We start from the raw sequence: 72089 nt of genomic DNA on the forward strand, positions 1-72089 counted from the left end.
CTTCCCTGTGCTTGTGAAGGTCAAGGTTCGGGGTGTGAATGGTGTCTCTCCCATTATATTAACGTGTTCAGACACCGCACTGGCATTTCAGGCTGCCTTATGAAGGAACAGAGAAAAGGTCAGGATTTCAGTTCTTTATCTTCATTATTGCACTGTTTATACAATAAACAACACGAGCTCCCTTCTCTATTCATGTTGCTTAGTGACAAGAGCATCACCTTCTCCCCTTCCAATAAAATATATTACGAAGGAGAAGAAGAAAAAAAAAGCTAGGTCAAACTTTCCCAAAGTCTCAGGAAATGAGAAACCACAAACAAAACAATTTAAGATCTTTCTAAGTGTAATATGAACTTCACTTTTTCTGATAGCGCTCTAGTGGAAAGAGGGTGGGGGCTGGGGGGTGTTACACATTTTATGCTTCTCTTTGGGTAAACATATTTTACTATTCTCCACAGTAGCTGTGCAAACGGGCCCTAGTGATGGAAGCCTGCTTGCCTGCCCCCCGCCCCCACCGTCACCCTTGGGAGGCTGAGTAAAGGACAACAAATGTTGAACTTTCTCTGAAGATGAAATTCTGCATTCTAAATTAGCCAAGTAGAGAAATCCAGCCAGAAGGAGTACCACAAGGTTACAGATATTCAGGATCATGAATCACTACAAGGAAACAAATGCTAATCTAGGCCCTCCCTGGAAAAATGTGTTCACTGTCACACTGAGGTGCCCTCTGTGAGAGCAAGATTGAAACTTCCCTGGCACCATCCTTCCCCAGTTAGATGTTAAGAAAAATAATATTACTACCTGGCATGGAATGAGAACATGATGCTTATTCACAATGACAAAGGACTCAGCGATGGTCCACAATCTTTCTAAATCACTATTTTATAGATGAGCTAACAGATACCCCAAGTGGGTCCAGAATCTGACACAGCAGGACGAGCCTCATCCACGGTCCCAGCCTCCTGGCCATGCAGACATTCAGGAGGCTAATCAGATATTACAGCTGGGAAAAGCCAGAAGCATCTAGTTGAGCCTACACCTACCCCTTCTCATAGTGGTTTGGTAATGTGAGGAAGTCAATTACCCAGATGTCTTTCTAGAAAGTCCCAAGTCAGGAGACTAAGATTCAAAAAAGGGCTAATAGTGGAGAGGAACAAGGACAATGAGATTAGTGAGGACAGGCTTCCTTTTTTGTTCAAAGACATTTATTAGTGTTTGAACTCCACAGAGTAAGGTACAGCATCTGCAACCAGAGGTGGGTGGTACTCTGTGATTCCCCAGCTATTCCCAGGAAAATAGATTGCATGGAGCTTGGATCATGTAGGCGAATCATGGTCAATCATGTAGGCGAATCACAATGTAGACAACTTGGATCATGGTCAATCATGTAGGTGAATCACAGTGTAGACAACTTGGCTTTCACCAGGGCTCAGGATTAAGTGAGGAAGGGTAACTGCCTATCTAGTTCAAAACCAAACCTCTTTCAGCATCATGAGCCCCACTGTGGACCTTATTTGAACACCAATCAGAATCTACCTTAGTGCTGCCTTTTATTCCCCTAGCTAGAATTCTTCCAAATTGCCTCCGGCAAATAGCCTCCACTCACCAGTTTATCCTATGTGCATAGCAAATAGCATACAATGTTGAACCAACAAATAGCAGAGCATCTTAAAAACACACACAATGTGTACATCCATGACTGATATATTGTGGATGATGGTCCATTATATAGAATTCCACTTAGGTTTCCATGCTAAAGTCTTGGGGATATTCGTGGTGATGCCAAAGTAATTTGTAAGGAAATCTTCCTCTATTCAGAATCTTTCAGGCATATCACAATATCCCTGATTTTGAAAAAAAAAAAAAAAGGATTTGCTATGCTCTTCAATTCATCTGATCATTAGATAAATCCTCTCCTTTCTTACTTCAAAGTGGCTCCAATCCCCACTTTCACCCTGATCTGTTTTTAAGGCATAGACTATTAACCTAAGAGAGTCACATTTGAAATGCATATGTAATGGATGAAGGAAACATTCAGAAGTATAAATTTTCTAAATAAAAGTGTCAAGCTCCTACTAAAAGAAGATGGATTTATTTTTCTTTTGTATCTCTGCAGCATAATTTGTTTCTACCATTACAAGTCTTGCGCAGAATACCAAGATTCAGGGTTTTCTCCTAGTAGAAAACATTAGCCTAATTCCTCCACTTAAAATGATTTAACTTCTTAGGCAGATGTCCTAAGCAGGCTTGGGATATGTTTAGCCACTCTCAGCAAATTAGCTATAGTCATGTCCTAGAATGAGTAGACCCTTTGAATGCCTCAAGCAGATTATTCAAGAGAAGAAGAGAAGCAGACCAGCACTAGAATAATAATTGTGAAAACCCTTTCCAAGCATCTGTAATGCAGCAAAATCTTGATGTAAAGAGTGGCTTATTATTTTACAGATGCGGATATGCTAAAGGTCATATCATACCATGTCTCTAAAAACAAGTGCATGCAGCAAAGGCGGGATAAAATGCACTTTGGCCATGAGGTGTATGTTAATGCTGTCTCCCAGACTTTGCTCAAAAGAGAATCCACTATTTTTTCCAGTTCAGTAGGGAGCCCTGGTGCCCTGGGCCTCCATTCACATGCTAGAAGGAGTATGTGTCCTCCTGTGTTAGATTCTAAGTTGTCAGTGGATGACTATACTATGTAATCAACAAACTATTAAAGGAATCCAAGCATACCTATAAATTAAGTTTAGTGCTATAATCAAATAAAACTCACAATGGCACTCTGGGGTACATACTTCATTATTGCATATCACAGTAATTAAGAATAAAATTGGCGAGTTTTATGCAAATGAATTTAATTAGTATTACCTTTATACAGTTGTATCAGTAGGAATTAAGTTTGGCTGCTCATGAGAGAGAATCCAAAATAATTGAGGTATAAAAAAATAAATGACATTTATTTCTCTTGCACATTAAAGGATTAGGACTGGAAAATATAGTCTCCCCCTCCCCTCCCCCCAGAAACCACACTGAAGGTTCCTACAGGGGTGAGGTAGTGGCTGCAAAGCTTCTGGACTGAATTGGCATCCTTTATTTTATTTTTATTTTTTTTTAATTGGCATCCTTTAGAGAAGAATTTGAACCCAGGTCAGGACCCCTGAGTAGCATGACCACCTGTCCTGGTTTGTTGGGACCGTCTCCTTTTATCACTGAGAGTCTCCCTTCCTGGGAGATCCCCTGACTGGGAGTGTTTGTCAATGATCACCCAGTGCCTCTCCACAGTGCATGGAAGAAGGTATCTTCACCTTCTGACAGGGTGTCTTCATGGAAGTTGCATGAGCCCTTTGGGGAATAGCCCCTTGATCTGTCCTGGGCCAAGCCTGAGGATAGCTTTTGTCAACCCAGACAGGTTCCGCATCTCATCCTGCCTTCCCATGCTGCCTTTCCTCTATTAACAAACACTTGTTAGACACTCATTCTAAAGTCAGATAATGTCTGGATCCACTTCATACTGCACGCTGTTCCGAATGAATTTGGGGCACTGGGAATGGCATATGCCACATGTTAAGCATAATTTTATTTTCCTCTCTCTTCCAGGAGAATTAGGCCACCATTAACTGAAGAGAAAGAGGCCACAGGGTCTCTATCGGAAAAATAGAAGGCAAACCCCCAAATCCTCAACTACTGTAGTATCTGAAGAATACTGTGGATGAATAGGAAATGATTTAGAAAGATTTTCATAATGCATTGCTAAGTGAAAAAAAAAACGAATTTACAGAACAATGTGAACAGTATGATCCTTGTCTCCAGAAATATATGCATCATATTTACTTACTTATTTACTTAATAGAGTGACAGAAGAAAAGCTGGAAAAATATACACCAAAATATTAGTGGTTACTACTGTGAGCAGCAGGTGTGGGGGAGAAGCAGTTGTGAGGGAGAAGAGGAGACCTGGCCACTGCCAGTGTGAAGGCAGAGTGGAAGCACTTGGCAGTGGCTGTGATGCAGGGAAGAAGGGCAGTGGAAGACGGGAGGTGGCCCGGGTGGCCAGGCAACAGTGGCGAGGTTAAGAAAAGCGAGGAAGAAATGTCAGAGGGAAGGAATAGGGGCAGGAGAGGGATAACCTGCCCTTGAGACATGGGAAATCATAAGAAGCTGTGAACCTTCAGGTCAAGATGCCCAACAGATCCCTGGGAACACAGGACTAGAGCTCAGAGGAGGGAGAGAGCTGGCAACACTGGGAAGGATGCCTTGCCCCCCCTCCCCCCCCCGGGGTGCGTGGGAATAAAGGGTGGAGTGGAGGAAAGCCAGAGAAGCAGGTCAAAGGCAGGAGGCTGAGAAACATCTCCACTTGGCAGTGGGGAGGGGGGTGCAGGAGAAGAAAGTGAGGCAATGTGATGGACAGGAGCATGCTGAAGCCGGACAGACCTGGGTAAAATAAATACAAGAAAGACAAGGAGGGAAGAGAAGGGAAAGTGGCCAGTGGGTCTCGGACTGGCCTCTGATTCTCTGGGCAGGACACAGGGCACAGCTAATTCTCTAATGGCTTCTATGTGGTTCTTTCCACACTGCCCTCCCGTATTGGGGATCTTCTACCTACATAAAGACAAGCCTGGAACGTTCCATTACTCTTCTGCTCCTCTCCTCCAGCCTCACAGAGGTAAGAAATCAGAATCTGGGGAAGGGGAGCCCGTGGATTAAAGTGGAGTTGGAAAGAAACTAAGTCAGCTATGCCCCTCCACATCGCAAATAACGGGCACAACAGCCGGGGAAGGGGGCAGCTGTAACCTTGAGCCAAGTTAGAAGTTTTGGCTGTGACTCTGAATTAGGCATATTAATTACTGATTAGAAGACCTTTTATTACCTGAAGGTGACCACAAAAGTCATGGTCATCCAGGAGCAAGAGACTAATTGGTCCCAAAGAATAAAGGAGCAAGGGGAGCAAAAATAAAATCACTTAATGATTACACCCTGGAGTCACACTTAGTCAACATAATGGTAAAAGGGACACTTTGTAAAGGGACGAAGATCCTGGGACCACTGTCTCTCCCTTGGGGAGTTGGATGTTGTACATGTCTTTTGCTTCTGTCTGGGAATTGCAGCTAAAACCCAAAGTTGAACATCATAGTACTGAAGCTGACGCTAGTGGCAGCGGTCATTTCTGCAGGGCTGCGTGACCCTACTACCCTCAACCCAGCATATGCCTACAATTTGTAGGTGCACAAACAAACAAACAAAAAAATGAACGAAACCCACTGATTGGAATTGGGGAATTGTTGACTTCCATGGAAAGCCCTGAGGTCTCTTCTTCCTCTTCCCTGCTTGCAGGAGAAGGAACAGCGTATTCATTTCTGTTGCTTTATAACAGATCACCAAGAACTTATTGGCTTAAAACAACAGAAGCTTGTTAGCTCACAGCTGTCATGGTCAGAAGCCCAGACCCAGGGTGGCTGGGTTCTCTGTTCAAGGTCTCACAGGCAGACATCACTGTGTCAGCTGGTGGCGACCTCACCTGATGCTCTGGGTTCACTTCCAAGCTCCCCAGTTGTGGTAGAACTTGGTTCCTTGCAGCTGTAGGACTGAGGTCCCGGGTTCCTTGCTGTCTTCAGCCACGGGTTGTTCTTAGAGGCCACCCATGCTCCTCACCACGTGTTCCCCTCCACTTTCAGGGTCAGACACAAGGCTCCCCTATCCAGCCCCTCTCCCACCTCCAGTGTCTTTGCAGGAAGAGCCCCGTCTCTCTTCAGCACTCTCCTGACTAGGTCAGGAGAAGCTTCCCTTCTCAAAGTCCACGGTGCCCTATGACCAGACCCATTCCTGGAAGGAAAACCCATCGTAGTCACAATCTCAGAATAACTCAGGGCAGGGATCTTGGGGCTTTCTTACAAGACTGCCTAGCACAGGTACTCCCTCCAAAAAGCTCCAAAAGTCTCATTTGTGAAGAATAAGAGCAAATGCAAGAAAAGTTAGCAGGGACAGTGCTCAGTTGGATGTGTGGGTCCTCCCTCCACGCCTTTCCAAGAGGTACAGTAGGAGGGCCAACCAGCAGCAATGGCAGGGTTGGCACCCCACCATTTGCCTCACCATGGTCTGCTAGCTGCTTGTGAATGTGATGGAACTCTGTCAATTTTGAGCAGACTTCCCACCACAGCATCCAGGAGGCTGGCTTGCTGTGGGGGTGCTGGATAGTGTAGGAGCCGAGGGGTACGGCTGGCCTTCCACATCAGGAAGAGACAACACATCACCCTCCCGAGTACCCTCTTGCACCCCTTCCAGAGCCGGCCCTCTGGTGCCTCTGAGAGGGACCATCAGCCGCTGGGAGAGAGCTCCAGTGGCAGCAGCTACGTAAAAGCTTTGCCCCTTTCCTCTGATCATCCTCCTCATCTCAACAGAGGCTAGAATGAAACAGCCAAACGCCCCCTCCTCTTTCCAGGGGGTGCCCGGATGGGTCCCAGGAAAGTGAGTGAATCACCATATATTGCCTTTTTATCTAGACTGGACTGTGTTTTCTGGATGCCGGGAAATAACTGAGAAGCCACAGGATCTACCATTAAGGGAACAGGAGATTTGACAAAGCAGATTGGAAGGTTGTATTTGGAAAAATATAAAACCACTTCCTGTGTGTTCCTCACCAGATTTATACCATTTAGTAAGCCAGTTGCCCATATGACCACAGTGAGCCTTCTGCTTTCAGGAGCAGACACACGCAGCTCCAGCTACCTGGGGGAGTGCAAAGAAATTCAGAGAGTGGCCTTATGATCACAGCCTGGACGTGGACAGTAATAAACCAGGAGCCTCATGAGCGTGTGCAACAGTATGTACATGTGCACGTGCATGAATGTGTGAGAGAGTGTGTGCTCACATGTGAGTGTGTGTGGGTGAGGAGCGAGTGGTGAGCGAATGTGGGGGAATGTACATGTGTGAGTATGTGCAAGTGTGCATGTGTGGGTTCACAAATCACTGGGTGTGTGTGAGGAGTGTGTGTGGTACATGGGTGTGAGGGAATGTACATAGGCGAGTAGGTGCACATATGTGAGTATGCTCACAGATCACTGAGTCTGCATGTGTGCATGTGAGGAGTGTGTGCAGTGTGTAAGGAAGCACACATGAGTGAGTGTGTGGGAGTATTCACATGTGAGTGAGTGTGAGAGGGGTGGATGAGGATAAAGGAGGGCTCAGGGGTCAGTGGGTGTGGCTGTGAGAGTGTGTTCCCGCGCGAGTGCGTGTGCGAGGAGGGTGCGGTGTGCGTGAGGGAGGGCTCAGGGGGGAGTGGGTGTGGCTGTGAGAGTGTGTTCCCGCGCGAGTGCGTGTGCGAGGGGGTGCGGTGTGCGTGAGGGAGGGCTCAGGGGGGAGTGGGTGTGGCTGTGAGAGTGTGTTCCCGCGCGAGTGCGTGTGCGAGGGGGTGCGGTGTGCGTGAGGGAGGGCTCAGGGGTGAGTGGGTGTGGCTGTGAGAGTGTGTTCCCGCGCGAGTGCGTGTGCGAGGAGGGTGCGGTGTGCGTGAGGGAGGGCACAGGGGTGAGGGGGTGTGGCTGTGAGAGTGTGTTCCCGCGCGAGTGCGTGTGCGAGGAGGGTGCGGTGTGCGTGAGGGAGGGCACAGGGGTGAGTGGGTGTGGCTGTGAGAGTGTGTTCCCGCGCGAGTGCGTGTGCGAGGAGGGTGCGGTGTGCGTGAGGGAGGGCACAGGGGTGAGTGGGTGTGGCTGTGAGAGTGTGTTCCCGCGCGAGTGCGTGTGCGAGGAGGGTGCGGTGTGCGTGAGGGAGGGCACAGGGGTGAGTGGGTGTGGCTGTGAGAGTGTGTTCCCGCGCGAGTGCGTGTGCGAGGAGGGTGCGGTGTGCGTGAGGGAGGGCACAGGGGTGAGGGGGTGTGGCTGTGAGAGTGTGTTCCCGCGCGAGTGCGTGTGCGAGGAGGGTGCGGTGTGCGTGAGGGAGGGCACAGGGGTGAGTGGGTGTGGCTGTGAGAGTGTGTTCCCGCGCGAGTGCGTGTGCGAGGAGGGTGCGGTGTGCGTGAGGGAGGGCACAGGGGTGAGGGGGTGTGGCTGTGAGAGTGTGTTCCCGCGCGAGTGCGTGTGCGAGGAGGGTGCGGTGTGCGTGAGGGAGGGCACAGGGGTGAGTGGGTGTGGCTGTGAGAGTGTGTTCCCGCGCGAGTGCGTGTGCGAGGAGGGTGCGGTGTGCGTGAGGGAGGGCACAGGGGTGAGTGGGTGTGGCTGTGAGAGTGTGTTCCCGCGCGAGTGCGTGTGCGAGGAGGGTGCGGTGTGCGTGAGGGAGGGCTCAGGGGTGAGGGGGTGTGGCTGTGAGAGTGTGTTCCCGCGCGAGTGCGTGTGCGAGGAGGGTGCGGTGTGCGTGAGGGAGGGCACAGGGGTGAGTGGGTGTGGCTGTGAGAGTGTGTTCCCGCGCGAGTGCGTGTGCGAGGAGGGTGCGGTGTGCGTGAGGGAGGGCACAGGGGTGAGGGGGTGTGGCTGTGAGAGTGTGTTCCCGCGCGAGTGCGTGTGCGAGGAGGGTGCGGTGTGCGTGAGGGAGGGCACAGGGGTGAGTGGGTGTGGCTGTGAGAGTGTGTTCCCGCGCGAGTGCGTGTGCGAGGAGGGTGCGGTGTGCGTGAGGGAGGGCACAGGGGTGAGGGGGTGTGGCTGTGAGAGTGTGTTCCCGCGCGAGTGCGTGTGCGAGGAGGGTGCGGTGTGCGTGAGGGAGGGCACAGGGGTGAGGGGGTGTGGCTGTGAGAGTGTGTTCCCGCGCGAGTGCGTGTGCGAGGAGGGTGCGGTGTGCGTGAGGGAGGGCACAGGGGTGAGTGGGTGTGGCTGTGAGAGTGTGTTCCCGCGCGAGTGCGTGTGCGAGGAGGGTGCGGTGTGCGTGAGGGAGGGCACAGGGGTGAGTGGGTGTGGCTGTGAGAGTGTGTTCCCGCGCGAGTGCGTGTGCGAGGAGGGTGCGGTGTGCGTGAGGGAGGGCACAGGGGTGAGTGGGTGTGGCTGTGAGAGTGTGTTCCCGCGCGAGTGCGTGTGCGAGGAGGGTGCGGTGTGCGTGAGGGAGGGCACAGGGGTGAGGGGGTGTGGCTGTGAGAGTGTGTTCCCGCGCGAGTGCGTGTGCGAGGAGGGTGCGGTGTGCGTGAGGGAGGGCACAGGGGTGAGGGGGTGTGGCTGTGAGAGTGTGTTCCCGCGCGAGTGCGTGTGCGAGGAGGGTGCGGTGTGCGTGAGGGAGGGCACAGGGGTGAGTGGGTGTGGCTGTGAGAGTGTGTTCCCGCGCGAGTGCGTGTGCGAGGAGGGTGCGGTGTGCGTGAGGGAGGGCACAGGGGTGAGTGGGTGTGGCTGTGAGAGTGTGTTCCCGCGCGAGTGCGTGTGCGAGGAGGGTGCGGTGTGCGTGAGGGAGGGCACAGGGGTGAGTGGGTGTGGCTGTGAGAGTGTGTTCCCGCGCGAGTGCGTGTGCGAGGAGGGTGCGGTGTGCGTGAGGGAGGGCACAGGGGTGAGTGGGTGTGGCTGTGAGAGTGTGTTCCCGCGCGAGTGCGTGTGCGAGGAGGGTGCGGTGTGCGTGAGGGAGGGCTCAGGGGTGAGTGGGTGTGGCTGTGAGAGTGTGTTCCCGCGCGAGTGCGTGTGCGAGGAGGGTGCGGTGTGCGTGAGGGAGGGCACAGGGGTGAGTGGGTGTGGCTGTGAGAGTGTGTTCCCGCGCGAGTGCGTGTGCGAGGAGGGTGCGGTGTGCGTGAGGGAGGGCACAGGGGTGAGGGGGTGTGGCTGTGAGAGTGTGTTCCCGCGCGAGTGCGTGTGCGAGGAGGGTGCGGTGTGCGTGAGGGAGGGCACAGGGGTGAGTGGGTGTGGCTGTGAGAGTGTGTTCCCGCGCGAGTGCGTGTGCGAGGAGGGTGCGGTGTGCGTGAGGGAGGGCACAGGGGTGAGTGGGTGTGGCTGTGAGAGTGTGTTCCCGCGCGAGTGCGTGTGCGAGGAGGGTGCGGTGTGCGTGAGGGAGGGCACAGGGGTGAGTGGGTGTGGCTGTGAGAGTGTGTTCCCGCGCGAGTGCGTGTGCGAGGAGGGTGCGGTGTGCGTGAGGGAGGGCACAGGGGTGAGGGGGTGTGGCTGTGAGAGTGTGTTCCCGCGCGAGTGCGTGTGCGAGGAGGGTGCGGTGTGCGTGAGGGAGGGCACAGGGGTGAGTGGGTGTGGCTGTGAGAGTGTGTTCCCGCGCGAGTGCGTGTGCGAGGAGGGTGCGGTGTGCGTGAGGGAGGGCACAGGGGGGAGTGGGTGTGGCTGTGAGAGTGTGTTCCCGCGCGAGTGCGTGTGCGAGGAGGGTGCGGTGTGCGTGAGGGAGGGCACAGGGGTGAGTGGGTGTGGCTGTGAGAGTGTGTTCCCGCGCGAGTGCGTGTGCGAGGAGGGTGCGGTGTGCGTGAGGGAGGGCACAGGGGTGAGGGGGTGTGGCTGTGAGAGTGTGTTCCCGCGCGAGTGCGTGTGCGAGGAGGGTGCGGTGTGCGTGAGGGAGGGCACAGGGGTGAGTGGGTGTGGCTGTGAGAGTGTGTTCCCGCGCGAGTGCGTGTGCGAGGAGGGTGCGGTGTGCGTGAGGGAGGGCACAGGGGTGAGTGGGTGTGGCTGTGAGAGTGTGTTCCCGCGCGAGTGCGTGTGCGAGGAGGGTGCGGTGTGCGTGAGGGAGGGCACAGGGGTGAGTGGGTGTGGCTGTGAGAGTGTGTTCCCGCGCGAGTGCGTGTGCGAGGAGGGTGCGGTGTGGTGTGTGTGAGCGTGTTGTGCGGTGATGAGTGTGAGGGTGAGTGTGTGCATCGTGCGAGAGCGTGGGCGGGGGCTCGAGGCCCGGCGGGGAGCGGTGGGCCGCCATGGGGTCCCGTCGGGCGCCTTGGCTGTGGCAGCCAGCACGAGAGGGGAGCCCGGCAGGCGAGGGCACGCGGCTGTGGATACAGGGCAGGAGCGGCCGTGACCCCGTGACCCCGCGGCTGAGCGGCGCCGGCGGACTACCTGGGTCGCTTCGGCCTGGTCTCCTGCGGTCCTGCCCGGGAGCCGAGCCGAGCCGAGCCGGCCGAGCCGGAGTCGAGTCGAGCCGAACCGAGCCGGGCTGGAGCGGGCCCGCCCAAGCCTGCCGCAGCCGGGTGCGGGCCGCCCCGACGCCCCCCGGCGTGGCCAGGCCTTGCAAACAGCACGTCTTTCTCGGACTTCTGAAGAAACGTCTCCCTTTCCCGTTTCTCTGGCCCTCAAAGGCAAACGAGCGAAGCCTAAAGCCCGAAAGTATTCAGTTGAGACACAACTCGCAGAAACGGTTGTGCGGCGACTTCTGAGGGTCTTCTAGAGAGCGCGGCGCGTAGGGGCAGCATCTCCCGTCCCCCTGAAAGCACTTTGCGGCGAGGTCTCGCCCCCCGTTGCCCCCTGACGACTTGGACACCACTGCCGAGGGGCAGCTGCCTCCAGGGCTTGGCACCGTTCGCGGAGTGCACCGGAACCGTGACGGCGCCGCGCCGGGGCACTGCCTCCGGGGGTGTCCCTGGGTCCAGGAGCCGGAGCCCTCGGGTGTCCCCAACTCCCAGCCGAAGGGCTCTTCGCTCGCGTTGGCGCCAATCCTCTCATTCCACCGCGGAACCGGAGGGGTTGGGCCACCTGTCAACTAGGCCCAACACACAGTGAGAGAGCTATTAGCTATTGTGGTCCTCCAAGCTGTGAGATGTAAGGGGTTAGGGAAGAGCACAGAAAAAAGATCAGAACATTGATAAAACAAATTCACCTCGGGGACCATCTTCTCCCCCAATATAACCATGGAAACTTGCCCGGTCACAAAAGAAACTAAAGGCTCAAAGAAACATTCTGCTACTGAATTAGGTGGGTGGCTGGCAGGTGAATTTGGTGTAGGTGCAGAAATGCATGTGCCGGGTGTGTGTGTGTGTGTGTGTGTGTGTGTGTGTGTGTGCTTGTGTGTTATGGAAAGTGAAGTTAGAATGAAGTTGGGGGGTCTGACAGGTGATGGAAAGAAAAGTAGCCTTCCAGGAGGGAGCTGGAAAAGCCTAGGAACAGAGAGAACGAGCAGCCACACGTCTAGTCGCCCCGTCTACACAGTCTGCCGCCGAGAAGACAAGCCCTAAACTATGTGATTTGCAAAAAGGGTTGTGCAGCTCACTCTAACTTGTAAGGACCAGCCAACCTACCTGCTACTGTTACCTCTCTCTCTCTCTGTCTGTTACTTTGGCAAAATAGGTCAGGGTGGCCCCTGAAAAAAACCTTAATGCTAATCTCTCAGGAATCGAGTGCTTTCTCTAGAATTGTGTGGGTGAGTTTGATGAGTCTTGGGGAAATTGCTCCTTCATCATCACACCCCCATTTGCCTTTACCCTCGAGATGAAGAGGAATAAGCATCCAGAGAGACCCAGTCAACCCCTAGAAGAGGCTAGGGATGGAGCAAAGCATGGAGAGAGCCCTGCTCCATCAAATACACCATTATTTGGTATTTAAAGAAAAACAAAACAAAACACCAAAGACTGAGACCACCAACGGGGCCAAATAACATCAAACTGAAGCAGAGAGATCCCCTCCAGGAAGTGTTTAAGTGAGTCTGAGAAATCAAGGTATTCTAATTAAACACATAGTTTGAAAGAAGTGTGAAGTACTTGGCAGAGAATTACTGAAGTAGGAAATTAATAAAGTTCACTCCCAGTGTTAAATGAGCCTTCTGAATTCTAAAATCCAGAAGAATGTCTTCAGTTGAGTTCTAAATTTAGTGGAATCATATTCAAGAGTAAAGAGGGACAAAGGCGTCTCCCTTCAGAGGGCAGTGGGGTCAGACGCTGCTGTTATTGAAAGTTTTGATATTTTGTTATCTTAGACTTTTTTAGTTATTTTTATTTTAAAAAATATATAATCGTATTTATCTTGAGTGCCGACCTGTCTTATGCCCCCTGAATGTAGCATTCTATATGAGTGTCTCACTTTTCCCTCTAGTCTGGTCAGAGCCTGGTAGGTACTCGTGCAGGGAAAGTCACCATGTCTTATGGCTTGAATTTTGTCCCCCATAGAGAAAGTCCTAATCCCTAGTACCCCAGAATGTGGCCTTATTTAGAAATAGGATTATTACAGATGTGATTAGTTAAATTGAGATTATGACTAATGTTCTTATAAAAAAGAGAAATTTGGGGCTGCCTGGGTGGCTGTCCATTAAGCATCTGACTCTTGGTTTCAGCTCAGGTCCTGATCTCAGGGTCGTAGGACTGAGCCCCACTTTGGTCCACACTCAGTGTAGAGTCTGCTTTCAGATTGTCTCTCCCTCACTGTCTGCCCCTCCTGCCTATACTCAATCTCTCTCTCTCTCTCTCCATATATATATATAATATTTTTTTTAAAAAAAAATGGCGGAAATTTGGACGCACACGCGCAGAGAATGCTGTGTAAACATGAAGGCAGAGGTCAGGTGGTTCATCTATACCAAAGATTGTCGACAAAGCACCAGAAGGTAGGAGACAGGCATGGAACGGATTCTCTCCCGTAATCTTAAGAAGACATCAGCCTGCTAACACCTTGATCTTAGACTCCTGGTCTCCCAAACTGCCAGATGATACATTTCAGTAGTCTGCACCACTCAGCTCTAGCAAACTGGCACACCATCCCGGGTCTTAAGGAGAGGTAGCACCCCATATCAGTTGCTCCTTTTCCACCCTGTAGCCAGGGAAAACTAGATCAGCTCTCAGGCCAGAGATGGAAATATCAAACCAAATCCAGAAACTAAGTGGTAGGGAGAGGAGGTAAAAGTGGTTCGTTGTAGGGAGGATGTGATCACTGTCAGACATAGCAACCCTACAAAACACCAGTGCCAGGGATGTCAGATGAAGGAAACCCTCTGAAGTCTGTGGTCAAAGCAAGAGGAACCGTGGGACAGGGAAGGCGCATTCAGTGTTGCCCTCACATGACAACGACTTTATCTCGGCAGGGCCTTTATCCACCTGGGAGGTGTACCTTTGAGCCCTGCATCTGACCTTGTGCCTTCTCAAAGCTCCTACTATGTGCTCAGCTCAGTGACAGGTGCTGGGTCAGAAAGTGTGCCAGCGTCGGAATGAGGGGGTCACTTCAGAAAAGAAGGCGTCCATGCTCTAGAGCCTTCCGCATGTTCTTACTTACACTAACGTGAGAGGGAGATTGGTTTCATTTGCGAAAGCCTGATGCTCAGGGGCCAGGCCAGCTATGCCAAAGAGCAGTTCCCTTGCAAACATGGCTTTTCTCCTCTCTCGAAATTTCTGCATTCTGACTGCTGGTGGGATAAGAGGGAGAGATGGTTCTCTGCCTTGGAACAGGAGGCCTGACCACCTCCCATCTGTCTCCAGGGGAGCCTGGCTGACTCAAGCTATCAGCCTCGCATAAGCTAAGAGGTCCAGACTGGTCAGGTCTGGTCACTGACACTGTGCAAGAATGAGATTATGCATCATCTGTTAAAGTCAATCCATCGGAATCACTTATTTTACTAGCAAAAAAGAATCTTTCTCATCATTTTAAAGTTCCTCGTTCACTGCTTGAAATGTGTTGACTTTGGTTACAATTTTATCTTTATAGCATAAATTGGTCTCTTGGTGTTTTACTTCTTCCCTAGGTCACTAGTGTGAGTAACTGGGATCATCTGCCCTATATTGCACTAGCAGAGTCCAGCCTGTAATTTATTTTGGAGGCAAAGACAAGAGATAGAATATGCAAAAGTTTGTGGAGGAAAAAGTAAAAGGTTAGACTTTGACTCCAGCCTAAAACACACGATCCAGTGCAGCTTCTCCCAGAGGTCTGTGCTGGGATATGAGGCATGGCCACATAATTAACAAAGCTGCACCTTGTCCTTCATTGATCCTTGGGCACATAGGTCAGGACTTGGACTACCAAACAAAATAAACCACCAACACTAAGTGTAATTTCTTACTCATGATTGACAGCCATCATTTAAATGAAAATAGAAATATTTTGAAGATTTCTGAAGAGTTCATCTAACACAATGTTTCTTAAATTGAGGTCCATGGTTCACTAGCATCAGAATTTCCTGGGATACTTGTTAAAAATATATATTTCTGCCCAGCCTGCCCAGATAAGAACTTAAACAAGCTTCTAGATGATTTTTATCCCTCTTGAAGTTTAAGGTCTAGACTATGACATGACACATAATAACATGGCTGGGTGTTTTCTTGCCATCAGTACAAGAAGTTAGTAAGTCCACCTTGTTTCTCAGGGAACTTCTCTTCCTTGAAGGCCGCTTTTTGATGACTAATTCAAATGGCTTCTGCTCTGACTGCCTCAAAGTCTCCCCTAATCCAGGGCCTGATCCAATCATTGCAGATATTCTAGAAGCGATCCTAATGCCCATCAGATTACTTGGGTGGAATAATAACTAGAGCTCTTCAAAGTTAAAACACCTCACATATAGAGATAAGAACTTATTAAATGTTCAAAACCTAAGGGGTTAAATTTGGTCGAAGAATACTGCTTTATAAAACCAAAAAAGTCAGTATCTTCAATGATCTCAACCAGAGAAATACAAAAGGTTGGTAAACATTAAACATGCAAAAGGTAAAGTATAGAAGCCCTGGTTTGGGGCTACATAACTTGGCATGTAGCCAAGGAGACATTTGACAATGTCTGGAGACATTTTGGGTTGTCACAACAGGGTGTACTACAGGATAGAAGACAGAGATGCTGCTTATGCTCCTGTCGTACCCAGGACAGCCATCCCCCCCACCCACCCCCGCCACACATAAGGAACTATGCATCTCAAAATGTTAAGTGCCAAGGTTGAGAAACTTGCAGTAAAGAATAGGATAGGTTCAAAAAGGATCAACCAGATATTCTAAGATTATATGAGAACTAGGTGACATTAATGATAAATAACAATTGAGCAGCTCTGGAAAGCAAGAAGCAGAGGCTAGAAGACATGGTAGCGGAGGAACGAGAACTGGGGATTCTTTGGGTAGATTGACTCCCAGGGGAAAAAAATAGAATTTATAGTGTGACAGGTATTGTTGGTTTTCCTCCAAAATTCATTCATCCTTTATTCCAAAGTAATGTAGGTAAAGCCTAGAATAGAGTTGCCCAACTAAATACTGCTCACCTTGCAGTTAGAAGTGACCAAGTTCCCACCACTGCCACGTCAGCTGAAGTGAAATACACAAAATCCATCCTAAAAGGAAATTGTTCCTTCAGATTACTTTTTTTTTTCCTTGTTTAGAGAGCTGGAACATGGACATAGCCATACCTGAGAAGGTAAGATGACCTACAGCAGAGGTCAGCAAAATGTTTTTCTTAAAGGTTCGAGTAGTAAATGTTTTCATCTCCAATGTTCCATTTAGTCTTTATTGCAACTATTCAACTCTCCCCATGAGAGCATCTGTAGACGGTATGATAACAAATGGACATGATGTGTTCCAAAGAAACTTACTTATAAGGCCATAATTTGCAGATCCCTGCCCAAGGAGATGACAGAGAATGAGATCAAAAGTATATGGGTCCCCAGTGGACTTCGTGGAGTGAGGATCCCACCAACTCAGACTACACTAGGGACAGGTTAACATGAGAAAGACATGAACATCTCTATTCCAGCATTTGTAGCTTTGGACGTCTTACTTAACCATTACCCTAGCAGACTATAATACTCAGACTGAATTCAAGGCATCTTATTTATTTTTTTTATGGAATCCTGTTAAAAACATGTTGAGATAAGTCTTATTCTGTTTTCTAAATAGCAACCCTGAGGCTCAGAGACATTTATAGTGCCTCACCCACTGAGGTAGGAAAGGACAGAGCTGGAAGTGGTGATTTAGATTCAGGCCTATCCCATTGCCAAACTCTTCCTGTGACACATCCTACCTCACCAGTGAGCAGCTAGTGCACAAATCACATGCAAAAAAGACGTGCAAGGGATTTTCTTGGTTATCAGCCCAAGACCTTCTGGTTTGTCCTTTCAAAATCCAACCCAAGGCCTACTTTTGCCTTCAATTTCTTGCAGGACAAACTGCAACCTTTAGTGGATGTTTCACTTTGAAACTCTTGTATGGTTATCTTTGCATTGAGGTGGCCAGTCTCCCTGAGAGGACGATATGCTCTTCTATGGCAGAGCCTGCCTTTATACCTTTCAGCCCCTCAGTACCGAGGTCTAGGGCTCACACACAGAGCCCTGACCCCAGTGACCGCTGCTCTCCTGTTGCAGGATGGTGGACAGGGCATGGTTCTGTGATTCTGACAAGCCCTGGCAGGAGAAGAGACGCGATTGAAGGGTGGGAGCCCTTAATCTTTTCACATCTCTGTGTTCTCGATACTACTAGATATCTACCTTGTGGGCAGAATGCTCATGGGACAACCCAGAGAGTTCACATACTATAAGAATCAGATTGGGCTGAATTGTTTGTAGCATCACATGTGTCTTAAAGCAAAACCCCAGTGGGGGTGATTCAACCACCCTCTTCGTTCTGTTGCTGGCAGCAGTCTGATTGTTATCCTTTGTGACTGGTTCACATTCCATTTCCAATGTGTGCCCAATATAGAATTTTTTGTTCAGGGACGCCTGGGTGCCTCAGCGGTTGAGCTGCCTTGGGCGTGATCCCAGGGTTAGAGATTGAGTCTCACATCGGGCTCCCTGCAGGAAGCCTACTTCTCCCTCTGTCTATGTCTCTGCCTCTCTCTCTCTCTTTCTCATGAATAAATAAATAAAATCTTTTTTAAAAATAATTTTTTGTTCATAGCTGGATTTTCTGTTGGTCTGATTTAATTACCTCTCAGATTCTCAAACTACACGATGTCATGAGCTAAATGGCGTCCAATAGCAATCTAATACTGCTCCAAGGCCACCCAGAACTCTTCTCCTAGGGACATCACCTGTTCTTGGGTGACACTTATGTCACTGATACGAACCATCTCACTCCAGTGCTTTCCAGTGACCGGGAAAGACCTCCGGGTCTTCTTCCTTCTCCAACCTCCAAACCTGTTTTGTTAGCCTTCTGTAAATAAAGAACTACTAGAAGCTAGCTTCTGAAGTCAGTATCAGCTTTCCCATCACCAGTACTGCTAACCCAAAATAACTCATCAGTGAGAAATAATTCATAAACTTCAGAGAAACTCCCTGAGTTAGGACTTCTGCTCTTCCTCTGAGACTGAGGACCCTCCAGGGTAGGATCTGAGCCTTATTAATCTTTAAACCCCTAGTGACTAGCCTGACACTTAACTAGGTGATCAAGAAACGTTTGTGATCTAGAATGATATTCATCATCCGTCGCATCAAAGAAAGACAGCTGTCCCCAGCGGGAGCCCACTGCAGGGGCTAGCTCCTGGGGAGAGCAACTTCGAAAGTCAGGCACTGTCACCTCATCCACCTCCACCCCCCAAGAATCACCTGCCTACAGCCCTTTATCATGGCATGTGTTAGGACTGAGAAGCTGGGAGGCAAATTCCTCCCAATTAATTAAGTGGATTAAATAATCCAAATAGAAGATCTGAGTATTCGGTTATTTTAGCTTTCTATTGAAATGTTTGAATGTTCAATGACTACCTGCTCCTCTGCATGCCATGAATCATGCAGTGAACACGAGATTTAAGGTGACTACTAGATTATGCCCAGGAGGGCCTGTCAATATGGCTTGCTATCAACTGCCGCTTTATATCAAGGCTAATGGAATGAAATGCAATATGAAATTCTGTTTTGGAGAAAAATAAAATAGTGGTTATCCATTGATTAAATTTACCTGAAAGTCTGACACAGTCATCGACCAAATGTTGTATTTCTGAATGAGTCATGTGCTTTTAAGAGGCTGCCAGTAAAATACCGCTTGCATTTTAGGCTGATCATGAGCACTGGTGCCTTAGATTAACTCCTGTGTTCCTAGTAGGACTAAGTGCTCAAGCCCAAATATGCCTGGGCAGTACTGTGGGCCGGGAGTGACCCTGTCTGTCCCCTGCTGAAGATCCAAATCTGGCAGACTTAGACCACAGACCAGAAAGAGCCAGGTCCAAAACTCTGATTTTGCAGATGAAGAAGGCTTTCTGCTCTACCATCTGCGTGCACTTCCTCTTGCCGCTGTTAACACATGACCACAAATTTAGTGACTTAAAAACAACATGGTCTTATTATCTTACAGGTCTGGAGGTCAGAAGTCAACAATAGGTGTGCAGTGCAGGGTTCCTTCTTGAAGTTCCAGGGGAAAATTCCTTTTCTTCCCTTCCCAGCTTCCAAAGGTTGCCCACATCCTTTGGCTCTTGTCTGCCTCCTTCATCACTAAAGCCAATAGCATAGCAGCTTCTCTTCCCATGACCTTCCTGCCTTGCTCTTGGAAAGACGCTTGTGATGATATGGGACCCAGATGGATCATCCAAGATCATCTCTCCATCTCTTAACTTAGTCACACCTGCAAAATGCCTTTTGCTGAATAAGTTAACATATTCCTGGGTCTCAGGGATTTGGTGATAGACATCTGGGCGGGAGGTGGTATGCAGCCCACTATGCTGCCAAAAAGGGGTAATGTTGCAAACAAGCCGCTGAAAATATTTCATTTTCACAGAAAATATTTCAGGCCATTGACCTAATCTTGTCACCTTTGGTGAGTGTGGCCTTGAGAACATAGAGCATGAGCACAAGGATCTTGCAAGCTCCATCTGACCCGGCTCTGCTGGTCTGAGCTATGTAAGCTTGGACCAAACAGTTCATGAATTGTCCATATCACTTCAGCATCAGAAGCTCAAAGGGAGTGGCAGAAAATGAAGAAGGAGAGACAGCGTGAGTGAACCTGAAAAAACACGCCGAGGAATCATAGGTAAAAAATATAAGTTCCATGGAAGCAGAGGCACGGAGAGCTCTGCTTCCCCCTGAATCGTTGGGACCTGAAATAGTACCTGAAATTATCTAACATGATGAATATTTCATGAATGAAAGAATGAGCATTGTTTCACAAACCAGTACTATGAAGGCTATTTTGAAAATCATTTACACATCTCTGTCTTGCCAGCTAGATTATAAACTCCCTGGGCAAGGGGGCCTCCTTTCTCTTTTAGGGGCTCACAACACTTAACAGGTGCATGCTTAGATGCAACTACCAGGTAAGAACCAACTAGATGCATGGTTACATGTACTTACTAGTCAAATTACTAAGAAATCTTAAATTTAATGCTCTGTTTTCACAGATAAATGCAAATTTGAAGTAAATCCTCTATTTAGTAGTATATTTATGAACTTTCTCATCCTGGTCTCTTTAGGAAATCTTTTTAGCACTACACCCAACTGGTTTTCAGTATAAGATGAAACATACTCAAGAAACAGTAAAAACACCATCTACTACAGCAGATGTCAGTACTTTTGGAGAAAAATAAAATAGTGGTTATCCATTGACCTGAGTCCACCCCTGCACATGCTAACCTGACAGCCCCTAAATGCAACCTCCTTTCACTATTTGCTAAAGCCTTTCTCTGGCCACCAGCTTGCAGGCAGCGCAGACATGCCGGGGAGTTAATGCTTCCCAGAGCATCCCTCAGCAATGGCTGATGGGAATTAGGATAAATACCAAAGCCCCTCCCATCTTGGATGAGATAACCCCAAGATCCATTCTACATAGTTACCAGCACTCCACAGTAGAGTGGAGCTTTGGTTGCCCATCATGGTAATCTGCTCAAAATACATGTTTGTTGGCTTCATTCCATTCCCTGTCTCACTTCCCCACTCCCCTACAGTGCTTTCTGGAATCACCTCCCACGTAAAACTACCCACATCGAATCCGCATCAAACCTTCATCTCGGGATCTGCTTCTGAGGCCACAGAGCAAGGCATACTTACACCCACACAAACTGGGAGAGGCAAGGCTTCCCTTGAGCCTCTGGAGAGAACCCAGCCATGCTGCCACCTTGATTTAAGCTTTGTGAAGCAGATCTTGAGCTTCTAGGCTCCAGAACTGTGAGAGAATACTTTTCTGTTGTTGATAGCCACCAAACTGTGGTAATTCGTTATAGCAGGCCCAGGACACTAATACACTTTTACACTGAGTAAAGTCATTCCTTCAGCAAAAGTGAAGCACCTTGAGAAGTGCTTGCCTCTTCTGGGCCTCTAGGATTTAATTTCCCTGTTTTGAAATGGAAACTTACACATTCAGTAGTCGTTATTTGAAGCAGATAACATTACTCCCCTGTATAAAATCCTCCAGTGGTTTGCACCCATCTTACAATAAAATCTGACCTCCTCACTGGGCTGCAAAGCACCATGTGGCACCTGGCATGTTCCCTCTCTTCAGCTCATGGGCCTTCTTTCAGATTTCTGAACAAGCCTTAGAGCTGCCACTCCAGTTCTGTCTTCAGCCTGGACCTGTCCTCTCCCTGACGACTGCATGGTTAACCCTTCTTCTGCTTTCCGACCTCAGCTTACACCCCAACCCTCAGAGGAGCCTTCTAGGGTTTCCCACCTGAATCCATGGTCAGATCCCCCTGCCCTAATTCTCTGCGTAGCACAGGTCCCTGTCCCAGGTTTCCCCTATGTGTTACTATTCAATGTTTTCCTCTCCTAGATTGTAAATGCCAGTGCAGGAACCTTGTCTATAATTCACTCTACTATCCCTAAAACTAGAATAGACTCTAGCATAGAGTCAGGGTTCTGCAAACATTGGTGAGTAGGTGAATAAAAGAGTAAATGAATTCTGGTGGAGATGCGATTTAGAGGCTTTAATGATTTCCTCTTTAACCCAGATGCCTGCAGTGCCGGAGGCTCAGTAAGAGGATGTGTGGCTCGTCAGCAAGGCACAGACCCCAACAATCCTGCCATGAGGACTTTGGGTCCCATGCGTGACCAGCCTTTTTGAATTTTTATTTAATGTAGGGCTGCATTTTATTCAAACGTGTGCTCTTCACTTCCTGGGAGCTCTGATAACAGTGTTTCTGACCCACCCCTCTTGGTGTCTGGCGCACTCTCAGATTTTCAGGCCTGGGATGTGGTTGCTGCTGTTAGGGGTAGACATAATGGGATGGAAATTTAGATTGGATGAAATCTCACACCTCAGCGGGGGGAAGGCCCCAGGTTGGAGCCTCAACTCTTCTGGTAACTACGGGTGACCATGGACAAACCAGTGACCCTTCCTTGGCCTCAGTCTCCCATGCTGTCAAATAAGGAAGCTGGTTATGACATGGCTCGCAGAGCCCTTCCTGATGTGATGGTCTCTGGTTATATGACTGCCTCACTGAGGATGCCCCCCGACACTTCAGGTGTCACTAATGGACTTCTGTGATGCCCACCAACACCTGCAAGAATGGAAGCAATGGAGAGTGAGTACAAAGGTCCAAGGGAGGAGACAATAGCATCAGCTCCTCCACATCCTCACTTAACCAGAATAGGCTTCTGGAGAGCAATTTCTGTAGCAAAGCCCTGTCAGGCTTGCGTACCTGTGTGTACCAGGGCCCCAGGGCCATGGCTGTCTCCCTGAAGAAAAAGAAAATTGTTCTGAACAATTCTGGGAAGGGTGCTGAGGGGGATTATTTGTGATCACAGACACACTCAGAAATACATTTGCTCCTTAATTCTTTAAATAAATGATTCATAGAATGCGTGCATTTTAAGGAATTGAAGGCTTTTTGTTGTTTTCCCGGAACTCTCCATTTCTGAACAGTCTCCAGAGACTCATATTAAATATACACAGCCAGAGAGTGAAGTGATCATGAGAATGCCTTGATGTGTCTGTTACATTTGCTTTCAAAAAATTCATTAATAAATAATCATATTCCATAAATATGCCAGATAAAACAAAGGTAATGAGATTCACTTTTAACAAGTCAATACTAAGAATAACAAACGATGACTTTTTAGGGGGTTTTCCTGTAAGTTTCCTGAAAGCCTCATAAATCTCTTCCTTCACCTACTTTTATCCAGGACTATTTTCTCCTGATGAAAAATTCACCCTCCTAACAATTAAAAATCCCACAGTCAATTACACAGGGTTAGAGAAAAATGACAAGAATGTGGGAAACAGCAATGAATCATGGGAGGGACTCCTCCAAGTCTTCAAGTTCCCTTAGTGCCCCAAATGACCCAAGGCTGTGACCCCATGTCTTTCCTTGGGGCAGTTAGGGAGGAGGGGCAATGGGCAGCAGAGATGAAGTGTGATTTGAAGAGAGTTGGAAATGTGCAAAGACTTCCCCACCAGCATTGTCTTCTGTGCCTGCAATTCCCCCAAGGGTCTGGTACATAGTAAGGACTCAAAGGAATGAATTACTTCAGTCTTAACTGGCCAAGGGATAGGGTCACACTTGTTTTGTTCAACAACGTGTATGAAAAGGACCAGGATGGAGAACGGATCCCACTGGGTTTCTACAGCTTAATGAACACACCAACTAAGCTTATAGCAGTCATGAAAAAAAAAAGGACAGTAGAATCTTCCAAACCTGGCTGAATCTAACACCGTATTTACAAGCCAACTATGAGACCTTGCACAATATATTTAATTTCCCTGACTCTGTATTTTATTCTTACCCAGGAATTGGCTATAATAATGGCTAAATCACGTAATGTTTGAGGAGCATAATAAAACATCATATGTAAATTACTTAGCATTGAACATAGTAGATGCTCAGTACATGTTTAGGTTTTCCTCTCAATCATCTCTATATACTAACCACTTGACTTTCATTTTAATTCTGACTCCTCAAGTAAACCAAGTAGGAAAGAAGTTTAACAATATGCATGGGATTTCTTTTTCTCCTATTAATTTCATTGCATAGTGATTTGCCAATTAAAGTTTGTATTATTTGGTTTGGGAACTTGATGGTCAGAATCTAGAAGGAACCATTCTAAGATACATAGAGTTTCTACTCATACTGAAGAGTTTGGAGATGTGCGTTCACCTTTTTTTTTTTCTTAAGATTTTAAAGATGTATTTATTTATTTATCAGGGGAGAGGAAGAGGGGAGAGAGAGAGAGAAAGAGAGCCGTAAGCAGACTTCCCGCTGAGTTCAGAGACTGACACAGGGCTTGATCTCATGACCCTGAAATCAATCACGACCTGAGCTAAAATCAAGAGACTGACACTTAACCCACCAAGGCACCCAGATGCCCTATTCACCTTTTTGTTTTAAAGATTTTATTTATTTATTTATGATAGACGAGAGAGAGAGAGAGAGAGAGAGAGAGAGGCAGAGACACAGGCAGAGGGAGAAGCAGGCTCCATGCAGGGAGCCCAACGTGGGACTCGATCCCGGGTCTCCAGGATCAAGCCCTGGGCTGAAGGCAGGCGCTAAACTGCTGAGCCACCCGGGCTGCCCCCTATTCACCTTTTTAAAGATTGGTCTTTGTTTTGGGAAAACCTTTAAGTGGCCCTTTAACTGTGTGGATCTGAAGGAAAGTTCCTGGTACATTACTGTTCCTGGTACTGCGATGACCATTGACCTGAAGGCGGTGTTCAACGTTGAGAGATGACTTGTTTGAAGTAATAAATCATAGGTAGTCATCCATTAAAGAATTTCTTGCTTTTTTGAGGAGTTTGAGGGAAAGGTACTGGGAATGTTTCTTAGCTTTGTGTAACTTTACAGGGCATTGTGCACATTGCTGCTTGTACTCTGGAGATTGTGAAAATCTAGATTGGAGAACTAGCAGAAGATAGAAGGGAACTGTGCTTCCCAACAAAACATTTTTCTTATCAGAACAGAATCCATGGAAAGTACCAGCCTGAGGTTTGACACAGTCCAACTTGGACCCGAATATCAACTCTCATAAATGATATTATTAATGAATAAATAACCCAAAATATACTCATATCAAACCTTTATGTCCTGTGCATAGGAGTGGGACCTCTGAAGAAAGTGGATATTTCTTTTGTTAATTACTGAAGGGAAAAGAAGTGAATTCTGGGACATAAATCAAGGACTCGGTACTTAGACTGAGACACTGGCAAAGTGTTTCTTCTCTCTCCGTGCCTCATAACAGCCTGGCATCAACTGTCCTACCAGTAATGCATAGGAGAAGATCTCTTCTGGAGCTGTGGCAGAGATAGCACAGGTGCATGTTTTAATGAATCACACTGCGCCCAGAGCAAGAGCCAGGAACAACCCAGGCGGTAGTACAGTGGCTCTGAGAGAAGGTACTGCCCGAGTACAAGAGGATTTATTTGAAAGCACATGCCAGACAGCACGAGGTGATGATGGTCTTGGTATTGGGAGAACTGAAAGTTCTTCATGCAGAAGTGGAGGCTCAGTCAACTTCTCTTCAGTAATAAAGGAAATCTCACCACATCATATATTCATTGTGCTGAGGCTTGGATATTTTTGTTTACTCATGAATCACTTTCCTAACCATGCTCATCTCTATTGACTTGGTTAAAATAGTTTCCAAACCAATTCTAAAGAGCAGAACCCGAATAAAATGGAAACCTTCTGTACCTAGTTACCCAAACCTGGCATCCCATGTCAGCCCACCCAGTGAGCAAAACTGGAATTTTTGTGTTTGCTCTTAAAAGATTTTTTCCTCCTGCAATCTGCCTTTTGACACAAAGAATGAGAAAGGAGAAAATAATATGTGCAGTCCAGTCCAGTCACGATTTTTATTCACCAGATACAAATTATTTCTCCATTATAAATTCAGTCCTGAATTATGCTTTAGTAGCAAAACTGGCCCTGTGTTTTATTCATAAAGGAAGCCCGTGAGATCCCCCTACCCTAGCTCAGTTGGAAAGAAGGACATTTCTGTGAGGCTGTTCATCCTTTGCCTAATCACATTTGCAGACACCATGCCAGCAAAATAAAGCAAAAGAGAAAATCACTTGGAGGCATATCTAATGCACAAGATAAACATATGCTACTGGAAAGATGTGTGGGATCAGAAATAAGGACAGAAAAAAAGGAAGAAAGCACAGCCCAGTTGGAACAGAGGAAAGGAGTCACACACCACTCAGCAGGGGAAATCACTGCATTTCACTGAGGCAGGTGCACTGAGCATGTTTACGTATTAAATCATTATTGAGATTTCAAGAGCCGGCGTAAGACAATGCCACAAACTGATTCACATGCTGTTTATAATTCCTTAACAATGTCTGATGTTTTACAGTACGGTTTGGTCACTTGCCAATAGCATAAATTTAGCTAATGAAACCCTAGCTTCATTAAGGTGAACGATGTAAAGATGGTCTTGAACAGTTGTCACACCTTCTGGAAGGTTTCCTTGCCTCCAGTCACTGGCCTCCCTCACATACCTTTTCATGCTAGATACCACCAACTTAGCCCTTCTGATACATCACCTCTAGCTGGGCATCTACCCCTCAAAAATGGCTGCCTCTTAAAAATTGCATTTTTTTTTGCATATGTCATAAACAGATTTGGGGGGTTATCATTTCAGGCCCTCCACCAGTGGATCTCTTCCTAATATCCCAGATTTTTATTTCTCCAGTCCCCCAAAACAAACTCATATAATTTTCCTTCCATTTTGGATGCCTGAGTCTCCCCCAGTGGGGCTGCTCTTTCTGACCCTTGAGCTCCTAAAGAAGGATTCAAACACCATTAATTTGGGACATATCATTGACTGACTGCTCTCTAATATTTTGAAATCTCTTCAATTAGATTATGCATTTTTGGAAAGTAGGAGTTTACATCTTATCATGTACATCTCCCCTAATCTTGAACATGATATTATGCACATACAAGGGAATCAGCAGTTATTTAACATTTATTGATTGATAGAGGCCTTCCACACATTCCACAAGTCACATAATTTGGAAGTCCCTAGGCCAGATAGAGGCCAGATCATTTGTTTCCACTTTGTTCTCTCACCAAGATACTTGAAGCACTATATACTTCTATCCTTGATATCAATACAGCTTCATTTCTATCCATATCTATGAATAAGTAACGCTTTCTCCTTTGGCATCTCATAATGAGAACCCCAAATAGTTCTCATTTGCTGTGCCCTATGCTAAAGAAATCAGTGCCCTTCTGGAAGGTAGATGTGTTTTAAAGAAGGTAGACTGAGTGAAATGACCTTGTCTTATCCAAATTAGCAGACAGGAAGTAAACAGGACTCATCTCAGATGAGACTAAGCTTGCAATTTTTGCTCAGTAGTAGATAAGCTCTGGAACAAATCTAATTACTTGATATCTAATCTGCCAGCTTCAAGATGTTACCCTTCATTACTTGGGAGCATCTTAAATTTACAAGACAATTTGAAATGCTGAAGTCCTAAACATCATGATTACCCATAAAATACTTTATTATAAGAAGTTTACTCCTGAGCAACTTGAACTTTTCTATTTGGGGTTTCTATTTAGGATTTCCTGATCTCTGCAGTTTCAAAGTCTAAATAGAACGTCTGCAACTTATGGGCCTTAAGCGCCAATACTTTGAACCATGGATTCGACTGCAAGACTGTATATGTGAGAGTTTAAAATAGCATTACTTGAAAAATCATAAACACACAACTGCATTAATCATTTCTAACCTGGACTCCGTTAATGTTCAGCCTTCTCAAATGCAAAGGAAGAAGTGTTGGGAAATGTTCATCAATGTTATGTAATGGAAAGAAGGAAATATTTGGAGCTAAGGGGCCTAGATTAAAATCTTGTTCTGATGATTTTCTATCTCTATAACTTGGGATATATACTTGAATTCAGAAAGATCTATTTTCCCTTCTGTTAAATGTGAATAATAATGCCTATCTCACAGGATAGCTGGGAGACATAAATAACAGATGTGGAAATGATTAAACAGAGCACTTTGTAAACTAGAAATTATTGTCCATATGTTGGTTACGACCATCACCTTTCTTCATTTAAAAAGTCATAATGTCAATGTATGCAAGACCCTAAATTAAGTATCCTAATAGATCAGGAAAGAGTCCCATTAAAAACATTCATTTTAATTAACACACTTTATAATTCATCAGAGCACTGTTTTTAATACTCAAGGACACTGGTTTTCCATTTACTAATATAGTTCAAACATTCAAAGCACTTAGCTCCCAAGGATATTGTCTGGAAATCTTGACATGGTCACCTAAGAATAATTAAATGAATGAGCAGTCACAGGGGCAGCAAAAGGCCTCCTAAAGTTGCCAAGTACCAGGCTTTTGACGTGTAAATTTACTCTAGTCTTTCCCGTCAGGCTCATTGATACTTAGAGAAAGATCTCTTACTTTATGCAGTAACCACTTCAAAATTAGCTCAGAAAGGTGAGAATGGTATATATTTTTTTTCAAGAGGAGGAGAAACTCTTGTATCTTCATGGACCATGCATAGCAAGGCTAGGTAATCCAAAGATTTTTAGGGAATCTGCTTTGTAAAACTTATTTATGAAAGAAATTTCTACGAAAGAATAAAAAAATTATATCTCAAAGAAGGGAAATAAAAGAACAAAAACAATGTATTCAGTGTCTAGAAACTTTATATGCAGAAACTTAGGAACAGTTCTCTTTCCTTTGAATATTTTGATAATTTGGACTTCTTTATTTTTTTTTAAAGATTTTATTTTTTCATTCATGAGAGACAGACAGAGAGAGAAAAGAGAGGCAGAGACACAGGCAGAAGAAGCAGGCTCCATGCAGGGAGCCTGATGTGAGACTCGATCTCAGGACTCCAGGATCACACCCTGGGCCGAAGGCAGGCGCTAAACCGCTGAGCCACCCGGGGATCCCTGGACTTCTTTAATAAGCCACTATGAGTTCTTTCTAAATCACTTTTTGATAAGGAGAATTAAAAAAAAAACCCAAAAACATAGTTTCCACTCTCTCACTTGATATCAAAAGAGAAAGAAAGTAAATCAAAGACATAAGATAAAATTATAGACTCTGGTTAAATATCTCCAATGGTCTGATGGGTTGTTGCAAGTTATATTCATTTAATTCTACTGGATGTTATTGAACTGTTCAAATCAGAACTATGTGTTAAATTGTGTTTCGTTATATATCCACAATCACAGTTCAAGTAATAATAATTCACAGTAAGAGTTGTAATTTATCATTTATAATGAGCCAGACACTGTGTTAACATACTTCCTAGTATGGAAAATTATGTGATATGCCTAAGATCACACATTCAATAAGTGGAAGATTCCAAGTCATGTTGGTAACAAGGCAAACAACTTGTCGACATGTTACTATGCATGCAGAAACTGCTTATCAGGTATTAATTGGTCATGATTTTGATGGAATACAATGGAAGTATACTTATTTAGAAAAAGTCACACACCACATGGCTGCATTTTTATAGGCTTGAGTTAAAAACCTACCAAAATTAAGATTTTTATTGCATATAGAATATTTGATCAAATAGTTCCAGATAGTCAAACTAAACTTAGAATAGAAAAAAATGTACCTAGATCTATCTTTAATGAGTAATCTCTTTTCTGACATCATTTTACTTTTGAACAGATAGATTGCATAGGGGACTGGTGTATGAGACATGGTACTAACGAAAATCTCTCCAGTATTTAATACCCAATGATTAAAAGGTGAAATAGCCCTAACCTTGAATTCCCTCACAGTTTCAGTTATGCCCTGAACACCACATTTATGCTGTAATTTTATTCCATTTTGGTTTAAAGAAAGACATTCTTATGGGCAAAGCCTATTGAACTACTGTGGTCAAATATTTATTAAAAAGAGCATATTGATTTGCAGATTATAACTGACCACATATGAACCCTTTTTTCCAGTGACATTCTTATTTAAGATATTGATTAAAGGCTTTTCATACAGAAAGCATTTTTCTTGTCAGTTCAGTTATCCTGGCTTTTGTAATAAGCTAATTTGATTTCCTTTTTTAACCTTTGTTTGATTAGGGGAGCAGACATTTGCATTAAAATTCAAGAGAGATGAAGTCTATCATCGATCTTGACTTCCTCATGGACCTCTTGTACTCAGCGAAAGATGATTTAGAGAATGTCAAGAGTCTTGGAACAGCCATAATGAGAGAGGAAAAAAAAAATCACTTCAGACTTACAAACCAGTAAGGGCTTATTTGACAGAAAGGGCAATTGCATTTGGTGGATATGTTTTAAAGAAATCAAATTCAGGAAGTTTAATTTTGTTCTTATGCCAAGTCATTAAAAGATCTATGAGATGAACTGCCATTAATAAAGTACATGCTAGTTAAACCAAAACATTTCAAAACAGCTGAAGAGGTTAAACAAAACATGTACATTGTTACTTGCCACAAAGGAAGACTAAAAGTAGATTTTAATGTTTCTTTCTAAACATGTTCCTGGTAAAATACTAACCTCAAGACAAGTTTATGATTTAATCTTCTGCTATTGTCTGAGAATTGGGGAGATAAAACCCATATCAGCCCCAGTCCCCTACTAGTCTACCCCAGGATTAATTGATTGTCTTGTACAATAAGACTCAAAGCTAATTGCAAATTATTTCAGTTACCCTGGCCTCTGGATCCTTTTCATAGGAACCAAGTATTTTGGGGCTTCAGTAGGTTGAATCCATTGCTCATTCCTGTAATTGCCCCCAAAGATCTTTATCTGGATCTTTTCTGGAAGTGGAGGCTCCTTCCATCTTCTGAGGAGTTCCACTGCACTTGAGATTTTTAATGCAAAAGCAACTGAGCAGTGACAATGAACCACTAGGATGTAGTAAATGCTCTGTGGATACACTGAAAGTATATCAGGTGGGCCCACCCATTCATTTTGCTATAGCTGCTCAGAACATTTTCAGCTAATACAATGCAACAGTGAGCAAAATCAGACAAGAGAAGGAAATAATTAATAATAATTAATGTAATTTAAAGCTGTTCTTCTTTATGTTAACATAAGCAAAGATTCTAGGAGACTTTTTTAAAAACTTTTTTTTATTTTCTTTTTACTGGAGTTCAATTTGCCAACATATAGCATAACATCCAGTGCTCATCCCATCAAGTGCCTCCCTCAGTGGCCATCACCCAGTCACCCCAACCACTTTTTTAAAAACTTAATTCAATTTGGAAGTAGAAGATACTTCATATTTGACATTAGAGGTAAATCTAGTATTTCTTTTTTTCTATGAGTAATATTATAAAATTATATATATTATATTATATGTAATATATATTTAAATTATATATATTATATAAAGGACTACAGATTAACTGAAATTGTTTATATGTAAAATATTTTTAAGTTAAGAATATAACACAACTAGAATACTTTCAAATTCCATGAAGTTGGGCATTTTTACAGTAAAGATGACACTATTTCATTTGATGTCTACCAAGTAATAAAGATGAAAAATATTCCATTTATAGTAACAAATTTCCAAACTGTTAGTAGTATGAAAATAGAATATCTGTAAAACATGGCAAAAGAATTTAAGAGAGGTATTTTCATGTGTCCCATATGGGCAAATCATTAACTGTTCTTTCATGTTATGAATCCAAAAGTATCCATATTATATTTCATATTGAGTTAAAATCAATATAATGTAATATAAAATTCATCCAGAGGATAATATATTTATGTATTCCTAAGGCATTTTTAGTTGAGGCTTTTACTTGGACTTTTAATTTTTAAAGTAATGCTGCTCAGCTTCTACCTGTAATGTTCCTCCAGGCTCATGGCTGTCAACAGTCCTAGCACCTGGGAAATCCATCAGACTCATGCCACTGGAGGTTTAGAAGGCAGACACATCATTTTTTTTAGTATTCAGTTGCCTTTCAAATTCATTGAACAGAATTTCTTATCTCATAACAAATATTTTACTAGAGTATTTTATGTGTAATTTATCAGAATACCTGCCAAGATGTTCAATTTTTTTTCCTAAAGCAGGAGCTTTAGGACAGACAAGCTTGAGGTTTAAAAAGCCTGATTTTGCATGCTCTTCATTTTCCTTGTGGTCTCTGAAGTCTAGTTTATTGGTAACCACCATGTTACTGCTCCTGTCTCAACTGGCTCCTCATTACTCAAAGCCAATAATAATTGGTAAATATGACTAATATCATGTGGAAGGTCACAAAGTTCACTGCTAACCTTCATTCCAGCTCAAAACGTTTTCAAGGTTAATAGATTGATTTTGAGCTGAGATATGATGCATTTATAAAATGAAAGAAAATGAAAATTTTGGCATCACCAATATGTGGATAGTTTTAAATGATTCATTTGCTACATTTGGACTGCAGCTATGAAATTCATTTGATATATATCACATAGTTATATTTTAACCTAGCCATTAGAAAATAAATTAATGATACATTTTCACATTGGACAATTTTACACACACACACACACACACACACACACACACACACAATCCAGAATGAGAATTAGGGCGCTATAATTTATTAACTATTCCAGCTGAGGAATAACCTGTATGTAAAGTAGAGCCTAACCACTTTCAAATATGGAGACTACACTAAGATACAGTTCAGTGAAAACTATAATTCTTGGGCAGCCCGGTGGCTCAATGGTTTAGCACTGCCTTCAGCCCAGGGTGTGGTCCTGGAGACCCGGGATCGAGTCCCATGTCGGGCTCCTTGCATGGAGCCTACTTCTCCTTCTGCTTGTATCTCTACCCTCCCCCTCTCTGTGTCTCTCATGAATAAATAAATAAAAACTTTTTAAAAAAAACTATAATTCTGAGAAGCTGGTTGTTGATTGCTTCCCTTGGTCTCCTTATTGGGACCAAGGACCAATGAAATTCTTGATTTCATCTCAGTTCTGTGTTTCTTAAACTCTGTGGGGCCCTGGCTTCAGTCTATAGAAATCTCTTGTTTTACCACCCTTGATTGGACCTGATAAGAACTCTGGGACTCCAGAGAGGTCCTTATCACTGGCCTTTCTGAACCTGCCCAGTTCTAGGCCCATTCTTACAACCAATTCCTGAGCTTGAATTTCGACTCCTGTTTCGTGAGCGTGAGGATCCCTGGCCTCTGCTTCGGGCCTGGATTTATGGTTTGGCTCAGCTTTGCCTCCAAATAGAAGGCAGCTTTTGCTGAGAGTTTTCCAAATCTCTTTAGGCTTTATTATTATTATTAAGAACAAGTCACCAAGGCCTGTAGCTTTTTTCTTTCAAATGTTGTTCAATTCACCATTCCTCTGAATTCCATAAGGTCTAGGTTACTAAATGCACCTTTATTTATAGATGCAGGCTCTTCCTATCTCAATTCCTAATTAGCCCAACCAAGATGAATATTATTACAGTCTTCTCTGTCCCCCACCCCCACCCCAAATTACCAGTGACCTCCCCTTTCCTTACAAAACAGCACACAAACCTTGGCTTGGCTTGGCTTGTCTCTCAAGGTTTCCCACCTGTTGTGCCACATTCCTGTTCTCAGGGAACAACAGGTGGATCTGTGATCTCCTCTTGACTCAGTTCTCCCCTTGCAGTTGCACATTTAGGATGGTCACTTAATCTATCTGAGCTTTTATTTATGAAAATAAAATCTTCCTTACAAGTTTTTATGAGGGTTAGCTTCACATTGCATAAAATTCCTGATGTGTTCCATGGTATGTGGCAACAGCACAAAGCACTTGTAAGAAGGCTTTGTTTCTGGACTACAGCTGTCACCACTTCTAGAAGACTCTTTGTCTACTCAGTTCCAACTCTGTCTTTAAGGCCATGTCAGATTCCACCTCCTTCACAAAGGCCACTGTGATTAGGCCTAATATAATCTCAAAATGCAATAGCACTTGATCACTTTCTATTTTTATCATTTCCTGGTTTTCCAGGAGTGATGCTCTTGTCTTCGGAACTAGATCATAAGTTCCAGGAGGGAAAACTGAAATTTTTCCCTCTGTCACTAATATTTTGTTGCTTAGGGATCCCTGGGTGGCGCAGTGGTTTGGCGCCTGCCTTTGGCCCAGGGCGCGATCCTGGAGACCCGGGATCGAGTCCCACATCGGGCTCCCGGTGCATGGAGCCTGCTTCTCCCTCTGCCTGTGTCTCTGCCTCTCTCTCTCTCTCTCTGTGTGACTATCATAAATAAAAAAAAAATTTAAAAAAATATTTTGCTGCTTATTAGTCATCCCTGCATTCAGTGTCCCCTGCCCCAAGTATTTCTGCGGACACTGAATGCAGGGAATGTGTTAACATGAATCGTTAGTATTTCCCTTTTGTGGTATCCAGCCTTTGTTGAGTACAGTAATACTTGTCCAAGACAGCCTTGTCCATGTTGTCCATGCTCCCTACGTGAAGCATTCCTGCTGTCTGCACCGTCATCCACTTCATGGCTGCTCAGCACACCTGCTGCCCCTAGAAGGCTGTCATGTCCATTGATCATCAACTCATTATGCTGGGGCTCTTGGGTCCTGTTCCTTGTGCCCCCAGCATCTTATGAGAATTTTTAGGAAAACAGTCCTTATTTAGGGGGAAACATTTTCCCTGGCACACAAATGTACTGGAAAGCTGCCAGGAAAAAAGCAGAGGGAAATATTCAGAATCCTCTCATCCAACCAGTAATAAGGCTTTATTACTGGATTAAGCTGGATCCAGTTGCCTTTTTCCCAAGGCTGGTTTCTTTCTAGGAATCCTCAGTACCTCAAGCAAGTAGACTCCTAATGAGGCCCCTACCAGCTCACCAGCCAGCTCTCATTTCCAGCACTGGCACTAGCTGAGCAACAAGCTGGAATCTGCTTTATTATCTTCAACAGCACAGTGCTGGACTCACACATAAAAACCAGCTAAAGATCAATAGACTGATGATCTTAGTCCAGTCATAATAATTTGGAGCATTAGGTTGAATCTATACCATGGAATATTTTTTTAATTTCTATTTTGAAATTGTTTATCTTTTTTTAAGATGTATTGATTTATTTGGGAGGGCGGGGAGGGGGGAGGGGCAGAAGAAGAGGAAGAGAGTGTCTTCAGCAGACTCCCCACTGAGCAGGAAGCCTGATATGGGGCTTGATCTCCTGACCTGAAACCAGAGCCTAAACCAAGAGTCAGAGGCTGAACCCACTGTGCCACCCAGGTGCCACTCTTGTCTATGTTTTTATAAAAGTAAGAATAAAGGAGAATAATGTCTGTCATTTGAAACATGCAGAGGAATTTATAGCACCAATCCAAATAACCAGGTTGAAGATGACTCGGCTTGGCAAAAGCACAAGTTCAGAGAAAAACTGATTTTGCTTATGCCCTTTAGCCAGACAACACCAATCAATATACTTCCAACCCAAGACCAAGAAAGGCATGAAAGAATCCTGCTTAGGGTACTTCTGAATCTCTAAAAGGTCCACTGGCCCGAGAATATAAAAACGGCTCCCTCCCGATTTTGATGTCATCATTAGCTGCCCCTGGTCCCTGTAAGCCTCATCCCCAGCCTGGTACCTTTCCGGTTCTTCTTTAACTATCTGTCGCCCTCCCTGAGAGGATGAAAGCAATCCTGATAAGCAGTGGTGGAACCTGCTAGAGGCCTCTCATGGTCTGCAGGAGTCCTGCTCAGATTCTAAAAGAGAAACAAGAAAAGGTGAAGAGTCATTTGAAGAAAGTAAAAATATTAAGAATTTTTTAAAGGAGAGAGAAAAGTACTATGTTTCACTATGGCTGACCCTCTGGTTCTTGGTCTCCTAAATGCAGTCAATGGCTTTACTTGGTTACTTCCAGGACTTCAAATCTGCATGTAACACCCAACACAAACACATACCCCAGACAGATGCAGACATGCACATGCACACAGACTTTTCCTAAATTGAAAATATTAAGACAAACCAACAAGAGATCAATTTCACTGTTGTGGCCATTTTATAGTGACGTAAATTGGGGGCAGTAACACTACACAATTGATTTTCCAAATGATATGATGTACAGATAATGGCGTGGAGAAAACCAGAAGTGACCTTGGAGATCATCTAATTTTATTTCCTCAATTTGTGCATGAAGAAACGGGTCTCAAGAAATGAAATAATTTGTTCAGAGCCAGGGATATGTTCAATAATAAAGCTGACATTAGGACCCAGATCTCTCAAAAATCTACCTTTTTTTTTTCCATTCTGTCCTCATTTGCCCAATCTTGGGGCTTACAGCTGAAGTTGTCTTCTTAACTCTGATTTTTGTACTGGAGTTTTGCAAACAGCTAGGCTGCTCAAGTCTTTTGTGGTTTCCACACATCCTATGTGTACCAAATTACATGACAGCCGAAAGACTTGAAAGAAATCTAATTGATACTTTCCTTATTTCTAGTGTTTGGTACATTCATTTAAGAATTCTCTCTCTTCCCTTTCAATTTTCTCTTTTCCCCTGCCTTCCCCCCAATGTTGTGAAGGAGTCATTTCTGAGATGTGAGGGTTTAGTAACTTGAAGCTATTGTCAGAAAGCAGGTGAAAAGCAGAAAGAGGAACCCCAACACCCAGTGCTAGTCCTCGTCAATTATATACCTGTTGGTTTTTTTGCTGTTGGATCCTATAAGATCCTCCCTCTACCACTCACCTTGGGCAGAAACTTACAGAGACAATAGACCATGGAGGAAGATATTGAAGAAAAACTGTTTCCAAGGGGTGGGAGAAAATGGATGGCGCGGACAAATTACAGGGTTGCCTGTTCAGTCATGAGAACGGAAACACGTCTGTGAATCAGTGTATGAAAAGGCTATTTAATAGGATGGGAGAAGTCACTTTAACACCTGTTTCTTCTGCAATTGAATGTGCTAGTGCCAATCACTCATAGTCAGTCTGGATCGGCTCTCCAACTTTCCAAGCAGAAAATGACCTCACCTCTTATTCTTTAAGGATTAAAACAGCAGAACAAGGTCTATTTTTAACAGAACTGGGAGCAATAACCATGGCACTGACTGCTAGGAAAGTCTGTTTTAGAAGGTCTGGCCTGAGGCCTTGAGGAATCAGAGCCAGGAGAGGGAGAAGAGAGATTGTGAGCTTGTATAAACCCAACTACATGAAATGAAGAGTGAGTGCAGAAAATAAAAAATCTGAATAAAAGGTGAACTCATTTTACCCTGAAGATTACTAAGCCTAGAGCCATAATGCCAACATAAAGAGGAAGAGGCTCTGCCAATGCTTTTTATTGCAATCTGTTATGGTAATGGAAAACCTTCTTTTGAACCATAGCTGTCTGTGTTAACTTTGGTAAGGTGGAAATTCAGGCCCATTTATTGGGAAAGAAGGATTCCAAGTAAGCTTCAGCAGGACTCAGCCCAGAGCTCTGCACAGTCCCCCAAGAAAGGACATCCTTTGCAGGGACCATGCAACGAAATGTTTATATAAGCTTATTTTCTTCCTACACTTCTCCAAAACTTGAGGCTTCCTCCATGCAAATTTGTGGAGATTGCATCTCATCAGAGACTCTTACTGAGCTGTTTTATTCTTTTCCATGCACCCAGACCAGCAGCATGGTAAGCAGTGCAAGGAACACAACATCATGGGTATCTTGGCCTCAGAAATGCATTACCTATACTTTTAGCTTTTGTATTTCTCCAGAGGTGAAAATGCATCTAGAACATATTTCCAAACAGCTTACAACATTTCTTAAATAAAACTCAGTGGCTTTATTGTATTCCAAACTTCTGGCTTATTCTTAACTTATGTTCACTGAGAGTTTCTCCAGTGAGACATTGAGAGACTTCAGGACTCCCAGGTGTGTATCTCACTCAGTTATTTTACAGTATAAGGGGAAAGACATATAGGTAAACAAATAAGAAAGATGCCACATAGTAAGTTATAAGAAGGTAGTATATAGGATGTTGTGGGAGTGTAAGTAAGGTGATAATGAATTTATCACCTGTGGGAGGGAGTTCAAGGAAAGTCTCATAGAAAAAAGATGTCTGACCCAGTTCTTGTGGTGGAGAGTGAGTTGTGTTTCAAACAGGAAACAACACTTGCAAAGGCCTAAACGTGTGAATATATGTGACACATTCAAAGAATAGCCAGTAGTCTGATCTGGCCAGAGTGTTAGGTGTATGTGGTAGGGAAGGTGGAGACTGGGCAGTGAGCGGTAAGAGATGAAACCAGAGAAGCAAGTTGGAGCTGAACCATGAAAAGCTGTGTACCAGATGCTAAGGACTCAGAACTTCCTTCAGCAAAGAGCAGAGAACCCCCTTGACCTAACAGCCACATTCTTCTTCACAGTACAAAGACATCACTTGATTTTTATCTGTAGGGGGTTTCCCTTTTACAAGGCTTGGTAACACATTCTGCAAACCCGTTCACTTCCCTTAATAGAGAATTAATAATAACCTTACAGGAAGATTACATTTCCCAGCTTCCCACACAGTTACATGGAGCCATGTGATTGAGTTCTAGCCAATGAAATGCGAGCAAATGCAACAGATGCCAGTTCCAGAAACCTCTGGTGAGGAACTCTCAGACTCCAAAGATGGCAGAGTCATTGGATGGAAGGATCCGGAGTGTCAATGTTGCTGCATGGGGGCCATCCATCAAATACTTAAACTAAGACCTCAATGAGAAACTTTCTATTCCATTAAAGCTACAAGGAGTTGGAGATCATCCATTCTAGTAGTCAAACTATCCTAATTCAGTGGGTGAAGAAATTCTCAGGGGAAAAGTAGCTGCTCACACATGATATATCTCAGTGTATGGATAAATACCAATGGTGCTAGCTTGCTTTTCTCCAGAAGGACTTCTGGTGCATATGTCTAGCCCCAGATTCACTCTGACTCTAATTTATTGGTGGTTCCCTCAGTCTTCCAGCCCTGATTGACCACATACATATGGAAGTGCAGAACCAGTTCCATAAAACCAAGTCAGCTCTCCCCTTACTATTCCCATGCTGTACACATCATTCAGGGTGTCTGTTGTGTTTCATGAGACTCTTTCCTCAAGGCCACTCTTGATTTTAATTTGATTTAATCCATATATAAAATAAGAATTTATTTAGGGAGTATTTGGGAGCTTCAGCCTAAGTCTAAGCTCCATGCCTCTCGGGAGATAAATCTGGAATACAATTTACAGAAAATTCTTCTTCCAGGAAAATCTGAGCCAGTTCTGAAAAAATGAGAATAAGAAAAGGGTAAAGAGTCAAGGATGAGCACACCTCACTTAGAATTCTAACATTTGCTATGATGAGCTTGTAACATGGCTTTAATCACTGTTTTCTGACCTGTTATTTAAAAAGAGCTTTTGAATCCAAAGACTTGGGGTAATTTGTCCTAAAAAATTTCTTTGAATGTAACACCAGAAATTTGAACTCATTTCACTATCTGGTACCTTAAGTTTTTATATTCTCCGATTCTGGGTAAAAGTATAGCTTAGTAAATCTGAGAGGAAGCTGAGAGCTCCTCTGAAGGGATCCAATTATTGAACATGCTGTGATAAGGTTACCATCATGTTTTTGGTAATCCTGCATTGAGCTTTATGATTTCACAAGTTACAACTGGCATCAATTTAATGAATTATTTCTTGAAGATATCTCTAACAGCACTTTTCAAAGCTTTATTATTGCCATATTTGAGTCTTCTTTAAAGTTGCTTTTATTAAAGCCTGCTGAAAATTTATACAAGATGATATAGGTCATGCCACAAAAATGAGAGTTCCCAGAGGAAGAATCTAGAAAATGATTCCACACCATGGAGTCAGACTCCCCAGGATGAAATCTTGACTCTACCACTAAGAAGCTGTAGGACTTTGGATGATGTTCTCAGCCTCTCCGTGCTTCAATTTTCTTCTCTATCAGGAGAGTTATAGCAGTATCTGCCTCATAAGGCATGGAGATTGTATCATTTGTTCACAATTATCCATTTCCTTTTCCTCTTTTCCACTTTTCCCTGTAGGCATCCTCATCCCACTGATTGAGGATAGAGACTTTGTGACTTGACAAGATGGGCCATAAATATATGAGCCATTTGCCTCTTCTGAGCTGAAGTTCTTAGAGGCATTGCATGTTCCCACCAGCCTGTGTGTTCTGATACTCATCCTGAGACAATCAAGGTTCATGGAGTGTCTTCTACTTCATCCTGGATTCTGGAATGAGAAGACATAAGGAGCCGAGTCCAGATGAGTCCAGCAGAGCTGCAAGTATCCAGAAATTCCAGAACGTTTAGGGTTGAAAATGGAAACTTTCTCATTTTTAACATGTTAAAGAGTCTCAAATTAAGACAAAGATTGCTCACAGATCCCACACACCCATTGTCATCTACTGATTATATTACATGGCCCTAGTAAATTATCCCAGTTAGATGAATGGCTCAGAGAAAAGAAACTAAAGACGCCATTCACCTGAAGCTTGATAAGATCAAAGTACCTATGAAAGCATCTCTTAAAAAGTAATGGGTATGGGTATTGACTTACATGGAATTTAGTGGGATCAAACTGACCAAAAAGAAAAACAGTTTTGCAGAGAAATCTATTGCCAAAGCACTTGCAACCTGGATTAGAAGAGATTATAACTATTCAAATCATAAAATAACCCTTGGGTCTCCAATCTTCTACAGGTGCCAAGTCTAAGATAGTTTCTCAGTCACAAATGGCATCTTTTCCAATATTCACTTCAGAAAAGGCCATGGAGGATAATGGAGAAGGAAGAGCTGTCCAATCAAGCATTGTGGAGAACAACAGGCTGAGAAATGACTCCCAGAAAACGTAACTGGAACAAATCAAGGAACATTCCCTGCCATCAGGGTGGAGGAGCTTGTGATTTCTGCTCAGTGAAACATCAGGACTGCTATTAACCAGTGACGCGTATGTACCACCCACTCTTCTAATCTTTTATGAAGGTGTCCCTACTCTACTATTATATTATATTGCTTTGGGGGGAGGAAGAGGACAACTTTTCACTTTAGTTCATGGGCCTCTGAATCAAGAAGAGCAGCAAGCAGACATGATATATATTCATGAGATTCTTGGCCTCTGAGCCCAGTGCCTGGTAGTTTTAAGTATCCGGGGGAGAGGTGAGAGCATTTTGTGGGCAGAAGAGCAAATTGGGGCAAATTACATATTTTGTTCATGATTATTTATCTTCTCACTACCATTGCCAGCCTTCTAGGTAAAAGGAATATACTTGTTCGCTCCACTGGCTATGTGACTGGCTTTGACCAAAGGGACACAAATGAATGATACATTTGTCATGACTGAAAAGATAATTTCGGAAGCATTACAAGTTTCCACCAGCCTTTTTGCTGTCTCATAAATTGTCTTTAATCTGGTTTTCAGAATGAGAACACATGTAGAAGCCTGCACAGGCCTGAAATGCTGCAGCTAACCCTTAGCCCCAATGTAATGTGAGCCTGAAATCAATACTTGTTGTTATAATCCACAGAGGTATTGATGTTGTGTATTACAACAACAAAAGTTAATACATGAGAGTATTTTGAGGATTTTATGTGATAACACATGTTTCATGCAGTGGCTAGCACATCCTAAATTCAAAATAAATGTTGAATTCTGTCATTGGTGTCTATATCTCCATTCACCTATATAATAGCTCTAGAAACAGAATTGGCATTTTTCAATATTTGTGGAATGATTGAAGGTGAATTATTGAAATGTATACCTTTGTAATTAAACACGGTGATTGAAATAGAGAATCACCTTGCCAGTCTCTATGAATCTCGTGAGACACTCAGGAAATTGTAAGGGACATAGTTGCATCATCTATATTTGAAATACGTGGACTGAGGGAGCATATGATATGAATGATAATTTTAAAAACCATCAACAAATGTTTTTGGCCATAGGATAATTAAGTTTTCTAGTATGAAATAGTTCTGGAACTATAAGAAACTCTTCATCAGTTGTTATGGTGCCAAATACTCAGCAAACTGAATGAGACTCAAATTCTTGTTAATAGGGCTTTTTGAGAATGCCATTTCAGAGAAGAACATAACATTCTTTCTGAGATTTTTAGAGTGTTCTCCCAAGCTGACTTTTGAAGATATTGTTGGTAAGTTCTAAGGTTATTTGTTTTTGGACCTTAAAACCTTCCTACAAATAAAGCTGTAGTAACAAGGAAAGAAGGGTGATGCAAGTGGATAATAAAAATTATGAGGGATTTTTTGGGGGACCATTTAAAATTAAGATGATTCCTTGGAAGGGCACATCCTTTTAAAATCTGAAATCTTTCCTTAGAAATAAAAGGATGTCCCAGAGTGAATGAAATACTGTCTTGAATCTCCTCCATTCTGAAGCCTGCAAAGTTTTAAGTCAGCAGATGGATGTTAAGAGTTGATGAGTTTTCTTTTTTTAATATCATCGTTATTCATCATGGCATAACCTACATTTATATAATGAATTCAATTTGAAGTACTTTCACATCCTTTATGCTTTTATTCTCCACATCAACCCCATGAGTCAAGCTACACAGGCTTTATTCTCATCTTTATTTAACAGGTAACAAAACACAGGCTCAAAGAGGTTGGAAGACTTGCCCAAAGTTGCATAGCCAATAGCAGTAGAGATAGCTCATTTTGCCTCAAGATTATTGCTCTTTTAATCTGTTTTTAAACTCAATTAAAAAGTACCAGCTGACTTCCAGTATTTAAATGGCAGAATAAAGGTGTAACTGTCCTTTCCCTTCGTCCTCCAGAAACATGAGAAGCAGAGCTGCATGATGAATCATGGTTATCTCATCCTTCCATGAAGCAAGGTGGAGGTAAGAGATTGTGCATGGCAAACAGTGCTGCCAATCTCTGTTGGGCACGAAGAAGTCTGAAAGAATTCACTCCTGTACATGGCTCTGCTGGGAGGAACTTCCCAATGACTTACAAAGCTCTATCCCTGCTTCTTAACCACCACCTGCAGCTTGTTCAGAATGCCCATTGTAGTGAGGATGAGTGATAACCAGATGGGATCATAATAGGATTTAGAGAAAGGATGGAATGGAACAGAGTGTGGGGGCTAGGGGGCAGTGGTGACAAATTAAAAAGCATCACCAGAAATGTGCACTATAGACCAGACAGAAATTGGCATCAAGTATGTACATTACTATGAATTCGCAAAGGGAAATGGAGCTATTGATTGATGAAATAAGTGTTTCTCATTGGATTACAAGGGCTCCGGGAAGCTAAAGGGAAATAATAGATGAAACAAACCCTCGAAGAAATATGAGGGTAACTTTGAACGCAGCACGAAGGAGAACAGTCACTGCTGAGAGCACATGAGGAAAGTAGCCAACAAGCGTGAGAAAGTGAAATAATGCTAAACAAGAGTGAGAAGGGATTGGGGATAAATGATCAATAAAGAAGACACATTCATGAGCTCCAGAATTAATGAGACTGGAATCTAAATTCTAAATGGCACTTCTTATTCAAGGGGAAAAAACTCACATCAGACCGTCGTCATCCTAATAAAGTCCTGGATATCCAAGACAAAAAAATTTCCTAACAATGGAAACATTATATAAACAACACAATTCAAAGGAAAAGGGATATAAAGAGGAAGGTAGAGTGTTCCTTATCATTCACAGCCAGGCATCAAAGCTGATAAGCCCGAACATTACTTTTTAAAATATTCAAATATAAGCATTAAGAAAAATAATACAAATCAAAACCAGCTACTGGAAAGGAATACTGGGAAGAAGAACAGGAAATTGCTGATTTCACCATCGATACAGTATGGAGTCAAACACTGCTGATCAAAGAAACAGAAGTCTTAAGTACACTACATTCTTATAGAAACAAACTATCAGAGAAATAATTTAAATCTTTCATATTATCAGCAAAAAAAGACAAAACACATAGTGAGAGATAGAAATAGAAGCATCAATAAAAATCAGAAATATATCATTATGACAAAAATAATATCTGTCATATTCACTTCAAGAAATTTATCCACCAAATATATTTTTATATATGTGAATGATGGATGTACAAAGATGTCAACTGCAGAGTTGTTTGTAACAGCAAAAGGCTGGGAACAATTTACAACTTTATTAATAGGGACTGACTGAATAAAGTATAACAGAGCCATAAAATGGAATACTATACAGCAGTCAAAAATATTGACACAGCTTCAAAATCATACTATTATATTTAAAAATAGGGGATAGAATACACAATAATTTGTATCAAAAGGCAAATGCACATATAACATATCATCTCTGTATGTGTGTGTAAGTGTACATACATACTATCTTTGGAAGAACAAAGAAATGGGTAAAACAGATGTCACCAGAGAGGGAAAACTGTATCCATGGAGGATGATGGCAAGGAGAGTAACTATTCACCCTGTACTCCTCTACACTTCCAGAACTGCATATGTCTGCAGAGTCTGTCTAACCAAAACCACATAAATTAAGTAACTCATAAAAGGGAAAAACCAAATGGTTGACCTGTTATGGAAGTGCCAATTTATAATAGGTTGAACATGAAAATAATTCCCTGCCTAGAACATCTCTGAGCATCCAGTTTGCTTCCATGTGCCATTGAAATGTCAGATTTTATTTTGCCTTAGAGCCACTTAGAGTTTGACTTAGAAGGGACTTGAACACATATATCACCACTATCCAGATAGAAACGGTCCAGACCAGCAGCCTAATGTCTACTTCAAGAGAAGGGTAGAGAATGCCCAACATTTGTGGCATGCTGATCAAACACAAGGAAACTGAGTTAAATCAGATTGAAGTCACAGTTATAGTTCGATGGATGGTGTGTCCAGGGGCACACCGTGACATTCTGTGAAGCCACTATTACTCTTCAATTCTTAACTTTTTTAAATTTTTTTATTCATGAGAGACACACACAGAGAGAGAGAGAGAGAGAGGGAGAGATACAGGCAGAGGGAGAAGCAGGCTCCACGCAAGGAGCCCGACGCGGGACTCAATCCTGGGACCCCAGGATCACGCCCTGGGCCTAAGGCAGGTGCTAAACTGCTGAGTCACCCAGGGATCCCCAATTCTTAACTTTTATAACAGAATGGCCACTCCCACTGAGAGTACCCTCCTGCAGACATCATTCAAAATGACAATACATGTCTTTCTTTGCCTGTATTTTGTGGATTTTTTTCAGCTTTCTACTAACAGATTATAATCTCCAGACCTAGACCTGAGGGACAAACAAGTCACACAAGACTATTCACAAAGTGTGATCTTCCACAATTTGCTGTTTCAAGGCATGGGGGAAGAAAAAAGAATCACAACTGCCTAGGGAGAAAAAAGAATTATAAGGGCAGCCTCCCTCTGGAGAGCTGAATGTGATCCTTTAAGGCCAGGATTTCCATCTTTTAAAAGGCACATCTCTGTTCTAATCAATCAAGCTTTCATTTCCCAAGGCAATAACCTCTCCTAGGCACTCAAGAAATCAGAAACGAGAGCCATAGTACATGAAAAGTCAATACAGTATTTTCTACTGAGTTGACTTGCTCCAAAACCCTACCCAGGATTTTTTTCAGCAGAAAATCTGATTTTCCAATATATCATGGGATGTCAATACCATCTATCAGGACAAATCTGTCACATTAAGCAGAAATGATGTAGTTTGCATCCGGAACTTACAGAATAGAGTTTCTGATAAATTTGAGAAGAATCAAAGATAAGCAATAGCTCCCTGTGTGTCCAACCTCACATTCTTGGGTTATATTGATTTTGAGGACTGTGTCCAAAGTTAACTGATGAGATATTCTGGGCTGCAGGGTTTCTGATCCTAGTTACTTGTGATAGCTAGTGGCTTTGCAGATGTCCTTGACCAATAAAAGGGTCAGAAACCATGGGCATGATTTCAGTCCTCTGTCTTCTTCATTAACAAAGTTTTGTGTGAAGGGATAGGAAGATTCATAAAATCTGGGTGATTCACACAGTGAAAATCAATAGTACAAGATATTTTATAAGGATTTTTTTCCAAAGTGCCACATTAGAAATTTGCTCAGGAAACATTCAAATTTTCACAAGACTGGAACAGTAATTTTCTCTGCAAACATATTCTGGGACCTGCGTAGTCAATAATATATCTTGATAAGAGTTTGTATCTTAACACATTGGTATATGGGTAGTTAATGGATGTGAAGTCCTAAGGCTTGGCTTCAGGTCACAGGCCCACAATGCCACCACCACCACCACCACTACAGGATGGGGCATAGAAGGCCTGAAGCCCATTTAACTTTCTAAGCCTGAAAAACAGGGACAGAATAGCTGGTCTACCTTCTCTCAGGCCTCTTGGGAGGATTGATGGCAGTGAAGTTAGGGCTTATATTTTGTGTGCTTTGAAAGGGATGCCATTATTCTTCAGGGACTTCTTTAGTGGTAGTAACTGGCTTTTCATGAGTACTCTGCACCTAATGCTTTATATGTTAGTTTTCCAGATGGAGGTAATTCTTAAAAAAAAAAAAAAACTTTATTGGTATGATTGACATACAAAAAGCCATGCATAGTAAATGTATCTAACTTGAGGAGTTCAGAGATAAGTATACACCCATGAAACCATCACCACAATCTATGCCATAAACATATCAATCACCTCCCAAAGTTTCTCCCTGCCTTCTTTATTTATCTATATGTTTGCGATAAGAATACTTAACAGAAAATCCGCCTTCTAAGCAAAATTTTTAAAAGTATACAATACAGTATTGACTACAGGCTCCGTGCTCTACAGTAGATCTCTAGGACTGATTAATCTTGCAAAATTAAAACTTCTTGATCTAATTTCTAGGTTAAAATTTCCTACCACTCATTATCGTAAAGGTTTTTTATAGCTCAGTTGGAAAATAATATTTTTATGTGTTAACAGCATTATCATTAGATAAAGGTAATAATATTGCATTTCGTGATACTTTTAGATTAATTCTGATCATTTCCTCAGACATGCAGCTATAAAAGTTGCTGGTTACAACTTATTCATTTAGATTTACTTTAAACAATCTAAGCCTTATTCTACTGCTTTTTGTTCAATTAATGCACATAGTTATTTTAAGCTAGTAGAATCATTTAACAATCTTCTAAGTACCTGTTTTCCAGATATTTAATAAGGACAAATTTCGGCAATGCCATCCCTCTGAACTGCTTAGCTGCATGTAGATGTGACATTTTCATTTTGCTACTGAGTCTTCCCACCAAGCTAACCAGGCTGTGGAGAGAGTGCATCAGTGAAGGGACCTCTAGCTATACATCTGGGAATGGAGGCAGAAGTCACTCTGCTACTGTGCTGGTGAGTCACCCAAGGTGCACACAGGATGGAAAATGAATCCATCCTGTGGCCAGAGTTGGAACTATCTGGAAATCCTCCCTGTTTTTCTTTACAACTCTGGCTAAGAAAGACTGGCTGTAGTGGACTTTAACTGCTTAGCAGCAGTGTGAGCCCGGGTGTGCGAAGATTCCTTTTGGCAGGTGAGAGGTCAGGAGACAATTGGACCCATAGTTGTTTAAGGGTCCCAACAAATCGTTTAATCCAAGAGCTGTGCTGAAGAATGTCATATCTGCCCAGGGAACCAGTTTGTGGTTTTCAAACAGGTCAAATGGGTGTGGGCTAAAAATGTGGCATAACCACCAAGAAAGAACCGAAATTGCCAAGCAGGAGACACAGCTACACACCCTGATTCTAATCTGTTGCCTGGCTTCTTCCTACAATATGAGCTTAGGACATTTACCTATAAAAACATAATGTATGTAGTAGCTGAAAATAAAGAAGGGTTTAATGCATTGCTTCATCTATTACTACCAGTCCAATGGTAGCAAAGTGTGCCAAGAGAAGTTCTAGAAAAAAAGGAGCCCCCAGAGCCCCTGTCCAGTCACTGTCATTGACAAGAGCAAGTCTTGCAAGTGCTCTGGGCCTCTCCATCCTCATTAGTCAAATGGAAATAATAGTACCAGCTCCATTCTTCCTCACAGAATTGTGCTGAGGACAAAGAAAACCAATGAGCAAGTACCCAAGAGCTCCCAGTGCTCCCAGAAGTGTTGACCCTGAGGGGGGCTTGAAAAGGGTGAAGAAATAATACCTGGCCTGGAACATTTCACAATAGATTTTGGAGGAATTGGGACTTGTGAAATAATGGTAAACCATTAGACAGTATTTGCACAAGTGCTGGCCTACAGAATAGAATCTGTAATTCCCCCAAGGCTTCAAAGGCCATGAGAGGGTACCCAGGGAGGGGCCACAGATGCGCTGGATCCTGAAAGGTGAAGCAAAGTTCGCTGGGCAGAGGAAGGAAAGACAGACATTTCTCATGAAAGGAACTGCACCAACGAAGACTTGAAGGCAGCAATGAGCAGGGCTGTTCAAGGGATGTTCACCATAAAGTGACTGGCAAAACGTTCAGGAAGAGTAAGGAAATGAAATTGTGCAGAGAGGATGACCCCTGATTAAAGCAACAATGAAACCAGGTGGATGAGGTACAGAAGAACAAAGAGAAATAGAGGAACAGGGGTTTTTCAAGTAACAGTGACACAGTAAACAGTGTTTAAGGAAGACTATAAGGTAATATATAATAATAATAATAATAATAATAATAATAATAATAATAATAAATATATATATATATAATAATATAATATAATGTAAACTGGCCAGAGCTAAGAAGATGGAAAGTAATATGGAAAAGTCTATTGCCCACTCTTAATAGTGGTAATAGAAAAAGTGGAGAGAGAATGGAAACATTATGAAGGAAAAAAAACTGGCAAGACCAGATGACTGGACACAGGGATAGAGATGGATTAAAAATTCCAGCAAGTGTTTGAGACTGGATCTTTGAAAGACAATATTCACTGGCACTATTTCATTTGCCTTACTTATTGGGGGATCATTTCAAGTCATTGTCCCACACAGCTTGCTGAATGCAGTCAATTCAACAATTACAACAGTATTTCCTCACCACGAACAGCTATTCAGGACATGGTTCTGTAAGTGGGTTTTCTTGATTCTTTCCATCTTCTAACATCAACTCCTGCTCTCCAGTTTTATAAATGTTCAGCAGGAGTTGATTACCACTGTCATTGATTTTTCCTACTGTGTGGATCTCTGAAGCTTGAACGACAATTGTTTGGAGAATTCATCCATCTTTATTTGAATCAGTGCATGATTTTTATGAATTTTTGTTACTGGATCTTAGTGGCAAGACACAATTCCAACTTAGTTCACTAGATGGCAGACAATAACTACATTCTCTCCATTCTATTCAAAAAGAAAAAAAAGGAAAATGGAAGCACTATGGCTCACACCTTCCTGTTTGTCCTCTAAGTTCATATGATAAAACACAACTTTTATACCATACATCTATCTACATTTCACTGAAAAGAGAGGGAGGGATTTTCAGTTTATTCATAACTGAGTATGCATACTTTGATTTTCCGGGTAGTTGTTTGTTCTTGAAGTTTTTTGTTTAATTGACTTTGTTTTGTTTTGGCCAGGTAGGAAATGGTGGAGGGAACAAATAATGAAAATGGTAATGATGACGTTATAAAATGAAACTATACTGATTCTAATGCATCGTTCATTCATTCATTCATTTTTGCAGGGCAGGGTTGGGAGAGTTCAGGTGGGAAGGGCACAGTGGGAATTTGTAGATGGAAGGAATGGTCCGGATGAATAGCAATTGAGTTATTCTCAAAAGTCATACATGATCATTACCGAAGAGCCTTTGCCACCCTTTCCGGAGTCCCTGACACCCCAGCGCTGAGGAACATTAAGGAAACATTCAGTTTATCCTTCTGCTTCTGGATACAACTGTACTTAATCAACTTAATAGAAAGAAGTTGATAGTGGTTTTCAAACCCGACTCTATCATGGAATTGCTTGGAAGAGTGGCTTTCATCAACACCTTTCGTAAAAATGGTTGTAGTAAACGTCCTTTGTGTCTATTTTGTGTGACACACTACAGTGAACCCTACCTTTACACTGTAGAGCAGCTATCACATCTACCCCAAAGAAACTTAAAAGTCTATTGAAGCCTGTGAAACATCTACGTTAGTTTTTAATATTTTAGCAACATTCAATATCCTCCTATATGCTTTCTAGTTATATCTAGAAAGTGGGGCACCTGGGTGGCTCAGTGGTTGAGCATCTGCCTTTGGCTCAGGTTGTGATCCTGGGGTCCTAGGATCCAGTCCCACGTCGGGATCCCTGCAGGGAGGGAGCCTGCTTCTCCCTCTGCCTCTCTGTGTGTCTCCCATGAATAAACAAATAAAATCATTTTTTTAAAAAAGACATCTAGAAAGTAAAATAAATTTTTAGTATGAAATGTGAAATGTGGGTGAAAATTCTACTTATAGTTCCCTTGGTGAAGTCTAATATTTTTAGACATCCAGCTTGAAGATAGGTTTTCGTTTTGCTCCAAAAATCAAGAGACAACTATTTAAAGCTAATAAGCTCCTACTCAAGACTTACTTCTACTCATTTCCTAAAATCTCTGGTCGTTGTGAATAACCTGAGGTTTTTCCTGACCAATTTTGCTAGGAAAAAGCATACAGCTTATTTCGAGTTATGCCTCCATAGAGTGAGACTTCCATGTGCTTGCTCCCTCCCTTGAACTCCCTCCGTGCTCTCTCCCTCTAATGGGGCGGGAGGTGGGGGGTGGCAGTGTCCTACCTAGATCAGGGCCGGAGAACTGCAGCACCCACTGCCAGCACCCACTGTCTGAGAGCGCGCTCCCGGGAGGGGCAGCCCCGCCCCCGGCGTAGCTGGGATCCGGATGGGAGCCTGCTGAGATCCCGCTGCGAGCGGGCTGGGGTCGGGCCGGGGTGCGGCGCGCGGCCAGGCCTGGGGTGGGGATGCTGCACTGCGCCCCCGCTGCCCCGCGCAGACCCGCGCGCCTTGCCGGGGGGGGGGGGGGGGGGGGGGGAGGGGATGGGGGAGGGGCAAGAGTCGCTTTTCTCAGTGACTCACCGTTACTAGAAGACAAACCCGCCGTGCCCACGGTAGTCGCGAGGTCTCCTCGAGTGCTTTGACTGGCCAGCCTCCTAGGAAGGCAGGCGGCTGGTCGGTGTGAGCTCCATTACCATATATAGAGACAAAGTGCTGCTGAAAACAAGAACCCGAGAAAAGCCTGAGTCAGAGGCCTTAGGGGGAGTGACTGTTGGGCTGGTCAAGACCAAATCTGCCCTTCAGCGGACAGGATTACTAACCGTGCTAAGTCTGAAGATGATTCAGGAGACAGATCACAAGAAGGAAGTGTTGCAAATGCCAGCGCACTCGGGGAGCTGGGACCGGCACGAGTTACTGCACCCTCACTTAGTAAAACTCTGGAGAAACTGAAAGGCTGCCTTTTCTCAGCCTTCCTTTTTAAAAAATGACCATTGTTACAACCTTGATTTCCACGTTTTTTTTTTTTAAAGAAAACATTCTAAATAGAAGCAGTCCAGCTTATGATCTACGACAGAAACCTGTCCGCCTTTGAAACATTGCTATTCCTTTCAAAATAATGCAGATGTAGACACGGGCAAGCTTGCTGGAACGCCTGGGTAGCTCATAGGTTGAGCGTCTACCTTCCTGGTCTACCTTCCCCTTGGGTCCCGATCCAGCCCATGGGGCTCCCCGCTGGGAGGGGAGTCTGCTTCTCCCTCCCATTCTCCCCCTTCTCCTGCTCATGCTTGTACTGTCTCTGAAATAACTAAACAAAATATTTTTTTAAAAAAGACAATCTTGTTGACAAGTCTAAATGTTTATTGTAAATATGCAAAGTAATGACTTTGAGGGGTGCCTGAGTGGCTCAGTGGTTGAGCATCTGCCTTCAGGTCATGGTCCCCAGGGTCCTTGGGAGCAAGTACCACATTTTGCTTCCCACAAGGAGCCTGCTTCTCCCTCTGCCTGTCTCTGCCCCTCAGTCTCTCATGAATAAATAAATAAAATATTTTTTTTAAAATAATGACTTTGATGTTTGTGAGGTGATAGTTATCGGCAGACCAAAAACTATGACTACCAAGAATTTTGACCAGAATGGTTTCAAGAGGGAAAGACTTCTGGATGAGTGTTTGGAAAAGAGTAGAAAGTTTTTACGTCTCTTCTGGACTCTTCCATTTCTCTAGTGTGTGGTTGTAGCCTGTCTCTACTAATTTTTAGTACTCTTTTAAAATCTTCTGTGATTGTGCCCATAAAGCTTTTTGAACCCCTTAGAAGTAATAAATTCTCATTTTTAAAATTTACATATGGTTATATTATCAAGTGATAATAATATATAGTTGTGCATATATGTGTGTATATCTATGTAAATAGTTATACTGATTATCAGATTATAATAAGTCTGTCACATGGGAAATTTAAACATTACTAAATAACCAGAGTGAAAAAAAAAAGAAAATAACCAGAGTGAGCCCACAGGCTTATTCTCGGATACCATAATACTGGCAAAAAAAAAAAAAAAAAAAAAGAATATTCCATGCAAACCAACTAGAAAAAATATTTCTAAACCACTGCTAAGACTAAATGAGAAGGTGACATAAGAAGCCAAATAATTACCCAGTGAGTATTTCTTTGCCTAAAACGGAGAGGAAAAAAAAGTATTCTTTTCCTCTAAATAATAGTATTTTCCACTAAATAGACTATCTTTAGGGACGCCTGGGTGGCTCAGTGGTTGAGCATCTGCCTTTGGCTCAGGTTGTGATCCCAGGGTCCTGCTCAGGTTGTGATCCCTGTGGGGGAGCCTGTTTCTCTCTCCCTCTGCCTATATCTTGCATCTCTCATCTTTAATTTTTTAACAGGACTTAACATCCTTATTGTAGAAAATTCAAACAATACAGAAATGCAAAAAGAAAAATGTGAATACCATTTCTACATAGTTCCACTCTCCTGGGAGACCAGAAAAATAATATGCTGCCAGACCTCTTTCTAGGGATAGACACACACACGCCCACACAACTGCATGTACAAATTCATATGATCATAAGATAATGTTCCACAATGAACTTTATATAACTTTACAGACTAATAATATATGTAGATCAACCCCATTCTTTTTTCTTTTTTTTTCTTTTTTTTAGCTTTTTTATTTATTTGAGAGGAGAGCATGAGCAGGGGGGAGGAGCAGAGGGAGAGGGAGAAGCAGACCCCCCACTGATCAGGGAGCCTGATGCCGGGCTCATCCCAGAACCCAGAGATCATGACCTGAGCTGAAGGCAGATGCTTAACTGACTGAGCCACCCAGATCCCCACAACCCCATTCTTTTTATTGACTGCAGCCATTGACTGAATACACCATGGTGTATTTAATGTTTCCTTTTGGTGTAGTCTTAAGGTTCTCCTCAGTCGTTTCCCTATTGCAGAAAATACTGCCCTGAACATCTCTGAATTTTTACATGCCCGTGATGAAAGTGTTTCTCCAAAGGTAAATCACATAAGAGGAATTTCTGGGTCAGAGTTTATAGGCTTCAAAAATGTTGTTACAGTTTCAATTTCTTCCTCTCCTCAAAGTACTTCATGTTCCTGCCTCCTGCATTGTAGGTGTGTCCCTTTTCTCTAGCTGTTGTCTCTGCTAGGTGGAACCATTCTTGTTAAGGTATGTTTGAAGTGTAAACCGCTGATACGATGTTATGATCAAAGACCCACCCGAGATGTATCATCTGATCTAGCCAATCCCTTTCCAGGGCTTTCCCCAGGAGGCAAACAGAAAAGTGTTCCCTTTACTATTTGCTAAACAACACCTGAATGCAGAGCTCTGGAAAAGCCGTGTCCAGAATGTGGTTTAGACATGGTGGGATTCCCACTCACATTCTGACTTTCTGAAGTAATAATGAGCAAGCAGAGAGAGAGGCCTGGAGTCAGTTTCCCCACCAGATGCAGGAAAAAGATAATGTGGATAAGATGAAGGCAACGATGAGTTCATTTCTTTTTCCACCCAGTGCTTCCTTCTGTCCACAAGTATATTTGGCTTAGACAGCTCCTCTGGAGAGGAAGCTGGGAAGGACATGGTGGAAGGCAGGCCAGCATGAGGGGGCACTGCAGAAATTATTGCAGAAATTGCCCCTCCCCTAATGTTGCTTCCTCCTCCTTGATTTATACTTTATTAGACCAATTTTCATGTGTTCTTTTTTTTGTTTGTATTGGCTAGGCAGTTCTGCATACTATTTTAAGTCCTCTAGTAGTCATCATTATATTTTAACAGAGAAATGTGGGCGCACATTCTCTATCAGAATCTAACATCAAATCAGAGAATTATGTTCCCTCCTAGTTAGAGACCTCAATCAGTACATTTTGCAAGCTTTCACTTTCTCTCCCTCCATTATGCTTTCCTTTCCCAGACTTTACTGAATAATCTGCCCAGTTTCCCAGATGTTTTAATAATTATTTTCTTACAATATGTCTCCTTTTTCAAGATCACTTTTAATGGCATCAAACTTCCGTTATCAAAATTTATTTAGATTTGACTTTGTTTTATTGAATTTGTACTATTGCCGCCCTTTCTTGTACATTGTATATTTTTCTTCCTTGTGATCTTTACTGTGATTCAGTTTTTATTTAACTAAAGTATTTTTGCAAGTAATTATCCAAAAAGTGTACCTGGATGGTCTACTATTACATTCTGAATCTCTGAATACCTAGGATTCTAAATTATAATGCTTTCCCTTGTTAACTTGTTTCATAAAACCTCACATCTTTTATAGTTGTTGATGTTCGAAATGGGCTTTTGAAAAACAATTCCATCTTTGGTTGGTGAACATTTTCATTTTTTTTAAAGATTTTAATTATTTATTCATGAGAGACACAGAGAGAGAGAGAGGCAGAGACACAGGCAGAGGGAGAAGCAGTCTCCATGCAGGGAGCTTGACTTGGGACTCCATCTGGGGTCTCCAGAATCACACCCTAGATTGAAGGTGGTGCTAAACTGCTGAGCCACTTGGGCGGCCCTGGTTGGTGAATATTTTCAATCTGCAAACACAACCCTTCCTCCAGCTCTGAAGAATTATATCCTATCAGTTCATTAATTAGTCATTCTCCCTTGCTTTCTTTTCTTACATTTAGAACCAATTATTTTTAGATTTCCAAATCTGTTCTCCAAGATGCTCATCTTTGCTCATGACCTTTCCTCTTATGTGTGTACTCTGTCAACATCATTTGGCTTTTAGAATTATCTATTATATTCTTCACTGACATTCAGATTTTTGTCTACTGATTTACATTTTTTTCTCAAGAATTATTGCTTGTTTTTCACAGTGTTTCTTTTTGGTGAAAGCCTGGCTTTGTTTGTTTGTTTGTTTGTTTGTTTGTTTTAATTGATGCTATATCCTTTCAAGTCTCATTGTGAATATGAAAGAGAAGATTTCTTCTAAACACTCTCCTAGTTCTTGTTTCCTGGAACAGGTTTATTTGTTCCAAGCAGTCAGCTAGGTACTGTCCTTTTGACCTGATGACTGTACTTAAGCAGTAAGCGATTTGGTGCTATTGTCTAGCTTATTTAGTTAGTGTCCTTAGTCGGCGAGTCTTTTACATAAATCTTGTAGCCAGTGTGAGTCTCTTACATAATTCTTGTTGCAGATCGGAAGGCGATTAGAAGTCAAAGAAATATGCTCCTGGGATTTCCCAGGAGGAACTGGTCTGAGAGTTGACATATCAGAGTCATTGAGTCTTCTGTTAGAAGAATGAGTGGTAAGGGCATAGTGCAGCTGGCTTCCCTTCCTAGTGCACGGAGGAAACTGGTCTGGCATGCTGATTCTTCTCTGTGAAGGCAGGAAGCAATGGGGTCAAAGTGACAAATGGAATTGGATCTATTCCTCTGGGCGACTGGAGGGATTTAAACCAGGAGAGGATTCCTTTAGACAAGGCTCTGACCACGGGGTCCAAGGGCTTCCTGTAGGAGAGGTGAACAATACCAGATGGCCTTTCTTGTAACTTGACTCTCCCGTGTGCAAACTCTGTATTAGTTTTCTATTACTACATAACAAATTATCACAAACTTAATGGCTTAAAATAACACATGCCCATTATCTCACAGTTTCCATGGGTCAGGATTCCAGGCATGGCTTAGTTGGATCCTCTGCTGAGGTCAGGTCTCACAAAGCCAAATTATGATGTTGGCCGTGACTGCAGTTCTCAAATGGGGCTCTGGATCCTCCCCCAAGCTTATTTATTTTTGGCAGCATTCTGTTCCTTGCAGCGGTATGAGTGAGGCCCCTGTTTTCTTGTTTTCTTGCTGGGAACCACTCTCAGTTCATAAACCCCTTGCCGTCTCTTGTCACATATCCCCTAAAGGCAGTTCATAATCTGGCTATCTGTGTTTCTCCAAGCCAGCAGAAGCCCATGTCTCTGACTTCCAGTCTCCCTCCAGTCTGCTACAAGAGTCTTATAGAATGTAACGCAATCAAGGGAATGACTATTCTGTCATCATTTGCCACATAGTATTATTTAACCAAGGGAGCAACTACCTACCCATCATATGCAGAGGCTCTTTCCACATTCCAAGGGAGGAGGTTATCCAAGCCATGTGTACCCAGGGGTGAAACTCTTTGGGAATCCTTTTATTTTTTTTTTAAGATTTTATTTATTTATTCATGAGAGACACACAGAGAGAAAGAGAGAGAGGCAGAGACACAGGCAGAGGGAGAAGCAGGCTCCATGCAGGGAGCCCAATGTGGGACTCGATCCCGGGACTCCAGGACCACGCCCTGGGCTGAAAGCAGGCGCTAAACCGCTGAGCCACCCGGGCTGCCCCTGGTCAGTGTTCTTTACTGCTGGGTGACAGGAAGCGGGAGTTGGTCTCCTCTGTCTGCAGGAACAAAGGAGTTACCTGTGTCCAGATTTCTTAAGTAATATGATTTTTCTTTTTTTTTAATATTTTATTTATTTATTCATGAGAGACACACAGAGAGAAAGAGAGAGAGGCAGAGACACAGGCAGAGAGAGAAGCAGGCTCCATGCAGGGAGCCCAGTGTGGGACTTGATCCCGGGACTCCAGGACCACACACCCTGGGCCAAAGGTAGGCACTAAACCGCTGAGCCATCCAGGAATCCCAGTAATATGATTTTTCTAAGGACAACAGTAACAGGCAAACAGCAATATATATACAACAACAACAAGAAATGATGCAGATCTTTTTCACAAACTTTTGGGTGGGTTTTTGGACTGACTTTACCCTAGCTCCACTCTGACCATGGGAAGTGGCTTGCTTTTGAAGCTCAGTTTTTGAGACTACAGGAGGCTTGCAGAGGCATCGTGGAGAAATCTTTCCTGTGCTCCCCTCTTTGCAGCCTTGGGACACTCTCCTTTCACAGAAGAAATGTTTTAACACCCCTAAACAGACTGATACCTTAACCCCTGGGTCCAGCCAAGACTGATGCTGGTCCACTTTGTTCCTTCCTCACTCCAGTAGACAATCAGTTCCATTTTTGCTTCTACTTTGTGTTGATTTAAATCACTTACCATCACGACAATTCTTTGTCCACATGGTCTCGTCAGGTCTAACATTCTGTGATTTCTCACTCCAGAAACATCATCTATGAGGGTGTGACACATGGCATTTAATGTAAGATCTGTACTAAAATCCAAGTTCCGATATTTGTTAACTGTGTGAGCTTTACATCTTCAGTTCTACCTCTATAAAACAGACAATAATATACACTTTCAAGACCACTACAATGATGAAGGGTGATTACATATTTGTGAAGCGTCAGGCAGAGAAGAGACTATAAATACGATGAAAGTGTTCCTCTAGTTTTCCTCCACTAAATCAGGAGCCATGGACTCACCTCTTCCTACCCATCCTAAGCACACCCATTCTCCTGGGATTAATTCAGTGGTTTCTCATCTGAGAAGTCTTCTCTGCCACACACCACTTTAGTGAGTTTAAGTAGATGCCAGTTCTCAGTGATCCTATGAGATCAGCACTTACACCATTTATAGAACCTAACCCAATTTTTCAAGAATAACTTTACACTTTATTCAAAATAGCAATACATGTTCATCAATTAAAAATGTGGAAAGTGTAGGGGCACCTGCATGGCTCAGTCGGTTAATCAACTACCTTAGCTCAGTTGTGATCCTAGGGCCCTGGAATCAAGTCCCACGTCAGGTTCTCTGCTCAGTAAGGGGCCTGCTTTTCCCCTCTCCCTCTGCCTGCCACTTCCCCTGCTTGGGTGTGTGTGTGTGTGTGTGTGTGTGTGTGTGTGTGTGGAGAGAGAGGAGAGAGAGAGAGACATAAAATCTTCTTGAAAATGTAGGAAAGTACAGAGATGAATATAATAAATGCACATGTCAGCTGTATTCCATTCTTAAAACCCAGAAATAAGTGAGAGGTAATTCCTCCCCCTCCTCACTCTGTCTCTCTCTCTCTCTTTCAACCTACATGTATTAGTGTGCTTCCAGTTACAAGTCAGAAAAAAAAAATCTGGGCTCAATATTCATTTGTCTCAAAGAATAAGAAATAATTGGCTCATATAAATCCAGAAATAAGGCGACTTCTTAGGCAGGACAATTCATCAATAGCCTCAAGACACAGCAACAAGGAACTGGAACCAGGACAAACTTCATATTCCTTAAGTGCTATTATGAAGACAGAATGAAAATTAATCATCTGTATCTAAAGAGTTAAAAGAAGTGAGTAAATTCAGCAAATTGGCCATATGAGAACTGATTACAGAGGGTGGGCTTTTGGTGAACCGACTTTTGGCTACTGACCTACAGCTAATGATCAGCCCCTCAGCAACACCAGCAGCTCGGGACGTCCTACCTTCCCGCGTTCTCTGGCACATCAGCTCAGCCCCAGAACTCGCTGCTCGCGGCAGCTGGGGTGCTGGCAGCATTTGCAGATGCACTAACATGTCATAGAAGGACCTTGGCTTCCTGAGTCTCTTTACAAAATGGAGGAAAGCTTTTCCAGAAGCATCATCCCTACCCCCAAACTCCTCACTGGCCCGACATGAGCCACATACCTCCCTGTGCCTCATCCAATCACTGCCAAGGGGGATTCATGGCACCACTGATGATTCTTTCCTTTGGGCAGCGCTGGTGGCTGCTCCCCCCCCCGCCCCAAGCACACAGCAATGCAGAGGACAACAGAAAGCTCAAGCAAATCCTAGTGTTAGGAAATAGGGAAATGAAATGGTATTGATGAAGTTTTGGAATATAGATGAGGTCCAGAGCCGGCAACCAAGATATAACACGTCTTTGGTGCAAAATGGTGGTTTTATTAAAGCCCGGGGACAGGACCTGTGGGCAGGAAGAGCTGCTGCCCCAGGCCTGTGACGGGTGGCTGATTATATACCTGGGAGTTGGGCGGGGTTTGGGGTTAGTGTACTCTAAGGAATTTTGGAAGCAAGGTTTCCAGGCCCTTGAGGGGCCAGCTGTTGTTGGGAAAAGGTTACTTATTACCATCCAATAAAACTTGAATCCTGAGACCCTTCAGATGTGTATCGGTGGGCCATGTGCTTGCAGAATGACTGCCAACACGTATCTTCGGGGGTTTAGAGATAAAGGAAATTTCTAAAGGAATTTTTATATGTTTAAGTAGACTTACAGGCTCCTGGGGGTCAGGGCTAAGATTGCCTTTCTCCCTTAGCAAAGTATGAACATCGAGGCAGTTGAGTCTGTAAAGGAAGTTCCCTCTGCCTGTTTCAAAGACTTGTCAATGTGCTGCCCTGGGCTGGTGCCTTGTCCTCAGCTAGCCCTGTGTTCCTTCATTAGTATGGGTATGAAATCAATAGTTTCTGCTACCCTATCTTTTCGATTTAACATACATGAATTTCCCCATGACAAGTGGTTTCAAAAACGTGATTTTAACTCAAACATAATTGTATGAAAACATCACCGTTTATTTAACAAGTTCACCATTCATAGACTTTAGGGCAATTCGATTTTTCACTATTATACATTGTTTGATGTTTAGTCCTGTCTTAAATTAATGTTCAAAGACCCATTGCCTTAAATAATGCCATTTCTCTTCCAGAAATAAGTGTTATCACTTAAAGATGTCCTCATGTTTGCTCACGTGTCATCAATGCATCAGTAAATGATTGTTTAAGAAATGCTGGATTTGTAATATACAGGAAGAGACTCTTTTAACCTTTGTGCTTGCCACTCGGCTGCCTCACATTTTGCCCCTAACTGGAAGAGCTCTTGGCAAATTCCATTTCAATAAAGATTTACTGATAATTTCGCCAAGTCTCAAAAAATGAATAAGATGCAACATCTTCCTCTCTCAGCTTATAATTTAATGAGATTTTCCTGGGCTCACTCTCAGCAGATAAAGATCTTTAGATTATCAGAGTTCTCTGATCCACATATCTGTTTCATATTTATTATCTATTATGTATCAGGCCCTGTTCTAGGATTCAGAGAATGCCCTCCTTAAACTTAGTGATATTCTTAGGTACTAAGAAAGAAATCCAAGTGGATCTTTCAAAATTGTTTCTCCTACCTTTTGTTCCCAGGCTCTTTGCCACTTAGAAAGGAAACATCTGGCCTCCCTGCCTTTCTCTGAATATTTGAGGGAATAAATGCAAGTGTACTTTCTCACCTTTGGCCTTGCCACTGATGTCATAGATAATGTGACTATTTCAATAGAGGGCTCTGCCAGAAAATATAATTTGACAAACTGTATTTCCTGAGGCAGCTGGTAGCTCATACACAAGGCAGGAAGTGCTGCTCCTGCCTTCTGGTTGTGGCCGTGGATGACAAGAGAGTACTTTGAGTACTGCTAACCCAGTGACTCGTTCTCTTTGGGGACCGTAGCTGTACTGGGTCAGGAGAGGCCATGGAGAACTAGGCTCTGACTGGGGACTTCAGTTTGGAATTTGTCAGGATAGAATTTCACCCTTACAAGTGGGAATTTAAATGTAAACAGTTCTGCAATGGCCCAGGTAAACCTGGTTAAAAAATAAAAGATATATACATTTCATATTTCCTGAAATAAAGTTATAAGAATCTTTGTGACTTTCTGTAGTCCATCTAAACTTATATAATTAATAAATTCCTATTTCAGCTCAAAGCAACGTGGTTGGGAAAAAAAAATAGATCATGATGCATAGAATTTTAGAGTTACAAGACCTTTGGAAATTGTCTAGTCTGATGATGGGCAAACCTGGTGCCCATCCAAATGACACTGTGAGTTTTTAAGAATGTAGATTCCCACCCTGACCAGCTGAATCAGATTCTCTTTTGGCTCTGGGTCTCAGAGCCAAAAACATTGGCTCATTTCACAGATGAGGAGGTTCTGAGCCAAAGATTAGGCTAGAGTTCCACAGTCAGATTATGGGAAATATGGATAATGCATTTTGTTTACCCAAACATCAACTTTCTTTATTACCCAAGAAAAGGCCAGTGAAGTCTGAGGAGAGGCACTGCTGGGAGTCTTTTGACTCCCTGTAGAAAGATGAGAGGCCAACAAATTAAATGCAGAGGCAGAAAAGGCAGGAGAGCCAGAGAGTTCTGCAGGATTGCCCAAGGAAGCAGTCAGTGAGGGTAGGGGGTTATCTGGGCTCAGGGTGGCTGCTCCAGGAGCAGCTTCCTCCACCCCACAACCCTGCTCCTCCTTACCTGCACAACCCAGCAAAGCTAGAAGACCACTGACCGATTGAGCGGTACTGAGTCGTCATAGGGCAGCAGGATCTGATGAATGAGTCTGGTGCCAATAGAATGTGATTCATAGCAGTGTAACAGTGACTCAGTGGCTGGACACTCCCCACTCAGAGCTCACAGCTCAGCACTCCCAGAAGGTGGTACCGAGAGGAGTCTCAAATAAGCTCCAGGCACTGGGGGGACACACCCACAGCTGAAGCTCAGGCCAGTAGCCCCGGGCTGCTCTTTTCTGTTTAAAGCATTTTTTAAAAAAAGATTTTATTTATTTATTTGACACACAGAATGAGCACAAGTGGAGGAGCAGCAGGCAGAGGGAGAGGGAGAAGCAGGCTCCCAGTGGAGCAGGCATCTCGATTGGGGGCTCCATCGGGTCCCCAGGACCCTGCGATTCTGACCTGAGCCAGAGACAGACACTTAACCGACTGAGCCACCCAGGCACCCCTCTTTAATGTATTTAAATACAGAATGTGGTTGAATCCTTGCCCCCACCCCACCCCCCGCATGATACAGTAGAACAACAGAAAAGGTCAATTTTTTAGTACAACAACAGGATTCAGAGAATGCCCTCCTTAAACTTAGTGATATTCTTTTTTTAGTAGAACAGCAGAAAAGGTCAATTATTTTAACGGTACATTTTTAGAAGTCAGACTTAAATATGATTGAAAGGAAGATAAGGTGATGTTACTTAGTTCTCTATTAAGAAGCCTTTTTTTTTTTTAAAGGCATTTTTCAACAGATATTTATTGGGTACCTACCATGTGTTAGGCTGTGCTCTGGGTATTGGTTGCTGGAGCTTACATTCTTAGAGTGGAAATCATAAATATCTTGGTAATTGATGAACAAATAACATACTTCTTTTCCTGGAGTAAGGGCTTCCTGATGTGTGAAGTCTGCATTTATTATTTATTATTTATTTATTTATTCATTCATTCATTCGAGGCAGAGAGAGAGAGAGAGAGAGAGAGGCAGAGACACAGGCAGAGGGAGAAGCAGGCTCCATGCAGGGAGCCTGATGTGGGACTCAATCCCGGGTCTCCAGAATCACATTCCAGGCTGAAGGCAGCGCTAAACCGCTAAGCCACTAGGGCTACCTTGATGCCTGTTTCTTTCCATATTTAAAAGAGCAGCAATTTAATCAAATGAGGATACTTGAAATAAGATTGTGGCATGCTAGCAAATAGGAAGGACATAATAGGTTAATCTCACTCTTGGAGGCATGTTAAATAGAACTCCTTAAAGCTACACATCATAGTTGTGAAAAGCAAAATTTAGTAAGCTGAGAAGCAAAATCCACTGTAATACCCCACATTTTTTTATTCTTGTGTCAACTTTAAAAAGTACTGGTATATAATTTTAAAAATATTACCAGAAGCTACAACTTCTAGGACACTACGTGCCAAACATGGTGCTAGCATGCATTTTAAAACATGTAATCCTTACCATAAGAATTGAGGCAGATCTTGTTATTCCCATTTTACAGACATAATAAGTGAACACAGAGAGGGTAAAAAATATGTCTCTGATTACACAGCTAGAATCAAATTCAAACCCAGTTAGTCTGATCCCCAAGTCCCCATCTTTTACAAATAAGCAGCAGGGCACAGACATCTTTGCATATTTGTCAGGTATTATAAATGGAAAAAAAAATCTGTTGGGCCCAGAGCCTACTTTAAAAAGTAAAAAGTAGACACCTCGTATTCATAGCTGAATCCCACATGAGTTAATTTTTCTCTCTGAATCTCTCCTTGGGAGATACATTCCACAGATCCAGTTTTTCTAGTGATGTTTTGAGAGGGGTAAGTGACTAGCCTGGGCCAAGCCCTGAGTCATGCCAAAGGCCTTCCATCTTGAATTCTCAGCCTGCTGTTTGTCAGTATAAGCATAACCCTAGAACATCACTAAAAATAAGCAGTTTGGAAATCAATATGCTGTCCAAAAGCGAGCTCATTATGATCAGGATTTCAATTGTGGCTCAGAAGCTGTAGCTTCTCCCTGTAATGCCCTATTAAACTAAACTGAGAAAACACAGTTAACAGAACATATTAGTAACTGTGCAATTAATTACTCCATTGATGTTATCATCCATTTGAGTTTAGGAGTGGGATGAAGAGCCGTCCTGAAAGGGCGGGGAGGAGCTGGTGCTGCCCTGTAATGCTACCCAACAGGACAATTCATATAATGTACAATAATAGGACTTTCAGGGAGTACAGCTGAATCATGGTGACAATTGTTAGCAACTGGTAGGCTACATTCAAAGGCTCAGTCGGTATCTAAGTGTTTGAATCGTGGCGCTAACATGAACGGGACAACGTCTTCTTGCTCGTGACATTTAAGTGAACCTGACACAGCTCTGATGAAAGCACCAAAAACAAACAAACAAACAACCCCAACCCATCGAAAAGGAAGATGACAAACATCTCCAAGATTTGTCTCACGACTCTAGGCCTGAGTAATATCCTCAAAATTACAAAGTAGCCTCATGAAAACAACTATTGTTGAGGCATGCCTAAAATATCAGAGTAAAAGTAAGCTCTCAGACTCCAGCTTTATATCAAATTTAAGTTTATATCAAAGGATATCCAATAACAAATATTAAATATTATTTAACCTAATAGTGCTTGTAATATTTAAAGCATTATTCCATAGATTATTTATATCAGATAAGAAATTCTAATGTAAACATTATCTTACCTTTCAGCTCTGACATGGAAAGCTACAATATTGAAGAGCATCTGAAAGATAGCATCTCTGCTAAATAAGATACCTAAAAACACTTCCATATGAAGTCTTAAACAGAAATAAATAGGTGGATAAAAAAGATGTGAAAGTCAAATAAAAAGCCCAAACCAGCCATTTCAGTGTGGAGAGAAACCAATACAGCAACCCACGTAGTCTTGAACAATGAAAATATTTTAACATTGTTCCCTTTCCACTGGCTGAGTAGGCATCTTCTAAGGGTTTCCATGTCATTATCAGACTGCAGAAAAGTAGGATAGAGCTGGAATAAAGAACAATTCTAGATTCTGAAACAAGTGGAACAGGGGAAGGAACTAATGAAACAGCATGTAAGGGGCAAAGGAAGGGTAATAAAGCAGCATGCGGGTAGGTGGCTTGAACATACTTTACAGTATCAGTCTTTGGCCACACAAATCTGGGCTGAAAATCTTCTATAAAGCAGGGTTAACCATGTCTCCCCTGAAAACACAGTAAGAAAGTATACGGAAAGTGCTTAGCAACTTCCTAACATTCCCTCTGGGTTAAAGTAGGGAGAATCTTTGTTAAGAATAACAATAATAGGAGGCTTCTGGGTGGCTCCTTCAGCTAAGCATCTGCCTTTGGCTCAGGTCATGACCCTAGGGTCCTGGGATTAAGCCCCATGTCTGGCTCCCTGCTCAGTGGGGAGTCTGCTTCTCCCTCTCCCTCTGGCGCTCGCTCCTCCTGCTTGTGCTCACTAGCTCTCACTCTCTCTCTGTGTTAAGTAAATAAAGCCTTAAAAGAAAAAAAGAATAACAATAATAATAAAAGTAAGAATGATGATTTGGGGGCTAATTCACCCACCATTTAATCTGCCAGTCCAGGGGATCCCTGGGTGGCTCAGTGGTTTAGTGCCACCTTCGGCCCAGGGCGTGATCCTGGAGTCCTGGGATTGAGTCCCACGTCGGGCTCCCTGCATGGAGCCTGCTTCTCTCTCTACCTGTGTCTCTGCCTCTTCTCTCTCTGTGTTTCTCATGAATAGATAAATAAAATCTTTAAAAAAAAATAATCTGCCAGTCCACCAAAATATGAATATTTTCTGAAACCTAAGGCTAATAAAAATATTATTTATTTCTTAGCTCTGAATCTGTATAGCTTTCTTAAAGGGAAAAATCTTCCTATAAAGAGAAAGTAGAAATAAATTTGACAAATTTATAAATTGGAGTGAAAGAAATACCGTAAGGGGTAATTTCATGTCAGGCAATAAAATCCTATAGTGCTTCAATTATTTATTTTTTTTAAATTTGTATTTAAGTTTCAGTTCATTAACTTACAGTATTAGTTTCAGGTGCACAATATAGTGATTCAACACTTCCCTTCGTCACCCAGTTCTCATCATGACAAAGGTACTCCTTAATCCCCATCACTTATTTCACCCACACACCCCCACCCTTTCCCTCTGGTCACCATCAGTTTGTTCTATATAGTCTATTTCTTGGTTTTCCTCTCATTTATTTAGTAAGGTACCACGTGGTTTATGTGATACAATATCACCATTTAGACTTTAAGCCATATTACATAAAAAAAGGAATATTTCTAAGGCATAAACTGACTCGGCTTTTTTAGCAAGCTGCTAGTTTAAGGGGGAAAAAGGAAGAGAATTTACTGCTATGAATTGTATAATATCTACAGAAAATAGTAACCACAGGTAATATAGGGTATTTGGGGGGGGGTCTAATTGAAATAAACCAACTGTAAAAGTATGTGGTTTTTTTTAGAAAACCAGGGAAATTTACTCATGGCTTGGATCTGAGATGATATTAAGGAAAAAAGTTATTTTTATTGAGTGTGAAAATGGCATCATGACTGTTAAAGAAAATGCCTATATTTTCTTTTTTAAGATTTTATTTAATTGAGACAAAGAGAGTAAGATAAAGCATGGGCAGAGGGACAGAGGGAGAGGGAAAGCAGACTCCCTGAACAGGGAGCCTGACGGGGGCTCAATCCAGGTCTTGGAGATCATGACCTGAGCTGAAGGCAGACACTTAACCTACTGAGCCACCCAGGTACCCTGGAAAATACCCATATTTTCAAAAATTTGTACTGAAGAGCATAATTGTGAAATGATTTCTCAATGGCTGAGTCTTGCTTCCAAATACTTCCAAAAAGGGAAAAACAGGAATGGGTGAAACAGTTGTAGCAAAAGCTTGTAACTGTTAACTCTGATGATGAATATGAAGGCTCACTATCCTCTCTGCTCTACTTCAAATATGCTTGAAATTTTAAATGATTAACTAAATGAAAAGCACTTAAATATCATGCAGTTAATGTCCTCTCACTATTTTTAAAAAGTGATTTTTGGAAATGAAAGCAATTTATATTTGTTTCTATGTTTTTAAGAAGATAAATTATACCATTCTTCCCCATTATTTCAGAAGGAATATGATATACTGATTTGGAACTTACCATAGGTTACACTATGAGAACCTCTACATTTTTAAAAAATATTTGATTTATTTATTCATGAGAGAGGCAGAGACACAGGCAGGAGGAGAAGCAGGTTCCCTTCAGGGAGCCGGATATGGGACTCAGTCTGGGGACCCTGGGATCATGCCCTGAGCCGAAGGCAGACACTCAACCCCTGAGCCACTCAGGTGCCCCAAACCTCTACATTTTTTAATCTACTTCACAGAAGCTGTGATATTATTAGGAAATTTGGCTAATTACTAAGCAAGTTTATATATCCTGAGAAGTCCTACCAAGATTTTAAAGGCTTTTCCTTCATGATGACATGAGTGACTGGCAAAACGTAGATTTTGTTTCAAGTAGAATCAATCAATTCTTTTGGACTAAATTTATTTTTATGCATTCATATATTTTAACAAATGCAAAGAAGAAATTAAAAGCTGAGATCCAAAAGGTCATTCTGATTCAGGAGAGATAGTCCTCTCCCGGGCCTGAGAACAAACCCTTCAACACTTGCAGTTGATTCTAGTGTTACCTTGTAGAAAAAGAATCATCAATATTCTAGATTCTGCCTTTTTGTTTGTTCAGTGTGAGCATAACCCTAGACCATCACTACAAGTAAGCAGTGTGGACATCAATAAGTTGCCCAAAAGCAGGTGCAGGATTGATCAGGATTGCAATTACAGCTCAGAAGCTGTAGCTTCTCCCTGTAGTGCCCTGCTAAATTACATTGAGAAAACACCGCTAAAGTAACATATGTGATAACTGTGTAATGACTCCATTGATAATATCATCCATTTGGCTTCAGGAGTAGGAAAAAGAGAGGTCCCTGGGTGGGGAGGGGCACATGTGTGATACTTACTTCTAAGCTGAATTTAGCCCAGCCCTCTCTTTCAGTCCCTCCATAATGTTGATGCTGTAGGATAATTCTAGAGTCATAACCACATACCTCAAGGCTAAGCAGCTTTTTATTTTTTTATTTTTTGGAGAGAAAGCAGAAGAGCTGGAGGTTGGGGAGGAATGGGAAAGGGCAGAGGGAGAGGGAGAGAGAGAATCTTAAGCAGGCTCCACCTCCGGCATCCAGAGGGGAGCCCAGGGTGGTGCTTGATCCCAGGGCCCTGAGATCACAACTGAGCTGAACTCAAGCGTCTGATGCTTAACCAACTAAGCCACCCAAGCACTCTTAAGCAGCTCTTTAAAAGCTTATCACTTTTTCCTTTATCATGTGCTTTGCCTTTCACCTTCTGGTTGTTTCCTTTGGAGCCATCCTGTGGATCTTTTGTGCTTTTGGGTTTTGCCTGTTACTTTCAGTCTCCCTTTTGAGTCACGCCCGCATTCATGTCCCGCCTCTAGCCTCACTTTAAGGACAATTTCTCTGCTTCTCATAGTTGGCTTTCAAATCTTCCAAGTTTCGTAAGTTATGAAAAAGAGGAATTATTAGTACATATTTTTTAGTTTATGAAAGAAAACACTATCAGAAGTCCCTTAAGGAGATGAAAACTAGAGGATATAAAGATTGTACTTTCCAACTGAACACACAATAATACCCATAAAATATTGTTAATAATTTTATAAATAACTAAAAGTGCTATGGATTAATAAGTTGAAATAATTTGAAAATGTTTATCACTATTTACTAGGAAAATATTACCCACAATAAAATATTTTACAATGAAATCTGGAGTTGAAGACTCTTTTGATTCTATCCTGGCAATGCAGCCAGCTCAAAAGCAAGCCCTAAATCTACCTATAAGTAGGGGTAATGCTTTCTTATTTCACAAATGAAGTTATGATTATGAGGGGAGGGAGGAATTTTTTCAATACGTTACAGAAAGTTCAAAATTTCAAAATATCAGTGCAAGTATTTAACCAGACTCTGGTCACATCAGAATCTAATCAAAATGGAATAGCAACAAAAGCAATTTCCTTCCCACCTATTTTTGCATAACATCCTGATTTACCAGCTGCAAGACTTTTAACATGCTTGAGATAGCGGTTCTAATTTACATTACAGGCCTGTCTCAGATTAGTCATCCTGTTGGTAATGCTGTGAGTTCAATTATATGTAATTTTTTACGAAAATTATCATTAAGTATTTCTTGTAACATCTGAAAAAAGGTACTTTCTGCTTTGGCAGCCTATTGCTAGCCAAAATATTTCTCTTGAATAGCCCAAGGGAAAGAGCATCCATAGTTCTGCAAATCAAAAAGTCTAGGGAGGGATAAGGAATCATGTTACATGTGCCTCAGGCTTGAAATGTGAATTAATATATTAATGGTAAATAATAATATAGTCTGTTTATAAAGATCTCCAGAGTTGTTTATTTGATGACTTCAAGTGGTGTCAGTGACTATTAAACAAAATTCAAATGAGTAACTTTAAAGATCTTAGTGGCTTTTTTAGACATTTCATGAATCAGGCAGCATTCAATCTAGGAGATAGAAAGGAGCTCGAATGAGCTGTACAAAATGAAAGACTTTTTAGGCAGAAGGGAGTGGGAATGGCAAAGTTATGCTAGACAATAAAAGCAGACTGGTTATGGCAAGGTCACCTTTCTTACAAGGACGGCAGGGTTCTCTGGGGCACATTATCTACCTAGTGCTAATTTGGTGATTCCTGATTAACTGGCTTAAGACTCCATTTCTGGGAGAATCAGAACTGTAATTACGTCAAATCTTCCTTTGGCGATGTGAGGCTTAGCATAAGTGACACCATTTTGGGCTTGTTGCTTCGTGGGTTTTTTTGGTTTTGTTGTTGTTGTTGTGTTCATTTATTTTTCTTTCAAGATTTCATTTAAATTAGTTAACATAGAGTATTAGTTTCAGAAGTAGAATTTAGTGATTCATCATTTACATATAATACCCAGTGCTGGAACGTCTGGGTGGCTCAGTGATGAAGCGTCAGCCTTTGGCTCAGGTCTTGGTCCCAGGGTCCTGGGATCGAGTCCCACGTCGGGCTCCCTGCATGAAGGCTGCTTCTCCCTCTGCCTGTGTCTCTGCCTCTCTCTGTGTGTCTCTCATGAATACATACATTTTTAAAATCTAAAAAAAAGTAATAGCCAGTGCTCATCACAAGTGTCTTCCTTAATGTCCATCACCCATTTAGCCCATCCCCACCCTCTCTAGAAACCCTCCATTTTTTTCCTATAGTTAAGTCTCTTATGGTTCGCCTCCCTCTCTGTTTTTATCTTATTTTATTTTTCTTTCCCTTCCTCTATGTTCATGTGTTTTGTTTCTTAAATTCCACATAGGAGTAAAATACGGCATTTGTCTCATTCTGACGGACTTCTTTTGATTGTTAGCCTTGCTTTTTTTTTTTTATGATAGTCACAGAGAGAGAGAGAGAGAGAGAGAGAGAGAGAGGCAGAGACACAGGGAGAGGGAGAAGCAGGCTCCATGCACCGGGAGCCCGACGTGGGACTCGATCCCGGGTCTCCAGGCTCGCGCCCTGGGCCAAAGGCAGGCGCTAAACCGCTGCGCCACCCAGGGATCCCGTTAGCCTTGTTTTTAACACTACTCAACAAATCTTTGCTTTCTTTCATGAGAATCCAAAGGCTAGGTTTATAGCATGTTTCCTCACTGTGACGCAGAAGAACCAGACATCACCCTTGACATCACTGCAGCCGGACTTGATATTCATGAGGTGCATGTCTGAGATGGTCTGGTTATTCTAGGAGTATTGAAGCATTTAATTTTCATCATGTGTCGGGTGTTTTCCATGTATAGACACATAAACTCACCAGCCATTCAACTATCCCTGAAGCTTTAGGCCTTACTTGAGCAATTTTAACTGGCTAGAGTGTTCATTTTTACTTGCTTCCTACAGAACTACCTCGCCCTGTCATACACACACACCAACAATTTTACGTCAGGATGTTTAATTTACTGTAAACTTCCACTTTTGGTGAAAAAAAAATTTTTTTTGGGGGGGGCTTTTATTCAAGTTACTGTTTTCAATGACAAAAGAGAGAACATTCAGGCTTGTCTTGAGCTGTGACTGCTGACTGGAACCTCAACACTTGCCCGAAGTAAGCCTAATCACACCTCAGCAAAGGTGTCAATTATCCAGTTCCTACTCTAGTTGCTAAAAAACAAAGAAAACTGTGAATGTTAAACTGCAAACACCAATCAGTGACTCTGATACCTCTGGAGTCCAATTTTACACACAACTGAGGCTGACTCTAAATAGCAAAACTATCACTAGACCCCAATTTAGTAGATTCTACTCTTTTTCTCACCTCTTTCCTAATTTTTGCTTCTTGATTATATTCAGGTATAGTCTTGTGAAAGATCTGCTCCTCCTGTGCCAATTTTGGCCTGTAGAGTATGGGTCCCCAGGTGCACCTTGACATATTTATCACTTTACACAGTACCACAATGGTTGAGTGGCTCTACTTTACATAATACCCCAGTGGCACTTGACAGTTAAAATCAGTAGCCAGCCTTTACTCCTTCTGGTTCAATAATCCTATTTGCTCTGTTTTTCACTGAGTTTTTTAGTCTCCTGTCCTTTAAGCCTCCGCATGGCTCCTCTCTGAACTTTTAAGTTAATGGGGTCCCATGGCTTTGAAGTGATCAGCGCTCTAGGTAGCATTCTTAGAAGGACTCAACCAGCCCAGATACATGATTACAGAACAAGACAAAGTCCTCTTGAGTGTTTGGGCTACTGAGTAATGCCCAGGTTAGTTGCCTCTGCCCAACCAGGCCAGTGAGGCTGGAAGAAAGAGGCTCATGTGTGTGGTATTTCAAGATGTTTTAAAGGAAGGGAGTTTTAAAATGTACCAGCATTACCACTTTCATGACATGGAGTATTTCATTTGATGTTTACGTTACATATAGTATCCCATTTAATTCATTGTCGATGAGAATCCTGAGAAGGAGGTCATTACTACCTCCATGTAACAGATGAAAGAGCTGTCTCAGAGAGATGTTACAAACCAAAATGAATCCAGGTTTGTGGGACTTCAGAATGTAAGCTTTTATACCATCTCAAGCTGTTTTTCATACATCAATGGGCAGGGAAAGACTTTTCAACCCCGGAAACAGCCTGCTGGGGTTAATTCTCAAATTGGTATATTATCCCCATAACTTTGCAGAAACCAGAAGTTTCTATTTTACCTCTCCTTCTCTAGGTTAGCATCACTTGGGAGTGTGCATAGAGGGAAATGGAAATATAAGAAGTAGAAGAAAGAAATTTGAGATGGTGCCAAAGATACAATGTAGGCTTATTTTTGAAAATTATTTTGAAATACATGAATGGAATTTCTAGGAGGCTACATTCAAGTAAATAACTTCTCTATGCAGTTTCAAAACTTAGAAATCTTCTTCATTTTAGAAAACTATGGCTGTGATTTCTGTGTTAATGGAGTGTCTAGGCATGCCATTTTCAGATGGACATTTGTCAATGGCTCTACACTGTCACCATGCACTCCTCTCTATCAAATCTGTAGACAAATGGTCTTTATCTATGAGTTTATATAAATTATCTTTGCTGATGTTGTCACTTATCTTTCATTTTTTTTAAAATTTTTATTTATTTATGATAGTCACACAGAGAGAGAGTGAGGCAGAGACATAGGCAGAGGGAGAAGCAGGCTCCATGCACTGGGAGCCCGACATGGGATTTGATCCCAGGTCTCCAGGATCGGGCCCTGGGCCAAAGGCAGGCACCAAACCGCTGCGCCACCCAGGGATCCCTCTTTCATTTTTTATTATCATTTTCCCCTCACTTTCCAATACATTAATATGATTTTGATATCAATTGATACCAATTTCTACAGCATCTATTATT

At 42.8% G+C, this 72089-nt stretch overlaps 1 long non-coding RNA gene across 1 annotated transcript; it reads right to left on the minus strand.

Moving 5' to 3' along the window:
• Positions 1-39238: 39238 nt before the first annotated feature.
• On the minus strand, positions 39239-50656 carry LOC129499049 (uncharacterized). Its single transcript, XR_008662292.1, has 2 exons — positions 50525-50656; positions 39239-39746 (listed from the first exon to the last, which is right to left on the minus strand). It is a non-coding gene; the product is annotated as an uncharacterized LOC129499049 (long non-coding RNA).
• Between the last annotated feature and the right edge of the window lie 21433 nt (positions 50657-72089).

This window comes from Nyctereutes procyonoides, unplaced genomic scaffold, assembly GCF_905146905.1.
Source record: "Nyctereutes procyonoides isolate TBG_1078 unplaced genomic scaffold, NYPRO_anot_genome, whole genome shotgun sequence".
Classification (NCBI taxonomy): Eukaryota; Metazoa; Chordata; class Mammalia; order Carnivora; family Canidae; genus Nyctereutes; species Nyctereutes procyonoides.